The sequence below is a fragment of the Lytechinus pictus genome, chromosome 11 (assembly GCF_037042905.1).
Source record: "Lytechinus pictus isolate F3 Inbred chromosome 11, Lp3.0, whole genome shotgun sequence".
Taxonomy (NCBI): domain Eukaryota; kingdom Metazoa; phylum Echinodermata; class Echinoidea; order Temnopleuroida; family Toxopneustidae; genus Lytechinus; species Lytechinus pictus.
In genome coordinates this window covers 20,605,265-20,677,353 of record NC_087255.1, presented here as the reverse complement: position 1 = coordinate 20,677,353, position 72,089 = coordinate 20,605,265, and the positions used below count along the sequence as shown (strand labels likewise).

At 36.7% G+C, this 72,089-nt stretch overlaps 3 protein-coding genes across 4 annotated transcripts in view; 1 reads left to right on the top strand and 2 right to left on the bottom strand.

Moving 5' to 3' along the window:
* The window catches only part of LOC129270964 (uncharacterized), an 18,249-nt gene extending 10,299 nt beyond the window's left edge, over positions 1–7,950 (bottom strand). Inside the window, exons 1-6 of the mRNA XM_064106974.1 lie at positions 7,875–7,950; positions 4,130–4,289; positions 3,216–3,327; positions 2,106–2,215; positions 1,083–1,562; positions 280–429 (exon numbers count right to left, since the gene is read on the bottom strand). Coding sequence (XP_063963044.1) covers positions 280–429; positions 1,083–1,562; positions 2,106–2,215; positions 3,216–3,327; positions 4,130–4,260 — 983 coding nt within the window. The 5' untranslated portion in view covers positions 4,261–4,289; positions 7,875–7,950. The remainder of the gene's footprint in view (positions 1–279; positions 430–1,082; positions 1,563–2,105; positions 2,216–3,215; positions 3,328–4,129; positions 4,290–7,874) is intronic.
* A 4,992-nt stretch (positions 7,951–12,942) lies between these two features.
* Positions 12,943–41,097, top strand: LOC129270963 (exosome RNA helicase MTR4-like). 2 transcript variants are annotated; one of them, XM_064106972.1, is made up of 24 exons: positions 12,943–13,163; positions 15,445–15,555; positions 16,263–16,392; positions 19,751–19,863; positions 20,703–20,877; positions 21,497–21,587; positions 22,392–22,516; positions 23,353–23,451; positions 24,324–24,426; positions 25,721–25,932; positions 28,047–28,259; positions 29,222–29,347; positions 29,880–30,030; positions 30,500–30,672; positions 31,569–31,769; positions 32,322–32,432; positions 33,118–33,210; positions 34,324–34,419; positions 35,567–35,730; positions 36,544–36,706; positions 37,537–37,804; positions 38,617–39,751; positions 39,904–40,278; positions 40,606–41,097. In XM_064106972.1, exons 1-22 carry the CDS (start codon positions 13,069–13,071, stop codon positions 38,667–38,669), a joined length of 3,066 nt encoding a protein of 1,021 aa, XP_063963042.1. In that variant the 5' UTR covers positions 12,943–13,068; the 3' UTR covers positions 38,670–39,751; positions 39,904–40,278; positions 40,606–41,097. The 2 variants fall into 2 exon arrangements, with proteins under 2 accessions (XP_063963042.1, XP_063963041.1); XM_064106971.1 differs by having other exon boundaries at positions 39,904–41,097.
* LOC129270962 (uncharacterized) lies at positions 40,767–70,017 on the bottom strand. Its single transcript, XM_054908305.2, has 20 exons — positions 69,795–70,017; positions 67,393–67,510; positions 66,209–66,287; positions 65,426–65,572; positions 64,776–64,839; positions 64,053–64,127; positions 63,311–63,455; positions 62,167–62,369; positions 61,445–61,630; positions 60,251–60,353; positions 58,601–58,704; positions 57,875–58,060; positions 56,941–57,072; positions 56,018–56,116; positions 52,206–55,085; positions 51,497–51,592; positions 50,709–51,090; positions 49,395–49,570; positions 48,690–48,782; positions 40,767–46,685 (listed from the first exon to the last, which is right to left on the bottom strand). The coding sequence occupies exons 1-20, from the start codon at positions 69,951–69,953 to the stop codon at positions 46,512–46,514; spliced, it is 5,601 nt and encodes a 1,866-aa protein (XP_054764280.2). The 5' UTR covers positions 69,954–70,017; the 3' UTR covers positions 40,767–46,511.
* Positions 70,018–72,089: the final 2,072 nt, after the last annotated feature.

Here is a 72,089-nt window from a genome sequence, read left to right as displayed (position 1 = left end):
TCCAGTGATGCAAATTATTAAGAGCTAGAGATAGGATATTTGATTTGAAGAATTCACATACAATGCACAAACTAATGTAGGCTTACAATATTTTCTATGCTGCAAATTTTCATCTGTTTTATTTTGTGATTTTATGTCATCATTGCGGAATTACTTGTGAATGACTGTTGCTTCGTTGGTGGAAAACAGCAATCATGAATACAATAGCTCTAAAGAATATCATGATTAGGTGAAAATATGAATCTGTACATTAAGATATTCCCATCAACAAATACTTACTTTCGTTTTTTCTTCTCCCTCATCTCATTAAGTTTCCTTTCTTCTTCTTTCCTCTCCTTCTCTTCCTGGTCTTCGTATCTCTTGATATGAGCATTGAGTCTTCCTAACTCAAGATCTGTTTTATCATCTCCATTTGTTTCATGCACAAACCTGTATTATTTAAAATGATAAATGATTAAAATTTACGAGACTTCTGGTCAAAAAGATGTTTACTCAGCTTAAATTCAAATTTTGATATCATGATAGTACATTTAAAAAATATAGTGATATTATATATTTAGTCTCTACATTATACTGTTTTTTATTAATTCAATTGTTCTTTTATGAATCAATAATACTTTTTCAAATATTATTAAATATTTTGGGGGTTGTAATTATCAATTAATTTATGATCATGTTTCAATTATTGTACACATGCTCAACTTTTAAGGAAGTTTTAACCATAATTATTAATATACTCTTATGGCAACACAATTTCCAACACAAGGAAAACAACATCTCTTGCCCATCTTTTCCTCAAGACCAATTTGTGTGCAAAACTTCATGACAATTTGTTAAAAACTGAAGAAGTGGTTCAAACCACAGGACTTATACCCAATTTTTGACATATACATGCGAAAAATGTGTCTTGCACATCTTTACACCAAGACCAATGTGTGTTCCAAATTACATGAGAATTGGTTAAAAACTGAGGAAGTACTTCGACCTGCAAAATTTGCAACGGACCAACTGCCAGACCGAATGCTGATTCCTGCATATCCCCTTCAAACTTTATTTGACAGGGGTATAAAAAGTGGGCTTACTTATTCACATCATCTTCCAGTAATGTCTCTGCCTTGGCCAATCCTAGCTGTGCCCTCGCTAGAAACTGAATCAGCTTCTCATAGTTCACGTGATCAGGGTTGGACCCCTTGGCAAAGTTTGAGAAGAGCAACCTCAAGGTTTCAATCGGAATGGGCAACTTGTGTTTGTGGGCGATCATGTTCATCTGGGGTTGGTTGACGTAGCCGTGCAGTCCGTGATCGAACTCCGCGAGATCCGTGTACATCTCCTTAAAGTGCAGAGGGTCGTAGCCCACCAGGTGCTCCGCGACCTGGTCCGTCAGAGAGCGTTTGTTGCTGATTGGGGAGAGGACAGCCGAGGAACCCATGTGAACCGGGAATGGCTTGTGAAGGATGTCCTTGATGTTAGGAGGGTCTTCCTGGGGTGTGTCGTCCGACAAGACATCATCATCGTCACCGTGATCGTGGCTGTGGTCAGAGGCGTGGATTGGAGGAAGGGCTCTATCCAACGACAAACAAACAAACAGGCAAGCATAGGAATGAAAGTTATAAATGATGTCCACCTTGAGATTCTATTCCACAAAACAGGTTTGTTCACAAATCTATCGTCATCTTAGGTAGATATAAACGTATTTCAATAAAGAATCATGACCAACATGTCTAATTCTGAAATTCTCAAATTCACAAGTGACAGGTGAATTTTAACCAAAGCAAAACGATTTCTACTTGTTGGTGCACGAAGCAGACCAGCGATCAATCAAAGACTTCTGATTAATCTTGGGACCTAAAACTGACTTGCATAGAAATATTTCATCCACATAACCCCGAACTAACCAATACTCGAGTATGGCACTGTTTTCAAACTTCTATAATCAGATTTGTGAATTGTGGTATTTTCCATGTTTTTCTTTTCATCAATTCCATCCATTTCTTATATCTATTTTTCCAATTCTTTTTATATTGTAGAAATTTTTCCATTCTATTTCATCTTTCCTCCACAATTCTTAATAAAACAATCCTGTACACCAATAGAATACTACTAACCTTATAGCACCCGGCCTTCCGTCATAGTGATTGCTTTTGCCATGTATGTGTGAGTTGCTAGAGTCTCTTGGCGCTGTCTGGGAGTAGATCTTACGGTAGCTACCAGGCAACTGTAATCAAATGAGCAAAAGTATATCATCAATGAAATTATACCAACATAACTTACATTTACTTTCAAAACCACTCTCCAAAAGGCAGATAGTGTAAAAATATGTGTCCCCATACTTTCCATAGTCAAGACCCATATGGAGAGATTGTGAATTCTAGAGGCATTTTGGGGTAAAAGTGGGCAATGCCAACAGGCCCATTTCACATAATATTAATGTGCTGATCATATAAGACCCATTCCCAAGCCAATTTTTATGTCTTGACTATCTTATTTGTGTAATCAAAATGGCATCAGAATGGAAAACTTTGGAGCTGTTTGTATGGCTCATGGTATAGTCCTTGTAGAGTTTAAAGGTAAAAGAATGTAGTTTCAATTTCACCAAACAAATATTTCATGAGAAACTCTTTAAAATCAAGGTTATTTGTCACAATATTATCATAAATTCAGATTTGGTACATTAACGCAAAGTTATCTTTGTGAAATCATGAAATCTTAGCTGAAAACTGAAAAACACTCACGATCAGCATATGTGCGACAGTTTATTGATATTGCTTGGGAAAATACCTGACATTTGATGGAATTCTGTGTTTAATTTGCTCATTTTTAAGCAATTACACATTTTCTTCCGGAGCCATTTTGCATATATTTTTTATTCATACAGTGTACAGTATACTTGTGTTATTGAATGTTAAACATATTTCTGTGATCCCAACAGATTAGGTTACTTAAATACAAGAATTACTTGAATTTTGGTTGTGTATGGTGCACTTGGGTGAGCAAAATGTTTTTATAGTCAGTTTCAAATTAATTGTATAATGTTTACCATCCTAGGGAAAATATTTTTTTTCCAGCATATTCATATAAAAAAAATTAAAACAGCTTTGTTTGGATTTTTTTTTCTTTCTGATCTCTTAGGAAAGAAAAGTGTGCACAATGATTCCAATGAAAAGTGAACGAAACAATTTTAGGGTTATATGATTAGGGCTAGAGTATTTACTTACAGCATCTGGGCTGTTGTTGAAGCTACTGTGGTTGCTCTCATTGACAGGAGGTTGATACTGCATGGGAGGGGTGCCATGAGGACCGGACTGAAGAGAGTCTGAAGATGTCCGACTACCAAGGGGTCAAAGGTCACAGAAATATGATGAAGATATAATCCATGTTAATAATGAACATATTGCCTGACACATTGATACTCCTTCAAATCGATCAAAAAGTTACAAAATATCATCCGCATGTAAAATTTACATTTTCAACAAAAATGTATACAGTAAAACATATGTTGAAGAAGTAGGCACTTGTACTTTTGTCAAGAGTGGTATAACTGATAAAGGAATCAATACTAATCCTATCTTCATGAAGTATTGAACTTTGATTTTAAGCTGACAAATGATCCAATTAAGTTTAAAGAAGAAGAAAAAATGACAATCATTATCCGATGAATGTCTTTAGTTGAAAGTTTGTACAAAGGGGATCATTATCTATTTAACATAACATTAACATGTCCAATAAATCAAAAAGACACCATCGGTTATATCAAGAATTTCAATGTGATATTTGAATGTTTTCATGGTGGACAGAAATGAGGCATCACCAAATTTCACAGTTGTGCCCCAATGGTTTTGACTCTCACCTTTAAATCGTGGAATGTAGATATTTCAAAAAAATTCAAATGTACTAGACTTGACCCAGATGTAGTTTATGGGTACCAAAAAGGAACTTTCATTCATTGAAGTGCTTTTTTATTTTTATATTATAATGTAATTCCATTGTCTTAAAAGCACTGAAAGTGGATTCAAACTCTCGATAAATTGTATTAATCATTGACATCAAATAACCACAATATAAGACTACTCATTCTACCACTCTCCCCTGTAACACATGTATCTTTTGTGTTTGTAAAAATAATCAGTACCTTGCAGGTGGGGTCCTTACAGCTACTTCAACCGTTTTCCCGCCGATGATTTTGGTCTTGACCGATGGTTGAATGTCCGTCCCAAACGGAGCATTCCTTGCCGTCGACGCTGCATTAGCTCGTCTGCTCATGTTGGCCACTCCTGGTCCATCCTTTTACCCTTTAAAAATAAAAGAGATAAATACAGAGATGCCAAGTTCAAAAACAGCGATGTGTGAGATTTTAGACAGGGAACCTGTCTAGCTGGTGATCGGCCCCAGTGGCAACGATGCCCAATCAGCAATTGTTTACCATGACAAAAGCATAAATGGGATCATAACATAACTATCAAAATTTTGTTATGGCAATTTGTCAAAAAAATAACTTGGTCTAGAATTTGCGAAGAAGATAGTCTGACATGATAAGTGATGGATTTCGATGATGATTTTGTCAAAAGTACATGCGGAAAATAAACTTTTATTTTAAATTGAATTGAAATCTGCCTGCCACCTGGTGTGCAAATGAACTGGTTCTCCAAGTCCAAACCTCAGTCATGTCTCATGACTTGCTTGCTCATCGACATCACCCATACTGGAATTACGGCCCAGCCCCAGGCTTTTTTTTTAACATTGATAATGATAGGGCCTAACACTACAGTAACATTAACAACGGTTAGGTTAGGCCATAGGGCCTTAGGCCTATTAAAATAACATGCAATGGCTTAAAAAGCCTTATTCCTTAATTAGGCACTTCAGGTGAAAATTAGGAAAGGCTGTTCCAGTATATTTGATAGGCTCACAATGAGGCTCAATATCTACGATTCACAAAACTGTTTGAATTTTCAAATTCCGATATCTAGAAGTCAAGTTATTGTCATCTTTGTGATGAATAAACAGGGCTTTTTGTGGACAAAAGAAGATTGCAAAATCTTATTATTCTCTTTGTTTTGGGCATGGCACATTAATAATACATAGCTTATGGGGCATTGTACAAGCTTTTTATTTAAATCTTAAAGTACTCAGATTGATTTGACATATTGGCATATGATTTCTTTGGTTCAAGGGCAACTACCCCTGGACGATAACCCCCCACCCCCACCCCCGGACAATTCCCCTCCCCCACCCTGGACAATTACCCCCCCCCCCCCGGACAACTACACTGTAGTCTGTACCCCTATCCAAAAATCTACACCTAATCTAACCTAACCTAACCCTATTTCGGGGGTAATTGCCCTGTGGTAGGTTTGTGCACAGGGTAAACATGACTTGATATTGATTTTATTTGCTTGAACATTAGAAATTAAGTTTTCAATGAATATTATTTGTAATCAAAGAAAGAGAATTAAAATAATAATCTTAGGATTTCTATCAAAAAATAAAAACAGATTGATTTCAATTGTCTATTATCTCATTATTGTGGTCTCAATAAAATTGTTGATATTATTATTGTCTCATTATCGTTTCATTATTGTCCCAATTATTATTATAATTATAATAATTATTATTATCATGACAATTATTTTTGTTTCATTAATATTATTTTCTAAATAATTATTACAATTATAATTACTATCATCATAGTAATTATTGTTATAATTATTTCATAATAATAATTATTATTGAAATAATAATTATAATTATGATTATTTTTATAATTATAATTATAATAATTTTTATAATAATAATCATTATTGATGACTTATCAATATTACTGTCTCAGTAATTATTACAAGTACAATTACTTTCATTATAATTGTTATCATTATAATTATTTTATGATAATTATTATTATTGTAATAATAGTAATTATTGTCTCAATAATTATAAGGCCTTTAATTAGAATGATTATTTTTATAATAATTATTGATGACCTTTCAATATTACTGTCTCAGTAATTATTACAATTATAATTACTTTCATTATAATTGTTATCATTATAATTATTTCATAATAACTATTATTGTAATAATAGTTATTATTGTCTCAATAATTATAATTACTATAATTATAATTATTTCTACAATTATATTTATTTTAATTATAAATAAGTATTATTATTATGATGATTATTATTGATATCTCATTAATATTATTGTCTCAGTAATTATTACAATTCAAATTACATCATTATAATTGTTATCATTACAATTATTTTATTATAATAATGATTACTGTAATAATTATTATTGTCAATAAATACTAGAATTGATGTCTCATTAACATTGTCTCAATAATTATTACAATTATAATTATTATCATTATAATTGTTATCATTATAATCATAATAATTATTATTGTAATAATAATTATTATAATTGTCTCAATATTTATTGTCTCATATTATTATTAATGTCTCCTCATCACTGTTGCCTCATTATTGTCTTCTCTTATTTTTTTATAATATCTTCAAAATAATAATTAACACCATAACAAAGGTCCATAAATCAGATATCAAATTCATGAAACACATCTCATGTATGTAAACCTATTTCTAAATTAAATTCATGAAAGGAGCTTTCTGTGCCATTCAAAAATACGACTTTCATTAACAATACCATATTCTAGACATTCAGATGCAAAATTCTTGAAGTTTACTTGCAGTTTTGCTCTTAATACTTATTTCACACGAATTCTACAAAATTATTTTCAAAATAACAATTTGATTTTCATAATTAACAGAGCTCAAATCGTAATTTAAAAAAATATACAACGGCTGAAACATACTGTGTCTGAATACCAAGACTAATCTCAGGCCCAACGCAGTGGGGATGACGTCACTCACAGCTGTTCGTATACGCTCAAAACAACCCTGCTCGATCGGCCGAGTCAGATTCACAAACACCTCATGACACTCAAAACTGAAGCTCATATCCGCAGGCTCTCTACGGACCAAATTTGATCAGAATTTAACAAAATGTTCTCAAATATACAATTATATTACTGACCGAGTTTACAAGGGATCCGATGATTACAAGAAGGTGATTTCAAGCAAAGAAAAATAAATACCTGAATATTAGGTCCTTCCCTCGCATGAAGGTAAGTGATACTCCGTCTTGTATATTTCCGATGTTTACCGAAGATGTACGAAGCAACCGCGGGAATTTTTGACCAATCAAAATCAGCGGAATAAAGGAAGAAACTGACTCCGTCTTTTCGAGCAATGCCGAATGCAACTCCAGCGCTCGGCCAAAGTGCCGAGCGGAGCGAACTGTGTGTGTTAGATATGCGCTCGCCATTCACTGCAAGTGCAATGCAAAAATCTACGTCTAGCGCTGTGTCCGCGCGATCGCCCGCCCGACTGAAGTGTCTACCTTAATTGGCAATGCCAATCATGGAAGTAAATCAATGGTTCTATTTATTGGTGAATTATTTTTACTCTCCACTGCACAGGCAAGAAGCGGACCACTGTGTGCAGTGACAGTGGTCCGCTGCCCACCTCGGAAACCGGAGGACGAGGTCAGCTCCGCGGCCCGACACTCAGCCGCGGAGCTCGGAGCCCGTGTGGTACGCGGTCGACCTTGCCCCTGCCTGGCCTGGCCTGGTGGCTGGTCGGTCGATAGAGAAAATCACACGAACATTTGGAATAACAATACACGTAACATCCAATAAACCAGTAGGTCGTTGGCTCGCCAACGTTGAGGTAATGAAATGTGCGGGGTATTCTGCAGTTAAGCCCAATAAACACCTTAAATGACTAGAAATATATGATGTGATTGATGATAGTATGAAATTAATTTTTCATTTCTTAAAATCACGCAAAATATTACCTATTATCTACCAAAAATCTGTCGTCAGCTGCCGTGTTGTTGTGCTACCTGGCTACGAAACGCTTTCTGAGAAATTTTAATGAATATAACCAAATCTTGCTGTTATCAAGCATTCTGGGTAGGGACAGGGTACAAGTGAAACGTGAGTTTACCAGTCTTTTGTGGGCAATTTGTAAACGTAGAGGGCGAGTTGTTTGTGAAGTTTTTGGATTTTCTGAGCGACATTGCTAGAAAAAGACACATTTTGATGAGAAAAAAGTCAAGTTGTATGATTTGAGTGATACCTATAATGAGATGAATATTTTACAACTTCGAATTTGCCAATATATTTCCTTTAACTTCCAGTGAATGGTGATTTATATTTGTACATTATGCTTGCTGAAGGAAGTTTGAGATGAGTTATTGAGTTCCATTATTTATTTGTGTGTTCTTTCTTTAGTAAAGAAAGACAGATGGACATACCCAAATAATATTTTATAAGACCTTTTTTTTTTTACCAAATGGGATGATTATTAAGTGTAGATAAAAGGTGCCATTTGAAAACAACTTGTAAAATTAATTAGAATAGTAATCTTGTAGGCCTATACTCCTCTGAATCATTTTAATGAAAGGCTTTTTGATAATACAGTTACCAGAGTGAATGTAACTACTATAGAGGGTGGTAGGGTGGTTGAACAACCAGTGTCTTTTACAATGTAATTGTGCTAAACAAAACAATAACTTAGTTTATAGTGGGTTATTTTTTATGTTGTTGTTGATATATTAGCCTTTTCCAAAATACTTTTACAATGCTATATTGTATGAATCAGTGTAAATATGTTCAATTTTATACACATATTCATTATTGTAAATATGTTCTTGTTGAGACTATCATACTCCAATCGGGGGTCGAAAGAGTTTAATAAAATCTTATCTTATATCCTTATCCAACATGGACAGAGAGGTCAAGTCCAACCCAGAAAATGTTGAATTTAATCAATAAAGAAAAATCAGACAATAATAACGAAAAAATGAAAGTTTCATCAAAATTTGATGTAAAATAAAAACATTACGACATTTTAAATTTTATTTATTTTTTACAAAATGGTTATATGCACACTTATCAGTGACATGCAATTAATGGAGTTGATGATGTCCCTACTCACTATTTCTTTTGTTTTTTAAGTAGTTCGAAAATGCAATATTTCTATTTTTAGAGATCAGATAAGAATATGCCTATTTCATATTTTACAAAGAATAGTGAATGAGTGACATTTTCAGTCCCCATTTGTTTAGCGACCAGGATACATTTCATAACTTTCTTATTTTACATCCGATTTTGATGAAATATTTAGTGTTAACTATGCTTGATGGATTTTTTCCTTTTAATTCAAACAAACTTTTTTGTTGGGATGGACTTGTCCATTAAAGTTTTTTTTTAATTAATATATCATAAGTTTGTTGTAAGAATTTTCTTCTATTCATTTTATTTACGGTCCATAATTTGGTAAATATGGGCTTCCTTTCATACGCATGAGATCAAAACTTTCACAAAAATAATGAGAACATTTGCAATTGGATAAAATTTCATTCTAATTGTAATAAATCAATTTATCAATTTCATAATCAAGAGTCCCTTAGTGGCGCAATCAGTGTGCATGCATACAGCCAGGGCATGCATATAAGGGACAAAATAATAACTTCACACACTCATTAATGATGAAATATCACTGATTATGAAATTGCGAATTTGTATGAGACATTGTTCGGACGTGATGTCATCATAATAAACTGAGGAATTATTTTTAAAACAGAAAGGGTTTTCTATCAAGTCGCTCATTCAAAAGCTGCATGGCACAAAAATAATCATTCAGAAAACGTTTTAAAATCCTGCTTAATTGGTACGACCAGGGGAGCTTCTTATCAGCATTTTTCGTCTGACGAGTTGCCCAATCTGAAGACTTTCTATGTATTGTTTTGATTGGCTAGGAGCACTGTAAAGTATCAGACAAAATAGGTTTATTATACTGTATTTGTCGAGTAATTAACTTGACGTCCAACTTTTTCATGATATGCTCCCCAGCTTCTCTCTCATTGGTCTGGTGATCCGTCATTCCCGCCAATACCATCGATCTTTTTCGGGAGGCATGATATTGTTCTCTTTATAAGTTAATTATGATTAATGATTATATCTTAATCATTAAATCAGTATAGTCAATCTTTTTTTTTTCATTCTCGGAGGAAAAAAAATTGAACTCCGAAAGTCTGCTGGTATATGATGTTGCGGGGTTAGGGAAGATTAACCCGTAGTTTTCCTTCAGTTGGCACTATACACTAATTATAGGGTCCATTTTTTAAAAGTGTGTGGATGTGCGGGAATGTAGCACTGGTGAGTGACACCCCCCGGCACACCCTATTCCCCACCCGCCGGGCGATCGAGCAGCGTATGATGAAAATGACAATATATATATATTTTTTTCTTCTTTTGAAAGATCTGTCTGAGGAAGAGTGTCTGATATACTGCTAGGGTATACAGCAGGGAGATTTCGTTCCGCTATGATTTTTTTAAAGTAAGACCTAACATCAATGACAGGGGCTGCGGAACGGTTTTCAAAGGGGGGGGGGGGGGGGCTGAGCCAAAAGTGGGGGGGGGGGGGCTGACCATGCAAAAAATTGCAATCATATGGTCATTTTTATGTTTTTGTACATGGTTTTGGAAAAAAAACTGAAGCCCCCCAGCCCCCCCCCACCGCTTCCGCGGCCCCTGAATGATGCTGGAAAATAAAAATAGGACCCCACCCCCAAAACCCCCCAGAAGTAGGCCTATCATCCCTATTATTGATAAACAAAGAAATTGACGTCACTCTTCAACTCTGCCCCCCCCCCTGCGTATACTCCAATAAAAATATGACCCATCTATATATGTCATGATCTCTGTATAACCTACAATACGTTAATCAGACAAGCAATTATGTACCCGATAGACCATAGACTTGTTTATCGAGAGGGATGCTGGCGCCGTATTAACATTATTAAAGGACAAGTAAATCACCCCCCAAAAGTTTATTTGAATAAAAAGAGAAAAGTCCAACAAACATGCATAACACTAAAATTTCATCAAAATCGGAACTCAAAGCTGTGACATTTTAAAGTCTTGCTATACATGTACATTTTTCACAAAAAAGTCTGAATCGACATGTCAATGAGAGAGTGGATGATATGTCCCTCACTCACATTTATTTTGTTTTTTATTGCTTGAATTATAAGTATTTAAATGTTTCAAGATCTGACAATAAGGGCAATTTTGATTGAACTATATAAAATGTTAAAAGAATGGTATAATTCCACAGTCATGGAGGATAAAGTTATGCCTTTCCCTATTTTCTTATTTTGCATTTTGAAATATTCAAGAAACATTTTGTGTAATTCGGCCTGCTCTGTCAAATCCCACCATATGATTTCGAACTGAATTGTTTAAGTTTAAATGTTTTTTTTTAATGTGCTATATGTCTATAGGTAGTATATGAATGTGTACATCAGATGTGGAAATAAATTTGAATTGAAATGGAATAAAACTTTGTGTCACAGGACAACAAGGAGAAAATTAGAATTTCATATTGTGATACAAATAATAGGGGCATACAAAGGGCATACAACTGTATCGTGATATTAATTACTTTCACATCCGATGACATTTCCAGTGTTATGCTTGTTTGATTTTTCTCTTTTTAGTATTCAAAATCAACTTTTTCAAGTTGTTGGGGGTGGTGGACCATTTGAAACGGGGTCAATATATTTAGATTACACAACTCTTTTAATGTTTTGATACTCTTCTCTTTTCCCTTTTCTGTTAACATTACTTTAAAATCATAGATGTTTGCCCACAGTGGCGTACCTGCGTGGGTCACGGCATTGGGGGGGCACCAGCAAAAATTTTGAGTCACTTAGAGAGCGTGCGAAGCGCGATCAGTTGCCAGGTATACAGACATATAATAGAAACATTTTAAGGACAGTGCTATCAAACGGATATGTATCTCACTGATCACATAATGCGAGCGCGAAGCGCGAGCTGAAATTTTTTGAAATTCAGACCTAAAAAGGGACATTGTAAACAATTTTTAGTAATCATAATACGTACCTGTCTCTCTAAACATACAATGCGAGGGCAAAGCGCGAGCTGAAATTTTTGTATATATTGTCCCCAAACAAGGACATTTTAAGGACTATATTTTGGGAATCCAATAAGAGTATTGTCATATCTCACCATAGTCATCTAATGCGAGTGCCAAGCGCTTGCTGATTTTGTTTGAATAATATACATCTAAACACATGAAGCACTTTTTGTAGTCATTTTAATCATGATTATCATACGCATCTCACTAGTCAAATATTGCGAGCACGAAGCGCGAGCTGAAAATTTAGGAAATTTAGACCTGAAGAGGGGCATTCTAAGGCCTGCTTGTAGGAGTTCACGAAGACCATGCTTATTTTACTAACCAAATGATGCGAGCGCGAGGCGCAGGCAGAAATTTTTTGATATTCAGATCAGAAAAAGTGACATTTTAAGGTCTGATTTTAGGAAATTCATGAAGAACAGACATATCTCACCAATCCACGAATGCAAACGTAAGCACGGACAGGAAATAGTTTATATTAAGACCTTAAAATGGGGCAATCACTTTAAGTAGTCATGAAAAAGAAGCATATGTCACTACATAAAACAATAATAATTTGAAGTGCGAGGAAATATATTTTGTGTATGTTGACTTGAAAACGGGAGGTTTTAGTACAACAGGATTATATATCTTGTTAAACAGACAATGCGAGCACCAGGAACAATGAAGACATAGCCTATAGGCCCTGCGCAAATTAGGCCTATGTTTCATAAATTTCTTCTTTTCGATCCCAGTACGTTTCTCTCCCTTTCTCCCTCTTTTTCTCTTTTTCCCCGTTTTTTTTTTTTTTTTTTTTTTTTTTTTTTTTTTGGCCAGCCGATTGGGGGGGGGGGTGCCCCCCCATGCCCCCCCCCCCCGTTGTTACGCCACTGTTTGCCCATATGCATATAATCATGCACCGCGTCGCTCCCATCACCCTTTTTACTCGCAATTTAAAAGTCGAGTCGTCACGTCTTCGTCTGGAAAGAGTCTAAGTTTCAACTTTCAACACGTTTTCTGGGCTTTTGACTTGGTTCCCTTGTGTTTTTGCTATATTCACAATGGAAGACGCGTTCGGGGACGATCTTTTCAGTGTTTTTGATGATGGAACATCTTCCAAAGAGACATTAAATTCAAAGAAGAAATCGTCAAAAGGGTAAGTTCGTTTAAGATTCATCTAAGTGTCTGGTTCGCGGTGGATTTTGATTTTTTTTCCCTTCAGTCCCGACTGCTTATTAATTTGTATTGTTGTCATGTTGACAAATCTGTTTTTTTTTTGCTTACCTTTAAATTTATTTAGAATTAGAATCCAAATAAACTGTCTCATGAGTCATTGGTATGATGTTTTTAGTGTTTAACATTAACACTAACAATTTTTTTCTTTTGAGCTGAGTCTGATATTTTCTTTCTTTCTTTCTTTAAACTCCCTCCCGCTCTTTCTATCTCTTCTTCCTTCCTTTCTAATTCTATATAGTATCTCTTCTTCCTTCCTTTCTATATTTCCCTTTTTTCCCCTTTTTGTAGAGGTCTACTTTCTTTTCAGTTTTCCCATTCCTTTTTTTTTATTCTTGTCCTTTCTAATATATTTTTTTCTCTTCCTTTTTCTCCCTTTTCTGTCTAACAGACTAAGTTCTTTCAAATTTCTCTCCTCCCTGATCAATCTGCTTTTCTGAAGACATAAAAAAAATAAGCATGTGGAATATTATGATCATCACAGAACCAGTTTCACATTAAATCTAGAGGGATCTTCGTAACATCACATTGGTATTGCCATGACATTTTAAGATGTGGAGGCGCTGTAAAATACTCAATGGAGTTTGATGCATTTCATCTTGAAAATATAGGGCCACACCCCTGCCATGCTTTGCGGTCCTATTCTTAGAAAATGATCAGAAATATCAAACACTTGACACTTGATCAGGTATTTCCTCAGTAAACCAAGTCTCATTTACAGAAACATTGTCAAAATCACCTTCTCTAACGACAGTTATAAACTCATCAAATTGATTGTTCAGTACTTGTGTAGTATTGGTCATGTAGACAGAGCAAAGTGACGTTCTCTGGTGGCTCAACTTAACTTTTTTAAATTTGCACTTGTTCTTTTCTTAGCCGCGGTAGATTGAACTTTTGATCACTGAGGTGTGATTATTTCTCTTTGCAATACCACAGTCCTTTATTAGAGAATATCGGATTTAACTTCAATGTGCACTGCGTCATGACAATAGTTGTGTCCCTGAATAGGTTATCCTCTTGGCGGTAATCAGCCCTATCAACACCGGGTTGATTTCTGGCTGAATTTGGGGCTGTATGCAGTCTTCGGACTCCCCATCGCTAGCCAGTCAGAGCTAATCGATGCACCTCACACAAAGATAGTCAAGATCGAGCACACAAAAGTCACTGCTATATATGTTGAAATACAGGTACTCTGAAGCAAAACTCAATGGTGAAACTAAAAATCTCTATTTTGATTTAGATATCAAGAAAATAATGGCAGTAATAATCTGCAGGTAATTGTTGCCTACTGCTAAAAGGACAAGTCCACCCCAACAAAAAGTTGTTTTGAATAAAAAGAGAAAAATCCAACAAGCATAACACTGAAAATTTCATCCAAATCGGATGTAAAATAAGAAAGTTATGACATTTTTAAGTTTCACTTAATTTCACATAATAGTTATATGCACATCCTGGTCGGTGTGCAAATGAGGGAACTGATGACATCACTCACTCACTTTTTCTTTTGTATTTTATTATTTGAAATATGAAATATTCTAATTTTCTCCTCATTGTCCTGTGAAACAAAGTTTTATTTCTCACTGAACATGTGGAGTTACCATTGATGAACATAATATGGTTCAATCAAGTTGGTCCTTATTGTCAAATCTGTAAAAATTGAAATATTGTATTATTCAAACAATAAAAAAACCAAAGAAATAAGTGAGTGAGGGACATCATCGATTCTCTCATATGCATGTGACTAAATTGTGCATATAACTATTTTGTTAAAAATAAGCGAAATTTCAAAATGTCATAACTTTCTTATTTTACATCCGATTTTGATGAAATTTTCAGCATTATGCTTATCTGATTTTTTTCTGTTGATTCAAAACAACTTTTTTTTTAGGTGGACTTGACATTTAAGTAGCAGAATATTTGCAGGCATTGGCACCAAACAGCGCCATCACTTTTCTGTTTTTGTAACTGCATTTGCCCCATGCTATTCACTTTTGAAGTAAAAGGGAGTTCACAGGACAAATACTTCTTCTTAACAGGCCTCGCTGGCACCATCTCCAACTCATGATATGTGGATGGACGCATGTGACATGCGCTGCACTCGGTGCTGCACCTGTAACTCCGTTTACATGCATGTTCACAATAATGACAACTTTGTTTCAATGTTTATTCTAATATTCAACTGCCTATCTTTCTATCTCTTGCAGGCCTGAGACATCAGATGGCTCTTCAAATAAGAGAGCAGCCGAGAGTTCGGCACCCTCTGACCCAGCGGAAGCAAAGAGGCCCAAAGTCTCGCTCATTACAGAAGAACTGAAGTAAGTGTCACTTCAGTCTATTCTTTCATGTCCACTCAGAAAATATCATGAAACCAATAGGGAGTAATTGTTTTACTCTTACGTGTATAGCTCATTTCATCATCCCCTCCTCTAGAAAGGATTTGTTGAAATGATCCCTCTGTCTATTCATGTGAAGGTTTGATATTTTAAGAGACAACATTCAAAACAACTAATTTTCCATTTCTTTCTTTTTTTTTCAACTAATTTTCCATATATATATATTAAGAAATCTTACAACACTTTGTAATGATGTGATTAATTAAGTTATGAAACGCAGAATGATTTCAGCAGCAGTGGTTAAACTCATGCCATTGGGAATTATGCTTAATAAGAGCACATGACAGTTTGATGCGAATAAGGTTAAATTATGTGTATTTGATCATATACTGGTAAAGATAAACTTGGACTCTTGTCTTACAAAGAGTTATGATTGATCCGATCAACCTTTAACTGTATGGAAATCCATCATTGTCATAATTTTCCTACCAGGATTTTGCACAACATCCTTTGTTAACAAAGAACGAGCACACTGAATTGTCAAGACAATGATGAGTGTATGAGAAAACAATATTCATAAATTATTTTGAACAAAGAGGCATTTTGGATGTGGGCATTGCTGGCTTTCCATAGTCGTGGTTGATCAGATCAATCGCAACTCTTTTTTACCTTTGACCGTTCCTCCGCAGTTTGTCTGAGATCCTGCCGCAGGTGAAGACCCATGATGTAGAATGCCTTGAAGGATGTACCCATGAAGTGGCCATACCACTAGAAGAAGAATTCAAACCACTGGAACCCACCACTAAAAAGGCTGCAAAGGTATGTAGGGATGTTAGAAACACCATGTATTAAGTGCTATATAAATACAATGTATTATTATTATTATTTATTATTACGTGAAAGATGAGCTTTTTAGCTGATATCGGCATGTTTTTGTTTTGATTTTCAGCTTGATTCAGGGCCCGATATTAGTGGTTGCCCGGGTGCCCTTGGCGACCAAAGTCTGCTGGTGGGCAACCTAAAAGCCCTGCTGGTGACACGACATCTGCTCCGGCGACAATTTCTCTGGGCTTTTTTTCGTCTAAGTTATTGGGTTAGGGTTTGGGTTGCAATAGCAGTGGCGTAGACAGGTTCGTACACCTGGGGGGGATGGTGTGGGAGGGGGGTGTCCCCCCTGCAACGGTAGGGAGCTTTTGCAATTTTGAACTTGAAATCGTGCAATCCGATGCATACTTAATGAGGTAAAATAACACACACAAGCGCACACGCACAAACACACATACTCACACACACACACACACACACACACTCACACACACGGGTGCGCGCAACACACACATATTACGCCTTGAATGGACAGACATACATCGACAAGATCTACACACCGTGGCAAACGAATACAGAATGGACTGACACAAAGTATTGCATATTGAACCACACTACGTATTTTGTCCTGTGTCCCATCAACCATTACTCCGAACGGTCCATCTTTCGCAATCTGTGCCGCAAGTGTTCTAACTATGTCTGCACCGAACATCTGGATCATCTCTTCTTGGGCCTGTGGAGATGTGAAGCTGATTGACCGCTTGAGATATCTGTCAAGTCCTTCATCATCATCGCGGAAGACGTTTAGCAACTGTTGGAAGTTTCCCTCCTCAGCTGTGTGGCCTCTAAATGACAGACCCTGTCGCAGAAGGAATCGCAAGCTCTTGAAGACCTTCATCAGTGCTCGTTGGGCTGTTTCCTGCTGTTGACGGCGGTTGGCGTCCATTTTGACATCGATTTTAGCCTCAGGTTTCAAGGAAATCGCTGCCTTTGCGACTCTGTGACAAATTAAAGCCTGGTGGCTCTCAAATCTGGGTGATGCCTTTTTCCAGTTACAAAAGCCGACTGAAACAAATGCTGGTTCTTTGCTCTTGGCCAATTTCAAGAGTCCGCGTTTTTCTGCCTGTGCACAGTAGAAACACAGTACCCGTTTCAGGGAGGGTTCGTAATGGATCCAGGGGTAGCTTTGGTACCATTTGGCTTGAAACAGAATTTTCTGCGTTTTAGTTTCTACTACGGGAATGGAAGAAGTAGGATGGTGATTGGGGCTAACCCAGTCGTCAAAACCGGCATCAGCTTCATCATCATCTTTCGCCTCAGATGCTCCATCACCCTCAACGGCACTTTCTTCTGGTTGAACTTCAGGAAGAACAGGCCTATCTCCGACATCATCCGATTTTGATGTAGACGGCTGTTCGTCATCATGTTCTTCTTTCTCATTGTGCTTGAAAAAAGAAGTGATCTTTGATGTTTTCAACTTCTTATTATGAGCCATCCTAGAATCCTAAAATCAATTCACGCTGTGAATTATGTAAGTGACACACTCACATATATTTCCCCCTTAAAAAGTTAAGGAAGACAAGGCCTCCTGCTGAGCGGATTCACCACGTGTTTTTGTTTTCTAGCTAACTGCCTTAGTGCGTCCCTTCTCTCCCCGCACGTAATGCGCACATAACACGGCGTACGCTCGTAATCCGCATCCCTGATTTTCAATAGCTTCTTTCACACGTTAAAAGCCAATCTTGTGGTTATCTTGTGGTTTGCAATCTTAGAGGTATCTTGTGGTTATCTTGTGGTTTGCCCCATTTGAACACGCAAAACTCGTGGTTTCCACACCACGAGATTGCGCGCACTGCAAAATATGCGCGATTAATCTTGTGGTTATCTTGTGGTTTCCAAACCACAAGATAACCACAAAATACTTGTAAGATTTTCTTTTTTTTACCGTCTGAATTGGCTTTCACCGTGTGAATGCGGCTAATAACAATAAACACAATTACAATAATGATGAGGATTATTATTATCATCATCACAATTATTATTATTATTAATATTATAATTGGTATCATTATTATTATTACTATTATTATCATCATTATGACTTATTAAGTAACCAAATATCATTCCCCAAAACCTGGGGGGGATGATTGTACATGCCATCCCCCCCACCTTGTGAGGTGGGGGGGGATGCATCCCATTCATCCCCCCGTTGTCTACGCCCCTGTGCAATAGGGTTTTACATACAAATGTTAAGTTTAGGGTAGGGTATAGTTTTCAACCCAGGGTTGAAGTTGGTCATTTGATTAGTGTGTGGAATTTGAGGCGGAGCAATTGTCCCTGGAGCAAATATCATGGAACTGATATGGGAGATCAGCTCTTTAGCTGATATTGTTGTGTTTTGGTTTTTATTTTCAGCCTGATTCAGGGTTGAAACTAGCAGTTGCGCGGGTAACATTGGCAACCAAAAATGCTTGCGGGCAACCTAAAAGTTTCACCTTGATTGCCCAGATAGAGTCCTCCCAAATTCCAGATTTTTACTTCTGAAATTGATGGCAAGTGAGGCCAGAGCAGGAGGCAAATTTTCCAGTCCAAAGTTTTTCAACTTAGATACCCATTTCAATATCACATTGGCATAGTAGTTCTAGCTCTACATGTAGTATCGCCCAAATCTAGCACATGTCCTTGAACTAGGGCATGTACGTGGTGTTGGTTGGCGATCCAATCGAGCTTTACTTTGTTACCAATATGTTCCAGAAATTGACCGCCTGTCTGTCTGTCAGAGTTTAGCCGAGTCCTCTGTGAGAATCATATATAGCTTTACTTTAAAGTGCAGTGTTGCAACTTTATGAATTGAATTGAATTTATTGGAACATTATTGGCATCTGCCAAATCTGTTCAAAAGAAAAATACAAAGTAATACAAAACATATACAATTTGAGGAACATTAGAGGAAAAGCAGAATAACACGAGGTACAAAACAAGGTACATGTATAACCAATTATTCATACAATTAATATTGAGTGGAATGTAACAATATGTATTGGCATCAACAAAAAAACTTTATGTATAGATAAATATATATCTTTTATGGTATTAAAGTGAATGCAAATATTGTAGAGGGCACAACTTTATTTGTCAATATACTGTATATTAGCAGATCATGAATGTGGAAACGAGTCTTGGAACTAAACATTATATAATTGGACAGTTGTTACGTCTTCAGATACAAATAAAAAGACATAGGGGAGAGTGGGAAGGGGGAGGGGAGAGGGCACAAGAGCAGGTGTTCAAAATGAACCAATGAAATCACTGTATCACTATTATTTACAATTTATTTTGATGTTTATTGCAGGAGTACCCATTCATTCTAGATCCATTTCAGAAGGAGGCTATCAAATGTCTTGAAAACAACCAATCTGTGCTGGTTTCAGCTCATACCTCGGCAGGAAAGACAGTTTGTGCAGAGTAAGACATGCCATATTTTCATTTTGATTCATTCAATTTCTGCTCATGAAAATATCATTGTTGGGATTGCGTATTCATTCAGAACCTGCTTTCATATATCAAAAGCATGTGTCATGGTGTGTGATTACAAGTTATTGATACTTTCATACGATACTGCTCTCTTTTTCAGGAAAAAATAGATGTGAAAACACTCAGAAATGCTTACCGGTAATTGAAGAAAACATGATATTCCTTTCAAAATTAGTCTGTTTTGTAGACTGTTTGCAGTTTTCACATTCTTCTATTAATCATTAAAATGATTTTCTCCTGCCCTTTTGGAGACCGATGATTTTCAATACTTTAGCAGATTGTGATCCTTTCTCTTCTTGGCGATCTTACAATATGCTGTATAGCAACATTATTACGAGACAAGCAGAGAGTGGCTTACACCATTCTGATCCAGTATCCAAATTATCCCATTTTGTACATGCGGAGGCATTATCTGAAAATAAGACAGATTGTGACCCAATTTCTCCTTTGTACTCTTACATGTATGCTATAGCCAGGTCACTGAGAGTGATGGTGATATATACCACTCTGATCAATTATCCAATTAATGCCATTCCGTTCATGCAGAGGCATTATTTTGATTGTCTCAAAATGAAGATTGCGATCAATTATCTTCTTTGTACTCGTACAGATACATGTATGCTATAGCCATATCACTGAAAGACTAACTGATGGTGATGTATACCACTCTGATCAAGTATCCAGTTAATCCAATTTTATCCATGCAGAGGTACTTTATTATCTGAAAATAAGACAGACTGTGACCCAATCTTTTCCTTACACTCTTGCAGATATGCTATAGCTATGTCACTGAGAGATAAACAGAGAGTGATATATACCACTCCAATCAAAGCTCTCAGCAATCAGAAGTACAGAGAACTGTTTGAAGAGTTTCAAGATGTTGGCCTTATGACAGGGGATGTGACTATCAACCCATCTGCCAGTTGCCTCATCATGACAACGGAAGTAAGACAATTTCTATTTATTTTTATCATGAAAGTCAGTTTATTTGATTCTTATTAGCGAGTTTTTGCAATTGCAACGGGGACGTATTCTACAACGTAGTAAATCTATTGTTTAGATAGATTGTTGTATATATTTAAGTTTCTCTCATCATCCATGACTTTTAACAAAAATAGTTGTTTCATGCTACAAGTAGTTAGGCCCTTCATACTAGTTTCTCTTTTTTTTGGTGTGACATTTTTTTTTTTCTCTCTCTTCTAAAAATGCTTCTCAGCTTTCTGTCTCTCTGTAAAATTAAGTGCGTTAAAATACGCGCAGTGTCAGCTTCTGCATTGAGTATATGCCCCCATGTTTCCCCAGGTCTCCCTTTTGTTTAGAAGGGCTCATACTTAGATCTAACAGTGATTTTGATTGGTTTGTCTTTGAAAAGGTGGGCGGGAACTTACAGAGATATGACAGAGAAAAGACAATCTTCAGAATACGAATATGTGACAATCATAGCAGTGTCACATCTCGGAGAGAAATGACAAAATTTATGATAACATTTATGACAGTTTTCCAGAATACCATCCCTGAAGTCTGAATAGGTCCTGCCAAATGACTGATTCCTTTATCATTTTAGATTCTACGTAGCATGTTATATCGAGGGTCAGAGATCATGAGGGAAGTCGGCTGGGTCATCTTTGACGAGATTCATTATATGAGAGACAAGAGTGAGTATTACATTATTCTTAATTCAATCCAGATCTTGATTTTCATTTTAAAAAATATACATTTACAGATCTATAAAAACAAAGTGGAAGTACCGATTTAATTAGAAACATTCAGATATAATATTGCATTCATAATATTGAAATAATTGAAAAAATATGATAACAAATTATAAATAAAGAAGGTGAAAAAGCCCAAAAATCATTGGAATGTGTATTTGCCAAAATCATTTGTATGCAATTTGAACATCATGTGATCCAAAAAAAAAAGAAAAAAAAAGAAGAGAATTATGTTCATTTTGGGGTGACAGAAGCTATCATATTTGTAATCAACATAAGTTGTCATAGTGGTATAGATATCATTTCATTTCCAATTCCAACATTTACAATATGTTTTGTTCCATACATCTTGATATAATAAACAATAAAACAAAATTTCTTTGCACAATAAATTTTCAAGATTATCATCCAAACAGGTTGGGAATGGAGGAGTCTGCTAAAAAAGTGGAGCTTGGAGAGTGCAGCCTCCTATTGAAATATTCTTAGAAAATACATGTAGTATTTAAACTAAAAAAAAAAAACAGGATGACGACTTGAGCGTAAAACCAGTTAGAGTGTATTAAAAAAAAGAAAGACAGAGAAAAAATAAAGAAAATGCGAGATGAAAAATATCCATATTTTTGTGGCACTCCCATCGAATTTTGCGGCTCAGCAGGATAACAAATACTTTTTGAGGTTGCGGAGATAGTGCACAATTATTATGAATAAATCTGATTGCGATATCTAATTCCTCTTATTTGTTTTCAGATCGAGGTGTAGTTTGGGAAGAGACCATTATCCTCCTTCCCGACAATGTCCACTATGTGTTCCTCTCTGCTACCATTCCTAATGCTAAACAGTTTGCAGAATGGATCTGTCATCTTCACAAACAGGTGAGTTATATTGCACGTAAAAGGATGCATCCTTCAACAAATGTTTATTTTGAAATTTTTCATCAAATTCATGATACTTATTATTATTACTTATTTTTGGGGTGTTGCAAGAAACTTGCAATTGATTGCAAGTCAATTTTAGGTCATAAAATCAATCGTAAGTCATACATTTCATCGCAGGTTTACAATAGCTTGATAGTCTGCTTCGTGCATCAACAAGTCTAATCTGACTTGCTTTTGAAAATTAAATTGATCTACCACTTGTAAATTTGCATCTCAAATTTGCCATTGATTGCAATTATTTTCTTGCAATGTATGTTTGCCTTTGATTTTCCAGCCATTGTTTTCATATGTTTAATTATGATATTATCAAAAATCTATATTGTGTAAATGTTGAATTAAATCTCTTGCATTTGGAACATAAAAAAATCACACATCAGAATTTTTCTCTTTTTAAATTTCAAGTTACTTATTATTATTCTCTTAAAAAGTTTGCCTATTTGAAAATAGAATCTGTGTAATCTTGAAAAACTGTTTCTTTAATTTTATTCTAGAATCCACTTTCACTATCATCATTTCCATGAGTACATTGTTAATGTTATGTTAAATATTGTTATTATGAACTTCATATCTTCATCTCATAATCTAATAAATCATGAAAAATCAATAATCTGAACTTTGATTTGGAATACATTTTGAACATATGCTCAGTCTTGTGAATTATAAACTTTCAATCTTGGTACATATATTTCATAATAAAAAAAAAATCATAAAAGAAATTATTCAATGTTTCAATCTATATACCTACCGTATTATCACTGGTGTCATTGTTACAGCCATGCCATGTGGTGTACACAGAGTACCGCCCTGTACCATTGCAGCATTACATCTTCCCGGCTGGAGGGGATGGACTTCATCTGGTGGTCGATGAAAAGGTAAGAAAGAAGTCCCTAGTCCCCCATGCAGTAGGAAACAAAAAGATTAATGGAATTCACAGATTTTTAAAGAAAGTCACAATCTTTCAGGCCCAAGAAATTTGAATTACAAAAATACAGTGAAAATGATCAAAATCAAAGCAAAATTCAATAAAACAAAACCAAGCATCAGCAGAACTTCTGCCTACCATACCTGTTTGCAGACTTGGTAAGCATGTGTTTTCCAAACTTTATCTGAGTACTTCAGTGCATGTATATTGGAAGCTAATATTTCACTAATATATTCACTATTTATATTTATGTATGTTTTTTTTAATGTCTCCAAAGTATGCAGAATTTAGTGTTGAGTACCCCTAAGAGCACAGAATTTGTATTTTAGAAAGCAAACAATTTGGGAAGTTATGTGAGATTCAAAAAACGACAAGAGCCTTTGTATAACAAGAGAAATTTATATATTGCATAATGAATATAAGTACAGGTAAATCTGTCTAAGTCAAATCTTTTGCATTCATAGAAATCTGTTTGACCTAGGTGAAGCTTATCTAAAGAAGAGGTAGATATCTTGTTTGCCATAATCAGGGCCATGTAGCATTAACAAATGTAATTAATTGTGCAATCTAGTGTAACTGTAACCCTATGGAAAACTACTAACAGACAATTACAATCAATTGTAAATATTGATTGTATCTATTTATGTTACCCCTGCTGGTTTGAAAATTAATTTAATATTGAAATACTTGATGAACAAAGTTAGATTTTAGAACAGAAGGATGGCAAAAGGATGATTCATGCTGTCATTAGTCCTTATTTCATATTGTCAACAGATTCCAATTTAGTAATTATATTGGTCAATTTCTTCAATGCTATTGTAGGGTGAGTTCCGTCAGGATAACTTCAACGCTGCCATGCAGGTTCTGCGAGACGGAGGAGATGCTGCCAAGGGCGACCAGCGAGGGCGTCGTGGAGGCACAAAAGGTACATTTTTACCATTCTGGTAGAAATTATTTCTTATATTTCTTGAACACAAATGACAGGTTGTCTGCCTTTCAAAAACTAACAATTCCTATTATTTTAGGGAAATTCCTATAATTTTGTGTTTAATGATCAACCGTTTTGTTTGTCCACCCCCATTTTCCTCCACCTTAACTTTACTTCGTGAACTGCTCAGTCCTTGATGATCAGACAGATTTACAACTTTTTGTATTGAATTGAATTGATTTTATTTCATTCTTCAAAAAAAAATATGTACAAGTCAGTACATAAAAGTAAAAAATGATGAACATATAAATACATGGTTATAGAAAATAGCATTAAAGATAGTTTTACATAAGAGAACAACAGATAAAACAGTTCATGTCGAATGAGGGGTCAACAAAAAAGAGAAATTTACCTTTTTGAGCGTTGACCCCAAAATAAATACATGATAGTAAGAAAGGGGGGGGGGGGCAAAAACAACAAATTTAAAGTTGTGGTGAACTCTTAAATATACATGTATGATTTAAAGTTACTGAGTACAAGTTTAATAAAAATTGAAAGGAATGTTTAAAGCTATTAACAGAAAGTTGAATCTGAAGATGGTTTGGAATAGTACTTCAAAGATGAGGACCTCTATAAAATAAATGACGTAGAAAACATGGAAAAGTCATTTCAAGAACATCCCATATTATTGGCTCCGAGACTTTCATAGTTTACGTTATCGCTATAGATATTGGTATTAAGTGGGTTCATGAAAAAAAAATGAAAACGAAAATCTATACTTTATTGTTTGACACAGAAATCAGGATTCGTAGTCCTCCGAAAGTTCATTTTGCCCAATTGATCGTGGGCTCGGCAGCCATTGAGCAGCGCTTGATCGACGTTGCTCTATCCCTTAAATTGTTGAATACCAAACAGGGTAGCAACAATCCCCATCTTTGAATGTATTTTGGTCTGACGTGGCTGGGGCTTGAATTCCCAACCTTCCGTTAATTATAAGATGTCCGCTCTACCAACTGAGCCAACACACATCTAAGACTGTATTTTGATGGTTCCATTACATTCGCTCCTGCGACAATTGCTCCTACTGAAAATGCACACATTAAGCCAAACCTTAAACCCGTGCTTCAAACCTTACCTTGACCTCAGTCCAAATCCTCAAAAGATTCTGAACAAAAAAACATATCACACCCTATCCTTAACAATATATCTTCAGAGAAATAATCGGAAGAGCATTTGTTGTCAGAGCAAATGTGACGTTACCGTTATGACACCCTTGTGATTTCTTTACCAGGACCTTCAAACATCTTCAAGATTGTGAAGATGGTGATGGAGAGAAGCTTTCAGCCTGTCATCGTCTTCAGCTTCAGCAAAAAGGAATGCGAGGCGTACGGCCTTCAGGTCTCCAAGCTTGACTTCAACACACAGGAGGAGAAGACACTGGTAGTGGAGGTCTTTAACAACGCAATGGACTGTCTTTCAGAAGAAGATAAGAAACTTCCCCAGGTAAGGCATTTGAAGGTTTGCGTGGTGGTATGAACAATCGTGGAAGTGGTTTATGGTGCACCATGTGCAAAGTACTGGAAAGGACTTAGCAAAGTGTATGGAGGTAGGAGTGAAATTGAATCATGAGAAAGTGGACTTTGGAAAGAAGAGTATCTTTCAGAATTGAGTGAAGATGGACCGTCAACATTCCCGAAACTTTGAGTCTTTCACAGTCAACCTGTCCGAAACGTCAAGTCTTCTCTCCCGCTCCTGCTCTACAACTCCACTTGCCGACTCAAACCAGCCTTGTCTCATCTACTCAAGCCTCTCCCACCTCTCCAATTCAAGCCAGCATTCTACTCAAGCCTCTAATTGTACCTACTACTCAAGCTTTCCACTCCTTCTGGTTTTCATTCCTCTTAAGGACTATACTCATTTCTTGCCTCTCCGTTTCACTCCTACCTCGATATACTTTTCTTAATACATTCCAGGACTAACACATGGTGTACTGTAAACCACGTCTGCAATTACTTAGGTAAAATAATTGTTGTTATGATGTTAAATCATTACACCTCAAAATCAAAACAACAAATGTGGACAGTTTACAAAAAAAAACCTTGATTTAAGAGTTATATGGCATAAGTAGGAATCTTAATTTGCCTAGGGAGAGTTCCCTACAGGAATTCAGAGACTGTTTTAGATATTAGGTGTTTTTGTCTCGCCTGCATAGCAGAGCGAGACTATAGGCGCCGCTTTTCCGACGGCGACGGCGGCGGCGGCGTCAACATCAAATCTTAACCTAAGGTTAAGTTTTTGAAATGACATCATAACTTAGAAAGTATATGGACCTAGTTCATGAAACCTGGACATAAGGTTAATCAAGTATTACTGAACATCCTGCTTGAGTTTCAGGTCACATGACTAAGGTCAAAGGTCATTTAGGGTCAATGAACTTAGACCATGTTGGGAGAATTATTTTCAAAATCTTAACCGAAGGTTAAGTTTTTGAAATGACATCATAACTTAGAAAGTATATGGACCTAGTTCATGAAACTTGGACATAAGTTTAATCAAGTATTAGTGAACATCCTGCTCGAGTTTCAGGTCACATGACCAAGATCAAAGGTCATTTAGGGTCAATGAACTTTGGTCAAGTTGGGGGTATTTGTTGAATTACTATCATAACTCTGAAAATTTATGAATCTAGTTCATGAAACTTGGACATAAGGTTAATCAAGTATTAGTGAACATCCTTCCTGAGTTTCAGGTCACATGGCCAAGGTCAAAGGTCATTTAGGGTCAATGAACTTTGGCCAAGTTGGGGGTATTTGTTGAATTACCTTCATAACTTTGAAAATTTATGGATCTAGTTCATGAAACTTGGACATTAGGTTAATCAAGTACCACTGAATATCCTGTGCGAGTTTCAGGTCACATGACCATGGTCAGTGGTCATTTAAGGTCAATGAACTTTGGCCGTGTTGGGGGTCTTTGTTTAATTACCATCCTAACTCTGAAGGTTTATGGATCTAGTTCATAAAACTTGGGATATAAGAGTAATCAAGTATCACTAAACATCCCCTGTGAGTTTCAGGTCACAAAACCAAGGTCAAAGGTCAGTTAAGGTCAATAAAATTAGGCCATGTTGGGGTAATTGTTGAATTGCCATCATAACTTTGGAAGTTTATGGATAGAGTGAATGAAATGTGGACATGGGTGTTTGACAAGTCTTAAGTCACCGTTCAAATGTCATCTATGGTCAATGAACCTGGTATTATGTCATTATATGAATGGTGTGTTTATGAATGATTATTTTATAGTAGTTTTCAAAGTTAGCACTGCTGCTATATTAAATTGCGTAATGCAGGCGAGACTGCCAGAGCGGTTCCACTTGTTAGATGTTACCATGGCAGTTGCCTTAGTGGCAAAGATATCATAGTTGTAACTTTCTATGAAACAGGTCCCTAACGGAATACCATCCATTATATAAAGAATTTCGCTGCTGAAAGCACCTTCTTGAATACTGAGGTATTCCTAATTTTCAAGGTGTGCTTGAGATAAGTATATACATTTCTTAAGAAGAATATTACAAAAGTTCAGGAAATGTTTCTATGTTCCTCTCCTGTGCCCACTAGGTTGAGAACGTCTTACCCCTCCTGAAGAGAGGAGTCGGGATACACCACTCCGGTCTGCTTCCTATCCTCAAGGAGACCATTGAGATACTGTTCTCTGAAGGCCTCATCAAGGCGCTCTTCGCTACGGAGACCTTCGCCATGGGTCTCAACATGCCCGCCAGGACGGTCATCTTCACCAACGCACGCAAGTTTGATGGCAAGGATTTCAGATGGGTGAGTGGTAGTGGGGTTAAAAAAAACACATGTACACTTTACACCCTTATTATGGATGACTTTACAATTGTGTGTAAGTTGCCAAATCTGTAAATTCTAAAAGCAACACTTCCAAATGACAATGCAGTTTTAGGGTTAACAATATTTCGATGACAAGAAATCATAAACTATGTTTATCAGCTGATAATTGAGGTGATTTACCATTTACAGTGCTTTCCATAGGTTTGCATGTACAATACCATTACAAAATCAAACCATACAATCTAGTACTTTATAAAACCAGTTTGCTGCAAAGTACAGAACAGGTTGATGACACTTATCTTGAACTGATTGATATTCAAGTTAAGATTTCATCAATTTTTTTCTTATCTGCTTCTAGGAGGGACTTTTGAATTTTTAGAATATTATATAGAATGTCTTAGAGGTGACTTTTCCCTCTTAATCGAGAGGGTCAGGGATTCAAATCTTACTCAAAAGCATCAATTTCCATTAAAGGCCACCGCACACCTTACGACTGTTCGCGATCCGATTTTGGAACAAATCACATTTTGCTCATTTTCTGAAAATGTGAATGGAACATATCATTTTATTTGAGGTTAAAATTAATTGAAAGAATACTAATATCAACATTTTGAAAGATTGCACGCCTTTATTTTGGAGTATAGGCCAAATTAGCTTCAAATCGTAGCCAATCGTACGACTGCTAAGACGTCATTACGACTAGATATTAAATTCGCTTTTATTCTAAGAAGGATGATAGCATAATCACAGATTTGAACATAGGTATTCGTACGATGATTTAGAACATTACACAGTAAGATATTCTAAGTCTCAATATTATCATCAAATTCTACTACATTTTATTCTAAAATCGGGTCGCAGACCAATCGTAAGGTGTGCGGTCGCCTTAAGAAATTTATCCATATTTTGGTGCACCCAACTCTCTCTTTGACTGTCCTCAGATTACATCCGGTGAGTACATACAGATGAGTGGGCGTGCAGGAAGGCGTGGTTTGGATGACAGGGGTATCGTCATCCTCATGATAGATGAGAAGATGAGTCCAGGTGTTGGCAAGGACATTCTACAGGTAAATTTTTACACTAGGGGCATCAGTAACAACATTGTTCTAACTTTTCAGTACATATAGTGTTACATATTGTATGTGAACTGTAAAGTTAGTGGTTGTTTTAACACTGGTGTGCTAGATTCTGTGCTGAAAATTTTCTAGTGATGTACGTGTGGCAGAATTAGGATTTTTGTGTTGAAAATAGGATTTTTCAGATAAACTAGTAGGATTTTTGTTCTAACTAGGTTGGCAGCTCTGCATATCATGCATTATTTTATCCTTATATGTTATCATCTTTCTAAAAGGTAATCCCTAGATAAAATGTCAAAAGATATCGTGAACTCTTTCGTGATTTTGTTGTGTAAGAATGCCCTTAGGAACACATTTTAGCGCACCCCATTGGTGCAGAAACGCCCTTCAGCATTGTCCTAATGCGTGCTGCTTACGACATTTTTGCACGGATGTGATGCCCGAAAGTGTGGTGTTAAGTGCATTGTTGCACTGACACAACAATATATCACCTTTGTCTGACCTCTGACCTTTCACCCCCCAGGGTCAGCCGAATCCACTGAACAGTGCCTTCCATCTGACCTATAACATGGTGATGAATCTTCTGAGGGTCGAAGGCATCAATCCGGAATACATGCTGGAGAGATCATTCTTTCAGTTTCAGAGCTATACAGCCATTCCAGAACTCTTTGAGAGTAAGTTTTCAAATCATCATGTATGCTTCAAATTCATACCATTATGATCATTTATAAATGTCATATAAATCTAGATGACAGGTTATGAATGTTTTTAACAGAAATATGGCGCAATATAAATGCTGAGGATCATTATCATCAATCATCACAAAACTCATTGTGAATCAAACTACTTCCTCGCTCTTTAGCAAGTGCTCATGAAAGTTGGCACAAATCTTCATCTTGAGGTAAAGACTTCATTATCATGGTAACGGCATAGGACGGGAGTATTAATCACCTTCAGTGATATTTCTATTTTTTTAGATTATAATTTTGAAGACTATATATTATTGAAAACGACCGATGCAATCATTAAATTTTGTGAGCCTTACAACCTGTTGTATGCACTTGTAAATTTTGATGAGGCAGACTAAATAGAATTGTGTTTTTACCGTGATATTTTGCCATTCTCATTGCCATGGTGATACAGAGCTTCGGAAGCTGGAGGAGGAGTATAACGCCATGGTGATACCCCAGGAGGACAGCGTTGAGTCTTATTACAAGATCAGACAACAGCTGAAGAAGCTTGCCAAAGACATCCAGGGGTTCATCACAAAACCAAAATACTGTCTCCCCTTCATGCAACCAGGCAGGATGGTGAAGGTGAGAAGGCAAATAATAAAGGAAAAACAAAATCAGCATAATTGAGTTTGATAAATAAATGATAAGTTGATCACTTGTTTTATGTACATGCACCTATACAGGTGATTGAAGGGTGAGTTGAAATGATGAAAATTGAGTTTTTGTAACTTCTTCAATTTACACATTTGAAGTTTCTGTTTCTGGGCTCTGTTTCAGCAAGACTTACAATTATATTAAGTCTGCCTTTCTTTGTAACTAACATGGTAACAGGGCTAATCAGCCAGTTTCCATGGTAGTTAAGATAATGGAAAAATTACCATAATTATAAGTCTTCAATAATTGGGCCCTGGTTACATATCCTTTGTCACCATATCTCCATATTTTTGAGGGTGCACGATATAAAGAGCATTTTGATTATCCAAGTTTGATCGTTATGTTTATAGTTTGAAGGGTTTCTTTTTTTCTATATTTAGAAGTTTATAATAAAGTTCCTTAAGGTGCCCATTCACAATGAAATATCTAGTTTAATGGAATCAAAGTGACAGAATATGTTCTATTGCATTATCAGTGGAAAGGAACAAACTCCTCACTTTCATCCCTTTCTAATTTATCTTTTAAGCAAAAACCTCTAATATTTCAAGCTCTTTTGCATATATTGCATGAGATATACATTGAAATATTGTGCAACAATTATTTGGCTTTCCAACATTTTGGCCCCGTTAAACAAAGCTTAGCGATGAATTGCATATATGAAAGAAAACTATTTATTGGTTCCTTGTCAGTATTTTGAACCAAATGCATATGTAACATTGATCTTGATTGGTCAGTCCAGTTTAGCGATTGATCGCTAATCATTGTGTTACGGAGCCCTGATACATGTCGTTCAAAATCTTTGTAAATCATTGCTCCAAACAAAGGTGAAGAATGGGGATGATGCCTTTGGCTGGGGTGTGGTGGTGAACTTCAGGAGGAAAGCAAATCAGAAGATGAACAATCCCAGTGATGATTCGCCCCTCTACATCTCAGAGGTCCTTCTCAACTGCTCTCAAGAGAGCATCAAGAATGCTGCCTCGGAATCAGCTAAGCCTCCCAAGGAAGGGGAGAAGGGAGAGATGACGGTGAGCTCTGTTTGAAGATGGTGATGATGGTGATGGTGGTGATGTTGATGTTGCTTTGGTGATGGTGGTGGTGCTAGGGGTTGTGGTGGTGATGATAAATATGAAAATATTGGTGGTGGTGGTGATTCTGATGATGATACATGTAGAGGTGATGATGAGGATGATGATGATGATGATAATGATGATGATGGTGATGATAGTGGTGTTATGATAATGATGATTTACAGTGATGATGATTGTGGTGGTAATGGTAATGATGGTGATGATGACAAAGACATGATGATGGTGGTGATGATGACGATGATGATGATGACGGATGATGTTGATGACAAAGATGATGATGATGATGATGATAGTGATGGTTGTGATGCTGATGGTGCTGATGATGATGGTAAAGATGAATTAATTCTTTTCTAAACTTATTTAATAATTTTTAAAGTGCTTTGCCACATTGTCATGTTATCACCTGTTTCTCTCATAATGTACATTTACATGTATCTGCAGTTGTATTTATAACTTTTTCTAAAACTGTGATTGTTTGGTTGATTTCAGGTTGTACCCATAATGCTTCACCTGATCAGTGAGATTAGCAGTGTCCGAATCTACCTACCCAAAGATTTGAGGCCACCAGACAATAGACAGAGCGTAGGCAAATCAATACAGGTAGGATTTTTTCCCTCTTCTTCACAGTATTGCAATGGCCTAATTAGCATAAATTAGCATTTTATGCTTCAAGTATGATTACTCACATCCTGTCCCTTGTAATATTTATTTTTTAGTTACGCTTCTCACATTGTCTCTATAAATGTCATGTTGCCATGACAACTTTAGTTTTATCTCTTCATGCGATGCAATTCAAGTTTGGAAATAGGAAGACCTTAGTTCGAAAAATTGATTTCTCCAATGTGGGTTTGTGTAGAAAAATATGCGTTATTTACTATATTTGTACAGGCAAAGATAAAGGTGAAACATCTAGAATATGAAGGGGTGTAGAAAAATACTTCAAGAAAATAAATGGGAGGGATACAGAAATAGAAGGAAATGTTTACAGTTGAATGAAATAAGGTCAAAGTGGTTTCGTTTTGAGTGTGTGTGCGGACGAGGGAGAGCAAGACTGAGAAAGGGGTAACTGGAATTAATTAATTGATTATTGGCAAAAGGAAGAGATATGGAGAAAGATAGGAAGGGACAGACAAAAAGGGGAGAGGTCTGACATTCAAGACTATTCCATGACTCATCTTTATCATTTTCCATTTAGAGAGAGATAGGATGAGGGAAGAAATAGAGAGCAGAAAACTGACATATAAAACTATTATGTGACTTGTCTTGATCATTTTCTGATTTGTAGGAGGTCCAGAGAAGATTTCCCGATGGCCTCCCTCTTCTAGATCCTGTGGAGGACATGGGTATTAAAGATGATGCACTCAAGAAAGTGGTAGAGGTAAAGAGAATATCTTTGTTTATATTTTCATTTGCTCGATAAAGACTTGTCAAACATTTTAAAACTACTGCCACATGCCACAGATCCTGCAGACATCGGCTTCATAGAAGACTTTGTTATTATTGCTGTTATTGTTGGAAGTTGTAGTAGAGTAGAAGTTTGGGCAGTAGAAGTATAAGAAGTAGTAGTTATAGGGCTTCCAAGTTTCCCTGATTGTTAGGTTAAAGGAGAATGAAACCCTTGAAACCAGCTGAATCCATATCAAAGAGAAAAATCAAAGAAACATATTGTTGAAAGTTTGAGGAAGATTGAATGAATAATAAGAAAGTTATGAGCATTTGAATATTGAGATCACTAATGCCATGTAGATCCTCCTATTGGCAATGCGACCAAGATCTGTGATGTCACACACGTACAACTCCCTCATTACTTTAGTACATATTTCACTTATATTCTCACTTTTATAGAGTCTATCACAAGGTGAGGTGTTCTCTTTATGAGAGGACAAGTACAGAGGTTTCACAACATTATATCATTGATGAATCGTTTGTCATATGATTAGAATGAGCAAAAAGAGATGTTTTGGGGTATATTTTCAGTCTCCAAAAGGGGAGAGTTGTTCATCTGTGACATCATAGATCTTGGTCGCATTGCCAATGGGAGGATCTCCATAGCATTAGTGATCTAGACATTCAAATGCTCATAACTCTTCTATTGCTAGTCCTATTTTACTCAAACTTTTGTTGATCTTATTCTTTGATTTTTCTGCTTTCACAAAAGCTAACTTGCTCCAAGAGTTTCATTCTCCTTTAAGTCAAAGTGAAAAACTGAAGAAGTAAACGAAGAAAAAAAAAAGAAGTAGTAGTAGTAGTAGTAGTGGTAGTGGTAGTGGTAGTGGTAGTGGTAGTGGTAGTAGTAGTAGTAGTAGTCGTCGTCGTCGTCGTCGTCGTAGTAGTAGTAGTAGTAGTAGTAGTAGTAGTAGTTTTATAATAATGATAATAATCTGTTTGAGATCTTAATAGGTTTTTTTTCCTTTTGTATTTATAAATTCATATTTACATCCATTTCATGATCAATTCAATGTATTTCCTTTGCCCTTTTTTCTTTCTGTAGAAAGTGGAAGCTTTTGAAGAGAGGATGTACTCACATAAACTGCATTCTGACCCAGAGTTGGAGAAACTTTATGGTCTCTATGAGAAGAAAGCACAGGTAAATTTGTTATGGCAAACTAATTTGAGGGAATTTTTTTTTGATAGCACACTTGTTATCTTATGAAAATACATTTGGTGTTAAGTGGATGGTGTAATGTTTTTACTCTGTACAATGAAAAAAAATTAGAGCAGTGAATATCAAGTGTTCGAGTAAGGTCATAATATTGTCTGTATACCATATAAATATTTACATGTATATGTAAACAAATGACTCTGAAATAGAGATTGTTTGAGCATGGAATATATATTCAGTAACATTCATTTTATTCATTATTTAACTATTGCAAAATTGTGATGACTGTGATGATTGATTATCATTTTTTCAGTGACTGATTCTTTGTGAATATTTGAATTTGAATGCTTTATTTTTCATTGACTTATATTCTAAATCCAATTTTTGAAAATGCTAAAATCTTTAGATTTATTTGAGGATAATACTGGATTTGATAGGTAGTAGCACTATTTCGAAAGATGAATTATGCATGTATTCTGTATTTTATAAACCAGAATTTCTGGCTGTTAAATTAAACAGTTGTGCTCAAAAGTAAGTGAATCCCACCACAAAATGCATTCCTTTAAACTGAGTGTTGAATGTAGACAACAACACTACAATGTTCGGCTAGCCCAGAAAAACAAACTTTATTGAACCTAAAACATGACAGAACCTGAACACTTTAAATATGTTCATTTTCTGTTGGGGTCACTAACTTTGAGCACCACTATATATGCTCTGCAATAGATGAAAAGTAAACATTAAAACAGTGTAGTATGTTTCACGGAACACCATGCATCTTTCTTGAGCAAATGTTGGTCCTGAAAATGACCACCGAAACTCGACGTTTTGACAAATGTGTTCATTTCGTCTTCAGGAGAATGAGCAAAGTTGTAAGAGCAGGCCTTATATACTCTGTCAACGTGCCTTGCAGGGTACATGTATCAGAATATATACATAAGGCCTGCTTATACAACTTTGCTCATTCTCTCGAAGACGTCAAGAACACACTTGTCAAAACGTCGAGTTTGGGTGGTCCTTTTCAGGACCAACACTTGCCCAAGAAAGATACAGGGTCTACCGTGAAACCTACTACACTCTTCTTTGCCATGGAAACCTTCAGAAGTTAAACATTAAAACATTTGACTGACAGCTTGCAGATCAGATAAGAGAAGCTAAGCGAGAGCTGAAGAAAGCAAGGACCGTGATTCAGATGGACGAACTGAAATGCAGGAAGAGAGTCATCAGAAGGATGGGTTTTGCAACGCCGGCTGACGTCATCGAGACGAAGGGGCGTGTTGCTTGTGAGATTAGCAGGTGGGAAACGGGGTAGCATTTCATGAAGTAATATCATTGACTATTTGTTATAAGCTACTGCAAATCCTTGCATCTGATTGGCTGAGAGCAAATGTGTAAGTGAAAATCACTGCCAAAGCTTTTCATGAAACGCTCCTTCAGGCATGCCAAGTTTATTTTTTCTGTGAAGAGAATCCATGTGGAAAATATGGTGCATTTACTCTCCTGGGGTTTGTTTCATAAATTTGTTTTAATAACAAAATTGCAATAACAGTTAAAAGCTACTGAAATCCTTCAATCTGATTGGCTCGTAGTAAAAGTAAATTTGTTATAGAAATTGTGCATTTGTTATAACAACAAGTCTTTATGAAACAGACCCTGAACTGTAAAGTGTTAACGATATCATGAAGGAACTATTTTGTGCTAACAATACGACAAGTAACACATCATATAAGATTAAATATGTTAAGAAAACTGGTCTTTTAGTTTCAAATCTTGACTTTCAATCTTTTAATTATACAAAGTTACTCATTCTTGAAACAGCTTTTTTTAAAACCAATTTGAGGTAATGATAATAATAATAATAATATACTATACTTGTCTTGTGCATATCACAATATGTTTCTATGCCATGGAAAAAAGAGAGTAAGAAGGAAAGGGGAATAGAAACATACATGTACATTTAAGAAAAGTGAGATTGGATAATCATGCTTTCTTTCATTAACACTGCACTGGAAAATATTTGTGACAAGGAGAGTCTAAGATTAAGATCTGCCAACAGAATCGTAGCTAGAAACGTCATGATGAATATTCTTCCATGACTTTCTTTTGCAGTGCTGATGAACTGGTTTTGACAGAGATGATTTTCAATGGTCTGTTTAACCCACTGAGTGCCGAGGAGTGTGTTACACTCATGAGCTGCTTTGTATTTGAAGAGAAGAGCAAAGAGACCCCAAAACTCACCAGTCAGGTTGCTACAGCTCTAAGACAGCTTCAGGTGAGAATATGTTGATAACACTTGTTGGTACATGTATTGGTTGGTGCGGACATACGTATGGGCCTTTCCTGCATCTGGGTCTCTCGTTTGCCTAGCTAGCAACTGACTTTGCCGGTGAAAGCTTGCATGGACGTACAGTGGTTTCTTGATTATTTTCATCGGCACCATGACACTGGGATGTACGTCCGCACCGACATATAAGACTGAAACATTTGAAAAATAATTTTCTTTGTTCTTGTTTTCGATGGATAGAGTAATAATGTGAGGAAGCCTTCCAAGAGTAGATTGCATGTGCCAATGTGAACATATGATTTGATAATGGGTGTGTGTGTTTAAAATCAGTGGTTTGAGAGTTCAGATTTTTATCTGATTTCAGATTTTTTTGTTTTGATTTTCAGCTTAATTTCAGCTTATTTTTGGCCTTCCTCTGTACAAAAAGTATGGGAGCTCTTTCTATTTCAGACTTTTTCAACACTCTTCAGCTTTTTTCAGATCTTTTTATTTGTGACCAATCACACCCCTGTTTAAAATGCTTTGTGTCCAAATGCTGAACATCCCATTTCAACTGAATGGTCTGTTATGAAATACAATCATGAAGAAAATTTAATAAAACCACTAAGAGTAAGTTACAATTAAGAAAAGAAGGGAAAGAATGCAATTTTCTGTGACATTATTCAGATTCAGAAACATTAATGCCAGGAATTATACAACAATGCTTTAGCAAAGAAAATGCCATGCATTAGACAATAGTGCTTTAACAAGATAAAGATCCAAACATGTTACTTGTCTTTCACCCTTTACATGTATAATTTTTTTTTTTATTTATCTAGGACACTGCTCGTAGGATAGCCAAGGTCAGCATGGAAGCCAAGCTGGACATCGACGAGGAGGACTACGTCATGTCCTTCAAGTCCACCCTGATGGAGGTTGTCTATGCCTGGGCGTCGGGGGCGTCCTTCTCTCAGATCTGCAAGATGACCGATACCTTTGAGGGCAGTATAATCCGCTGTATGAGACGTCTGGAGGAGCTCATGAAGGAGATGTGTCACGCTGCGAAGGCCATCGGGAACACAGAACTGGAGAACAAGTTTTCCGAAGGTAGGTGTTTCATATGCTGCATTTGAAGTTCTTTCAAAGCCCTGTAGAGTATTTCAATTAAGTTGCTATATTATACAAATTCGGCTGTGGATCGAGCCTGATTAAAGAATAGTTCTGAAAGGCCACATTTTATGCACAAACAATACAGCATGTGAAATGGTATCATATTCAACCTGGCTGGAGATGACACTGAAATTCATTTAGAAGTAGTATTATTACTATGGTATTATTTTATTATCACATATTAAGTGACTGTTTGACTGATTGCCATTGTATTTATTGAGCATGCCTAAATATATTTTTAGCATCAGAAAATTCCATCTTCTTAGCAGTATGAAACATTATTCCAAAGGGAATTTGAAAATAAACATCTCAATGCCAATCTTCTTTTTCTTAAAATGAAAGAAATATAGTCAAAATATTTGATTGATTTTGTTGATCGTCCAACTTTCTAATAGAAAACACAAATTTGGTAGTACATATTCACGTTACTTGAAAATTACATAGTTCAAAGCCTCTTGATAAAACTTAAAATTCATTATTTATTATTGGCATTGACATCGGCAGAATTTTTGCATTATTATTTTCTGTGTATTTATTGTGGAAATCTGATAAAAATTGAGAATATTTCATTTGATATGATTGAATTTATGAAAAGTGTTTAGTAATAAGATAAGATAATAAGGGTTTCCATACTTCACTTTATATTGGTATGTGAAATGCCGAGCTACATTCAGTTAGAATAATGTGACTGTTCAACTATGGTGAAGGTTTCATTCTGGAAAACTGGTATCTGTTTGTGTTTCATGTAGGAATCGTCAAGATCAAGCGTGACATTGTCTTTGCTGCGAGTCTCTACTTATAAAGCTGCTGATGGTGCAATCAATACACAGTCCATGCAGTACCTGGTGTGCAGTCCCATGCATAGGATTACTTGTAGGGCGCATCATGAACGGGACTTCGAAAGACCTCCGCCCAAGCTTATGACAGATTGCAAGCAAGCTTCCATGTATGGTCCATGTGAGGTTGCTTACAAGGACATTCTTACATGAACAATGCTATTTGAATCCAGTTTGGTGATATGGACACTTTCATCAGCAGAAAAAGAGACTCTTTTACTATTTTGATATTTATAAAGTGTTTTTACTTGGATATTAAAGCATACTTTTTAAGTTTCCTCCTCTTCTCATTCTAGGATCATGATTTCACATTGAACTTCACATTTTCTTCAAAGATCACGATTCTCTTGTTGAGTGAATGCTTTCTTAAGCTACAAATGATCAAGAAATAGACACGCAATCATATATTTTTCAATATGTAAGAATTGTTCCTTTCTACTATAAGGTAGTGTTGCCTGCTTGGCATTGATCAAGATCAAAGTCAAACAATAATTTGGGTCCAGGTACGGGTCTGGGAAGATTCTATGGAGAATTTCATGAAACAAATAGTGTGTGGTTTTCAACTGACTATTGTTATAAGCTACTGAAATCCTTGCATCTGATTGGCTCAGAGCAAATTTGTCAATGAAAATCATTGACAAGATGTTCAGTGAAACACTCCCCTGGTATCAATTCGGTAAGATCATATCCTAGCAGGAAAAAAGAAAGAGACCCAAATCTTGGCCTCGTACAATGATTATTTCTGTGAGGATGTATCTTGTTTTTACAAAACATGGGAAAAGGAATGGGCATACATTGTATTTGACTTTGCTTTCATTTCCCTCGGGTACAGAAAGCATCTATTCAAGTATAAATTCATTTATTTGCTTGGTGCGATTTCTTCGTCAATATCACCGCATTAAGGCAACTCGTCAGAGGTGTGTGTCGCGTCTTTTAGCAGGGATCCCGCTGTGAGCATGCTATGTGTCTTTTCACTGCAGCTTTCCTGCAATCCCCCATTGTATTGTCTATGGTGATTGTGATGATTTGTAATGAATAGCTGGGCGCCGTAAAACAAAGGTTAGCAATTAATCGCGAAATGAAATGACCTATCAATATCATTGTTGCATGGGCATTTTGCTTAGTGGACTGACTAGGAACCAATCAGAATGTTCTTTCAAATTATCGATCAATCTCTAACCTTTGTGTTACGGGACCCAGGTTGCAGACTTCCTGCGGAAAAGATGTGGCTCTGACGATTGAGAAAGGTGCCGAAGTAAACCCTGCTGTGGATGGCATCCTACCATACACTGTATGTTACGTAGGTCAGAATTTGCCAACACAATTGGCCAGTTTTCATTAGAAGTTGCTATCAATAACAAGAGCTTGAATTCTATAACATTTTGCTTTTGATAAACTAGTTTTCCACATTGCAGTAATTTACAACACTAGCCGCAAGAACAATTTATATCAATATGTGAATCAATTCCAACTTTCTTGACAAATGGAGGCTCGTACTTTAATTCTTACAAAGGAAACTTGAGAGAATTTAGAGTTGGAGTAAGGATAGGGAGGGGGAAATTGAATAACTAAATTGTATCAGTTCTCTCTTCTCTCACACACACTCTCATTGTCCTTTATACTCTATACATGTACATGTATTTCTATGATTCCCTCATCCAGTTTTAACGTCCTTCACTTTTCGCATTTACTACGGGGAAACTCTCTACAACGCATCGATTTCTTTGAAAATGCATTTAGAATCACAATGGAGAGCTGAGAGGCTTTTGACGAAAGTTGGTGGACTGGGACAGTAGATCCGAAGATTTGCGCCGGAAGAACAATTGCAACTACTGTCGTTGCCCAGAGTCAGGAGATTCCGATGCTGTCCTGGTCCACCAACTTTCGACAAAAGCCTCTCAGCTCTCCATTGTGATTTGACTTGCATTTTCAAAGGAATTGGTGCGTTGTAAAGAGTTTCCCTGGTAGTAAATGTGAAAAGTCTGGATTATTTTACTTTTGAGAAGTCGCTATTAGGGTTACAGACACAACACCACTGAATATACATGTACTTATAACAATCATTCTGATAAATTAATTTATTATGAGTTTCTTTATCAAAGCGAGTTAACAAGTAGGCAAAATACAGATTCAAGAGTATATAAATAGAGTCGGGTATCAAAAGAGTGTGAATACAAGCGTCATGATCCGTGGAATAGCAAAAGCAGTGATATATTTCATACAAGGTATTGTCTCCTGTCATAATAAATAAATACAATCCACAAAGCAAGAAATACACAGGTTTGTATCGTCACAATGGAATTGAATGATAATCATCTATTGTTGGCACACTATAATGTATAAGTAATGTATCTCGTTTCATGAAAGCTACAAATAAATTTTTTTATTACTATATTTATATATCATATATTGATTTAATGATTGGTGTGCTGTATGGTGAATGTCTTATTTTTATCATAATATACAGTGTAAATGTCAGTAAGGACCTGTTTGATGTATTCTGGGGCCACTAGTATTTCATAAGCCTAGTTAAATATGACCTTAAGTTAAAAATGACATGATTATGGCATGCCAAATATTGATAATTAATATAACATCTTTAAAGCTACATGTAATCTTGTCAGTGCACTTTCAAAAGGTATACATGTATATTGTAATGTACCATAACATTACTTTTACTAAATTTGTTATTGCTATTTTATCATTAACCAGATTGCAGTTTTGATTACTGCAATTTTTACCATAGAACATCAGCAAGAAAGAAAAATGCTGGCCTCTCCTTTGGCACCTCATACACCAGTTCTTATAAAGTTGCATTTGACTTTATGATCAGTTTAGTGAAAAGCCACCAGGACCCAGCCCTATACATTCTGGTCCCTAATGCAGAAAATGTTGCAATTAAACACAATTAAACTCCAAAAATCAAACGCATCTCACTTTTCAATCAAAAAGCATAAGCGAGAATTCAGGTATTCTGATTTACAAATCACATTAAAGGAGAATGAAATAAAATAGAACGCAATAGAAAAGTGTGTGACTCTGTGCGCACTTAACCTTTTGGAGTATGTTTTTGCCTCAAAAGAGCACGTAGCTCTATCCACCTATTGAAATTGAGGAGTAAAACAGGTTGGTCTGCGCACAGGCCTATACAGTGCGTCCCACGAAAAAGGAAACCCGTTTTCAGAGATATCACAATTATTAATGTTTTTACTATAAATTTGATACTCGTGGAAAGAGTGGAATCTCATCTCTAATTTGAAACCAACAGCTTTGCAAATCGTTCATGCATGGCACATTCCAATAATAAATACTGAGTCATATCAGAAAATGATTTGCACAGAAACTCACGTGTGAATCTGAATCCACTCTCAATTCAGGGATCAGTGAGAGAATCAGAATACAAAAGAAATGCTAATGAACCAATCGTCGAATAAGCATGTTCGTCGTGTCACGAACTAATCTTATACAATTTTTCTGCGCAACCTGGTTTTGACATTAAAATTTTAAACTCGTTTTGCTCATTAATGCATGAAGTGTTCGTCATATACTAGGTATCAAAATAAAGATGAATAATTTAATTATATGATTATGTAAATTAGATATCATACACTGTAATTCATTTGCCTTTTTGCCATTTTTCTGGGACGCACTATATATACGAATGATAAAATTCAATAGTCACATGGTAACCTTTGGAACAGGTTATAGCCTAAAACAGCAAGGTGTAAATCTGGCAGATCAACTGAAGGCATGAATGAAGACACCAATATTTTTTCAAAGGTATACTATGGCAGAGAAAGAGTAAATATTACTAGCAAAAAATAGCACCACAGACCTTCCAGCACATGATCTCTCTCTAACAATTTCAAGTTATATCATATGTTCTTGAATCATTTCAAATTTCATTTGTAACATGTCATACATGAAGATACAAAACATATATCATTTACAAAGTCACTTGTTACATGCCAACATAAAAATCAATATTAGTAAATACAAAATTGAATTCCATAATTAATTACCTTTGTTGTGGTACTATATACATTATGTACAGTATTGGATATTTACATGCAAAGATATAAAATCTAAATGTTTTGTGCTATTTTTATAGCCCTGAAAAAAATACATCACCATCAACTATGATACACGATTCTACAAGGCAAAATAAGACCAAATTATTAGTCCACCAAACTGGATCACAGCATTTTGTAGTAAGAAAAAGGCCCAAAATTTCAGTTACAATACATGTATTTGTTAATGAATAAATTTGCTATTGCTACCAAAAAAAAAAATTAAATTAAATGAGCGATGAGTTGACATTATGCCCACGTCAAATCATTTTAGACCATAGAATTTAACTTATTAGAGGTAAATACATATTTTGCATCATCGGGGTGTTTCACATTGGGTGGTATTCTGATAATTAAACCGAGGTTAAACCCTAGTCTAAACTAGAGTTTTAAAGTTAAACCACAAGTCTATGGAATGCTGGATTCATAATATTGACTTCCATATTGTGGCAATTATAATGTATCAATTACTTCTTAAAATTTATTTCATTTTTTTATTAAGCTATTCTTTCCATTTCACAACTCAATTACTTTTATGACAACTTTTTGCAGCAGGATAAGAATAATATTCAATCGGTGAATGAGTTGACAACTGGCATTCCATAATAGAGTGGTCTAATTTGATCCATGTGGGTGTTTCATTAAAGCTGGCATTCCATAATAGTGGGGTCTAATTTAACCCAGGACAGGTGGGTGTTTCATAAAGCTGCTCGTAAGTAAAAAGCGATATTAAGAACGACTGGTGATCCTTTCTTACATGCTAAACCATCGCCAGTGAACATTTTGGTGTATACCATTTACCACAAAAAGGATCCCCAGTCGCTCTTAACTTACGAACAGCTTTACGAAACGCCCCCAGGTTTAACTGAACCAAGGCTATCAGAATATTACCACAAAGACTTTTACCTATAGTCATGCTTACGTACCAGAGGCCAGTGGACATGATGGGTGGTCCTTTTCAGGACCAACATATGCACACGAAAGAATACATGGTGTACAGTGAAACCACTACACTCTTTTTCTTCACCATAGAAACCTTCAGAAGTTACGTCATAAAGAGCAAAAAGTTGATACGGGATTGAATCAAATACCGGTATCACTTTCATAGTCATGTGTGTCTGCAAGTACTAATAACCCGATTTCTACAAAAAACACTTGAAAAACAAAACCACAAGAACAAAATACACTTACAAGCAACAAAAAGGGCTAACGAATATCAAGTACAAAAAAGAGCCAATTTGCTCTCTTTGGTATGTGCTATATATACAGTGAAAAATGTGAATACAAAACAGGAATACAAAACAGGTGTCTGTAACACAAAGGTTAACAATCGATCGCAGGGCTCATTTAATGATTGATCGATCAATTGTAAAGATGGGCTGTTTGATTAATTGCTAAGCTTTGTGTTAAATGGCCCTGGCATACATTAAACAAGATCAGTACTGATTCATCATCTTTGACAGAACTTTGTAAAGGGTATAAAAGGTTAATATCACATCAGTTCTTAGCTGCATACTTTGGAATATACATGTATAAATGCTGGAAAACACTTCTTCTCTTGAAATTTTCTGGGGCCTGTCACATTAGCCACAATCAAATTCAACTCCAAACATCAAACCCAACATTCCTTTCAACCAATCAGAGGTCCATGTTTGAAACTTGCAATTGATTACGAGTTGAGATTAAACACACATATTCCTGTAACAGGCTGTTCTCTATTCTTCTTTACTTCACAGAATTCATCACTGAATAAAGTTTGCTGAAGAACACTTTTTGCATAGGCACTTAGCTTATAAACTCAACAACACTGCAATACAACAGTTTCACTGTTTCATAAATACATGTATGTGAAGACAAGGGAAGGCTCTGTAACAATACAGTAATTGGATAGGGGCAAGTCGAAACATAGTGGACAGGCTTCTGTCCTTTGACAAGGCATTAATCCTCATTGACACAGGACAAGTCAGCAAGTGAGTGTCTTTTTGAAGGCTATCGCGAAGAATAAATCTTAAAAATGGCTTAGAAATAAATATGGAATGACTGAAAGCAAGCTGGACTATTCTACAAGGCGATCAAGAAGTATGGATATGACATATGAAAAGAGTGAAATGAGTAGGAATATGGTATGCTTATTATAAAAAGATTTTTGAGGAAAATTTTAATGATACATGGATGTCGAGGGTGCAATTGGCCTGGCTCCCCCTAATTGTGACTGCTTTTGGAAAGTGAAACAGTACTGTAGCCCGGAATGAAGGAAATACATCATTGTTCAGCACCAACAAAATTAGCTACAGAGTTAAACAAATATGGAATTTGTAATGTATAATGAATATATTGGAATGTTATGTTTCAACTGGATATCATAATTTCATATACATGTATGTAGAAAAGAAATTCCCCAATGGATTCATTTCTTGTTTGTACCGCACTGAACCAGAACAACTAAACTGAAATATTTAGTCCTCTGATATGCAAATCAAATTATCAAACTCCAATGCCATCAATTGGAATTGATATTGCAATAACCATCAGCACAATACTATAACACTTTCTACGTGTTACATCTATGTATATAAGGGCAGAGAGATTCAGGTAAAACTTCTTGCTATAATGTAATCTGTAACTTCAGTAGCAGACAGGAGTCAACAAGACTGTCCAGCTAGAGTTTGGTGATTTTTTCTGAATACCGGACAAATCTAAATAATGTTATGTTATTCTCGCAAAAAAAAGCCCTTTCCATAATCTTAACCATGATAATATTAACAAGTTAAACTCACAGGTTTTATTTTTGACAAAAGGGCTGGACAGTGAATAGTTTGCTAAGCTACCAACAATATTCTAGACGGGGTTGCTGTTCTGGAGGACCGAAATTACCTACTAATAATCAGAGTCAACAAGCTCTGTTCTTGAAACCAAGGCTAGATAAATAATGAACTTCATGTTTCTCTACTGACTGATCTCATTGAAACTGGGCTACAATTCTTGTGGGCCAAGATATCATCATGATCAATTCTCTTATTATGACTGGATAGAGAACCTAGAGAACCTCAGATTTCTCTGCTGACTACCATTGTTGACGGGATACTGTTCTTGCTGGTAACGACTTCCTCTTCATGATCCATGTTGAAAAGTCTCTGTTTTGGCTTGATAGAGGACCTCAGGTTTCTATGCTGACTACCATTGCTGATGGGATACCATTATTGTGGGCCAAGACTTTCTCTTCATGATCAATTCTCTTGTTTTGGTTGGCAAGAGGACCTCAGGTTTCTCTGCTGACTACCATTGTTGACGGGTTGCTGTTCTTGTGGGCCAAGACTTCCTCTTCATGACAAATTCTTTTATTTTGACTGAATAGAGAACCTCAGGTTTCTTTGCTGACTATCATTGTTGATGGGTTGCTGTTCTTGTGGGCCAAGATTTCCTCTTCATGATCTGTGATGAGAAATCTCTATTCTAGCTTTATATAGAACCTCATGACCTCTGCTGATTACCATTGAGACAAGGTTGCTGTACTTGAGGATTAAGGTTGCTGTACTTGAGGATTAAGACGACGTTGCCGGACTTGAGGGCCAAGCCTACCTCTTCATGATCTATGTTGAGAAGTCTATATTTTGTTTTGATAGAAGACCTCAGGATCTTTGCTGACTACCATTGAGACAAGGTTGCTGTACTTGAGGGCCAAGCCTACCTCTTCATGATCTATGTTGAGAAGCCTCCATTTGATCTTGATAGAGGACCTCAGGTTTCTCTGCTGACTACCATTGAGACTGGGTTGCTATTCTTGAGTACCTGGACAGCTTGTTCATGATCAATGTCCACAAAGTCCTGGTTGTTGACAGTCAGGATCTTGTCTCCAGGAAGCAAGCAATGATCCGCCGGGCCATCAGGTTGAACCTTGGTCACAAAGATACCCTGTCCAAAAGAGGATGAAAAAATTGTAAACATTCAAATATTCTGCTCTCAATAAAGTTTCTTGAGATACATTAACAATGGTTATAGAGTCAAAATGTTCTGGGGTCTGTTACACAAAGCTTAGCAATGATCGTAGAACATTGTTCTCACATTGATTGCATTGACTACAATGTACAATCAATCATGAAAATCAAGCGTAAGATTAATCGCTAACCTTTGTGTAACGGGGAACCTGGTAATGCCAAAATGTCTATGACACCATTCAAAACAGCAGAGCAGATGATGAATTGATCAACGTCATGTGAATGAAAATATTTTTTAAATATTAAACAAATATAATTCTTTCATGTGGCAAACACTAACTGGGACAATGCGTGAGCTGCATAAGGTAGAAAAGAGGAAAGATAAAATTTATGGGAGCTAATGATAAATCAATATGGTGTGGTGACTGTGGTCTTTAAAACAAAGCATGACAACAGTAAAGGTACTCCAAAACATATATTCTTACTAAAAAAATATATATATAGATCAAAGGTAATTTTACTATTCAATGTCCAATAAAATATTGATTACCATCAGTGGTCAAAAACCAATGCAAGTATGGCTAAGGAAAAGGCAAAAATAATTTTTCACATGACAGCAAGTTCATCACAGCAACTACATTTTTCTGGCAATGGGAATGGTAAAAAGGTGAACGGGGCTCTGGGGCCCGTTGCAGAAAGAGTTGCGTTTAAACGCAAGCCAAAAAATCAATCGCAAGTCCCAAATGCGCGCTGTTGATTGGTTGAAAATCAAGTTGCGCATGATTTTTAGAGTTGCGATTAATTGCAACTCTTTCTGCAACGGGCCCAAGGTCATGTTTTTCAGATGGTGACATTAAAGGTTGGTCCCAGATGTAAAGAATCATATCTGATTGATACACATCTGACAAAACTCAATTACACACACACATGATGCTTAGAAGTCAAAAGTATAACGCTAAACAAAATTTCAGAGCACTCGTGCTGTGGGACCTATTCACCACAAAAAATAATTTGCTGTAATGAAAATCACTCTACAAGTGTAACACATTCAAAACATGATTCTTCACTAACATACATGCATGGGCAAAGGTGTACCGGTACAGACAATATCAAGACTTTTTCACACTGTGACAAAAAAATCTGTCCCATCTTGATCCAATTTAACAACAACCTTTCACTCCAATGCCTTTCACAACTTTGACTACCCGTGCCAGGTAACCGAAGCAAGGCAACCGACTCTCTTACATTTCTAGTACCTGTTGCCGGGCACTAAAGCATGTGTTCTGGACATCCGCTAATGTCAAGCACTACTAATGTGAACTGTAACAGCAATGGTAATTTGCGAAAGCATTATGAATACAAGAAATCTTGATACACAGATTGGCAGAATGCAAACAAAATAGGAACAGCTTTCAACAGAATGTTGGTAACATGAAACGGTGATACTGTACATTCTCTTGGAATAAAGCTAAAAATATTCTTAAACTAGGAGGATTATGACTGATTTGAGCATATCTGAATTTGCATGAAAGAGTGTATTATTCATTTGAAATGACATTGATAAGCAGGTGAAAAAAATTGAATGAAATTTAATAAAAGTCAACAAATAAATTGTAAGGGGGTGACATATGTAAACAGATTGCATTGCCAAACTGAAACAAATCAAGATTTGAAGACATTTGAATTAGGAATTCTCTTCAACTTGGTACCAAAAGTTGCGCAAAATTGAAAGGAACAATTTGGCGTGTCACAATGTAGGGCAGTTGCGCAAACAATAAAAAAACTTTGTGCAAGGCAGCGGGGAGGGGATCACAGGCATAGATACTTGATGTCGCCGTATTCGGGGGGGGGGGGGGGAGGGGGTGACACAATGGATCATACCTCCCTGAAAAAAAGGACCCGTTGCTTGAATCTATGCCGGGGGGTTCGGGGGTCAAGCACATGGAAAATTATAAATTCAGTAACAAAATAATCAACGTACCATATCTTCAGGATGGAAAGGATTCCCTGGTGAGTTCTGACCTCCAGTGATGCTGAACCCAAGACCAGGGTTCTTATAGATTACCAATGGAATCTAGTGAAGGATAGAAAACACACACAAATATCAAATGTGAAGTCCTCAGTGGTCTCATATGTCAACGGTTCATCCTTTACCAAAGATGATCCTCTTCCTCCTCCTTCTTCTACTTCTTCTTTTTTTCTTCTTCTACCTTCTTCCTCCTTTCTTCTTCATAATATTTCTCCATCTGTCATAATCTTTCTTGCGAAATCTTTTGACCAGGGTCCCGTTTCATAAAGAATTGATACTGTACAATAACAAATGCACAATTTCTACAACAAACTTAATATCAGCCAATAAGATTGAAGGATTTCAGTAGCTTTTTAACTGTTATTACAACTTTGTTATTATAACAAGTTTTATGAAACAGGCCCAAGGAGAGCATGGACATTGACTGCCTTGGCTAGGCAAGCACAGTTGACGATTATAACGTCTTTATAGGGCCTCACTTCAACCATATTGTGTGACATCATCACTGAGACAGAGCAGTTAAAATACATTTGAATGCTCCCTAGAATGCTGTAACTATGACACAAGTAAGAATGCAAGGTAAAATTTAGTGCAACTGAATTCTATAATTTGTTTTAATTGGAATGGCCGGCCAAATGGGTGGGGGTCGCTACTTACCGTTTTGGGGCCCCCGATGCCCTCTGGGTCGACTCGCCTGACTGGAAGAGGAGATTGTGATTGGGTGATAGTAGAAGAGTGATAGGGGGGCAACCGTCGCTGGAGGCTCGGGGAGGGGGCAAAGCTACGCCCGTTACAGCCGGTGGTGGAGCTGCCCGAACTGCCTGGTGGGGTACCTGTCAAAGCAAGGGATACAGAAAACAGGATAATGCAAGGATCACGGGCCTTGTTTCTTAAAACTTGCTATAATAGCAAATTTGCAGTAACAGTTAAAAGCTACTGAAATCCTTCAATATGATTGGCTGATACTAGTATGTTTAAGAAATTGTACATTTGTTATTATAACAAGTCTTTATGAAATGGGACCCAGTACTGAGTGTTGAAAGAAGAGAGAGAAAGAGGCAAAGGCAGTGAAGAGAAAAGGGAGAGAAAAAGAGTGAGAGAGACAGCAGGGGAGACATAGAGAAACAGAGAGGGAGACAGATACAGACAGATAAATAGAAAGAGAGAGAAAAGGAAAGATCAGCAAGCAAAAATAGACAACAAAAAACTGAATGTAATAAAACTAATAGGATGGGGGGTCGGGTGTCCAGACACTTTATATTTTTGATGCCTTCTTTTTTGTCTTTGGATTACACTAAAATATGAATTCAATAGTTGCAATCATCTTCTAATTTGTTCTTTACAATATTTCCTAACATTTTGTACTAAAAATTGATGAAACTTCGCTTGTAAATTTTTCAAATGACTTTCTAAAGTTGATTGTCCGGACACACAACCTGCCCGGACACACAACAACTGGGTATATATAATTTCCACAGAATCAGACATCTATCACATACACTGTACACTACTAATGCTGAGGCAAACAGAAAAAAATGATGGTAAGAAAAAGCTGGCAAATAATTATACACTGTAATAACATGCATCTAGGGCTTGTTTCATGAAGCCAACTACGTTGACTGCTATTTGGTATGGTAACACGGTTCGGAAGCCAGACACAATCAAGGTTTCCATGGTAGTTACAATAATTAATAATGGCAAATCTACCACAAATGTAAATATTTAAGAAATGGGCCCATGGGGGGTGTTTCACAAAGAAGTAGGTGTGACTAAAAGTCAAGCTCAAATGCTAACGCACACACATGACATGTAACACGCAATCTTATTGATTAATACGCAGTAATACGCATCCTCTTACAATGATTTGACCAAAATTGTGATGCCCACAAGCAACCTGGAACATATTTGCGATTCTAAGTCAAACTTAACCCTGTGTGAAACACCCCCCAGGAGTGAGATCAATGAACATACCCCTCCTAGTTTCTGATACATCCACATGGTCCATTGTATTAGGTTTGCCATAGGTTGACGGAGACCATTCCCTCGGGTGGTGATATGACGGAGGAGGGCCTTTGCTTAGTACATGATCATCCTGCCATGGCTTCTGCCCAGGAGAATCCTGGGTGTCAGGAGTGGGATGATGATGGTGGTAGTGACGAGGGGGCCGGGTCCTGTCACCAGCGTTGCTCTCCGGATGTTGCTGGTCCTGAGATTGGTAGTTGGTATGATGGGTGTGGTGAGGGTGTTGGTGGGTGTGGTAGGGCGGGGTGTGGGGCTGACCTTTGTAGCCAGGGGATCGTGACGGCAGAGAGGGAGAGTGGAAGACCTCATCCATGGTTTCATCACTCGGCTTCTGCAGGGGAACAAAGGACAAACTGAAATGAGATGCAGTCTTTCCCATAGGAACTCGGCAAGAAAGCTTTTTGCTGGTAAACTTCCAAGCTGGTATATAACCAATCACATAGGAAACATTTTACATCTAAGTTAATCAAGCATCGTGGCCGACCTTATAAATGACAGAAGTTACTCTTGGGCCATTTTATCAAAGTTGAGACCATGGCAGTGCCGGATTTGAACTCAAAACCTTAAGATCATGAGTCCAATGCTCTATCCACTAGATCACATGAATAATTGGAAATGACATTAAGACAAAGTAGGAAGATGAACATATCATATTCACTGTAAAGATGATTTTCTTGAACATCGAAAACAACTGGTAGACTTGCAACTGATTCACTCATGCCAACATCAATTCTCACCATTTCATTTTGCATTCTTGCTCGTAGAACATGCAGTCTCCTCTGTTGTACGGTAGACTTGGTGCTCTCACCCTGGCGTCGAATAGAAACCGGGGTCTAGAGGACAAGATGATATTTGAGCAATTACAAAACGGGATTTTATAGTGGACCATAGAAAACTATCTTTGAACTTTAAAATCTCTTCTTATGAAGAAACTGAATAGCATACAGTATCTTCTTCAAAAATTCACAATTATTAATCTCCTTTGCAGACTAAATGACTATACACATTAACATGACAGAATAATTTGGGGAGGGAGAAAGATTAATGTCTGGCCATGAAATGCCTTCAATACTACTACTACTACGACTAACAGTCCATTTTCATATATCTCGATCATCAGATGTATTATTACAGTAGATTTGAATAAGTAGATTAATCTTAATTTATAACAGCCTGAACATAATTAATTGTAGCTCAACTTGCTGACAAGATTTTTATCTCAATTTTGATTACATCTTAAAAACATTGCTGCAAATATAAGGACGTTATTGCGCATACGAATAGAAAAATATGGTTTCCAACTTTTTTAAAGTTCATTTCGATTTATTTCAACCATGAAAAGACAATAATAATACATCAATCATCAAACAAAATGGTTAGGATACCCTTTAAAGTCATAGGTTGCAGTGGGGGCCAAAACATGACATTTATAGATTTAATTTGTACCTGTTGGTGGTCATCCCCTGGTACCAAGTTCTTTGAGGCAATCTTGCTCAGCAGGTGCCGCTTCCAATTGTCTTCAGTGACTTCAACAGACTGCTGCTGATTCTCCATGGGAACCTGTCTTTCCTCATAGGGTGGCGTTGACTGCAACCTGTCAGGGGCAGTATCCTGCTGGTTGTAGGTAGGTCTGTACTGGCCACTGTCTTTGTCTCTTTGTCTGACATATGCTGGGTCTTGAGGTCTGTTGTGGTTGATGTCTCTTTGGCTGCCGAATGCTACTTCTGTTTGGTCATAGCGTTCAACATTACTGTGCCTGTTTTGAACTGAATGTTTATGATCAGAAGACCACTTTTCGTCCACTCTGCGCTTTTGAGCATTTTCTTGATTGCTGTGATCAATGTTCCTGGACCTTTGGTCAGGAGCTGAAGGATGCGAAGGGCTTCCATCTGCGTAGGAATGTGGCAGTTCTTCCTTGGCAGTTGGTGTCCTATGAGCTGCATAGTGCGGTAATGGAGATTTTCCCCTTGGAATGTTTTTATTAATATCAGCCTCATGCTTCCAGTTTTCAATAATGTCTTCCCTTTGAACGTACCGTCTTTGATGATATCCAGCATCATTTGTATTACGTTGCCTTGTTAATGTATCAGTTCTCTCAGATGGATTCCTTGCTATCTGACTACTTGGGGTATTTGATCTCATATGATTCTGGTGCAAATGGGTACCATCACCTGTCAATTTGCTATCTTGTCCTTGTCTGGTATCAGGGTATGACCAAGGTTTTCTGTCATGAGGTTGCCCCTGCAATTCATGATCCTTTCCTTGATGGTTCCGATGCAAACCATCAACGATCTCATAGTCATCCATCTCATCATGGAGTCGTTCATTGGAAGGTCTAGCCTGAGTTGTATAATGTGCCTCCTGTTTCGGTTTGTCAACCAAGAACTCTTCACTAGATGCGGCCACTGGAATTGGGTACACTTTCAGCTGCTTGCTTATGTCTCTGGTGAGTGAGTTCAAGGACTGGGACTGCTGCTTAACAAGACTGTCTTTCCGTCGCAACACAGCTTCATCATACGTCGGAATGGCTCCTCGCTTCTGATTACCTGAAAGCTCACTAGGCTTTCGGCTCTCACTCTGAAGGATCTGTTGGTTTGCAATGTGGAGATTGGGGGGTTGGTTCCTGAGATGTGTTCTTGTGTTTGGGGTACCATCCTTGGGAGTGGTTCTATTGCTATAGGGAGGCAGTGGAGAATCGCTTCGAAGTCTTGTTGGGTAATACTGCTGTTGTGGCAACTTGTTTGAACCTGGTTTTTGGACAACAGGTGGTGTTGTTGATGAGTCCCTGTGATCCAACTGTGCTGGGCTTGGAGGTAGAGGTGAGTTGGGATCCCTTTTCTTGGGATAAGGTGGAAGAGGTCTTTCATCCCAAGGGACATCAACATTTGATCTCAGTTCAAGATTTTCTACAGCCACCACATTATTCCCAAGTGTTTGTCCTACATTCTGAACAGGTCCATTGCTAACAACTGTGCTAATTTTCCCATTCTGTCTATCATTTTCTGGAGTTGATGAACTGAATTTCTTATGTTTGTTTGATGGTCTCTGGTTACCAGCAGTTCCTGTCTTTGATTTCTGAGGAGAGGAGCCAGGAGTACTCAACTGCCCCGTTGTTCTACTTGAACTACCAAGAATTTCAGAGATATCCCAATGCAGTTCTTGGTGGTTTTCTACCTCTGAGGACATATCTACTTTGACCTCGTCCTTGGGGTGTTCATCTCCCTTTTCCAGGACAGCACTGGCCACAGTTTGTCTACCAAGGTCACCAGGATGATCGATTCTATTTGTCCTAGCATTAATACCACCCCTTGGTTCCTCAGTGAACTCCTTTTTCTCGGCTTTTGGTATATCATCAAACCCAGTTCCTTTATTGGATTCAAATGTCGGGTACGCCCAATGCAAATCCTCCTCATTGTTTTTAACCACTTTCTCTTGATTTGTCTCTTTTACATACCCTACACCATCAATCCACTGTCCTTTACGATCATCGTAAGCTTCAGGCTGTCTCTTTGATACCCGACTCTGCTTCTGAGTTCTTTGACTAACCCTGGAAGACCTTCCATGATCTTCAACAGGAGGAGTATAATCAAACGGTCCATTGTACGCCATGATTTCAGAATCCGTACCGTACCCTGAATGCGGATGAGGCTCAGGTTTTTTATTGCTAGTTTGCTTATTGCCACCCTGATCGACCTTCCTACCCTGTGGAGTGCGCTGGTCCTGGTCTGAGGAGTAGCCAGGTTTCCTTGGGGGTGTATGATACTGGGCCACCTGCATCCTGGGACTGTCTTTCCCTACAGAATGGTGGTACAACTCCTCCAGCTCCGGATCGGTTCCATAACCCGATCGTCTTTGGTGCGAGTTCCGCTTTCCATGAAAGGCCACATTGCCTGATACAGGAGTGCCACCTTGCATCGGATCTTTGTTCACATGCCTATTCATCCTTCTCCTCGCATCGCCGTTTCCATACACCACATCACTTCTTCTCCTCCCATTCTGCAATACCTCACCGCTTCTTGTTCTTTGGCCATCTACAAAATCCCCTTCACTCTGTCCTTGGTCTATGAATCCATAATCAGTTACAACCTCATTCAAATGCCCATTATGCCTTGTGCTTCCATTCGACTTAGAGAAAGTTCTGTCCTTCTTGAGGTCGTTTTTCCGATAGCCATCCATTGGCAGCGTCTGAATTCTGTCCACTGAAGATCTTCTATCATGAACGACAGCATCTTCAATGGTCAGAGATCTCCTTTGGCTTTTGGTCATGGATGTCCACTCTGGGTCGATGGCCTCAGTGTCGCTGTGGGCTCCACGATCAGGTTTCGACTGAAAAAGAAAGTTAAATGATCAAGATTTTAATGGGTTTAAATGCAGTTTTTATTTGTTTTGTTTTCATTAAGTTCATGTTATATGGTTATACTATGCATTTTATGTGCATTTATAAAGTACTGGGTGCCCCATTTATCAAGAATTGCTTTTAGTGGCATCCCAATCATGCGAAATGTATGAATGATCTGTGTAATTATTTCATTTCAAATCACTGAATACAGTAAAATCAACTGAATTTAATTGAATCGAAATACATATCTACTGACTTTGCAATAATGCATTGTTGTTAGTACAACTTATTATTTTATATTTCAAGAAATAAACCTTTCATCACATACATTTTCTACTCCTGAATAACATGCTTTCTTATTGTTGAATCATTAAAGACTACACCAGAACATTTTATCATATTGGAGAGGAATATTGGCCCTAACCAGTGGTATATTTCTGGTATTCCATGAAGTAAAGCCATTCAATATGTTATTATCATCTATCCCAATGCCCCCCCCCCCAAACAAATAAAGAGTGATAAATTTGATTGAACAAGTCATGTCCCTTACCATTAAGGCATCATCACTTCATAAGATCAACTTTGGTCATTGACATACGACTTCATTATGGCATAATTGAGCGTCTTTGTGCTCTATGCTGTGCACTGCATTGCTTTCATTGTTTTACGCATTGTATATTTCACGCATTCGCACACGCGAACTGGACTGTTGAATACGGTCTCATATTGAACAGCAAGTTTTGTACAGGAGCCTATGGGATATTCGTCGGATTTGGTCGTTTTAGGGATACGCTCTGGCATTGAACGGGCAACTGATGCAGACCAAAATATGCCTTTTTTTATGCACTGCTAAAACACTCTATATAGATAATAAAATTTACTGCATGGTGTATCAGATGTAACAGTTATCATGCCATACCTTTTTGAACAGCCCTTTTCCCTTGGGGGAGACCCCTTCAGTATCGCTATCAGCAATTGATGTACGACGGATACGTGCTTTGTCTTTAGCCCTCTTCTCCTGCAAAGGACGACAAAGATTTTAGGAAGATGGTTTACTATTGTCAAAATATAATAATTAAAAAAAAATGGATATAAATGGATCACTGATTTTGTTACATTATTAAAGGCATCAACTTGTGATGAAATCATTTTACCTGGGGGTGGTTAAGATAAAGTATGACTTAGAGTCGCACTTAAATGCTTAGTTACGAGTGGTATAAAAGGCATGACCGCATTGGTCAGATCATGCCATAATGACGCGCACTACTGTGTATCAATCAATAAGATCACGCGTTGCATATCATGCACGCTTCAACATTTAAGTGCAACTCTATGTCATACTTCAATCTTTGTGAAACACCCCTCTGAACTGGTAACATGACGAAAATATTCTCACAATCTTTCAAACATGTAAACTGTGCTTAATGGTAGCCCCATTGCACAAAACATTCTCACCAGTGGAGACCCACCATCATTGGTAACATTGTTTAACAGCTTGGTAACATTGTTTAACATCTATGTCATGGTTTTCATGAAGTGACCACTGAAGTGCAAAGAGACCATCCATGTTAAGATTTATGCATTGGGGAACCAGTTCTTGAAAAGAAAAAATGGCAAATAGAAAAAAAAAAAAAAAATGAAAAAGATTGATACATTATCCCTCTTCTACAGAATAAAACAAGAACAGTGAATTAAAAATGAAAAACGTTTAGCAGAGAACTTATTAATTTTGTTTGTTTCTTGCAGACGACAATGTGTGATATCAAAAGTATAAAACCTATTCAATAGATAGCAAATCATAACAAAACCAAAAAGAATTAAATTCTTTGAGAGTTCCCTGACCTTATCTGCCTGGAACAGATGCAGGCTATCACTAATGGTTGACCCCGGTGACCTTGGCCTTGTGACCTTCGCCTCTCTGATCCGTATCCCATCTAGCTCCAGCTCTCGTCTGCCTCGGACCCGTCTCGAACCCTGTCCCCCAAGAGCAAAAGTAATTATGTTGGCAAATGCAAAGGTACATGTAATGGCCAAATTACAACTTTGATATTAGTAAACGTCTCTATGCACTTTTTGACTGAGAGCTGTCTGAATGTTACTATGGTAACTGGGATAAAAGAACTTTTTCAGATCAAGCATCTACCACAGCTTTCATCAGATCTGCCAACCTGGGGGAATGAGGAGCTGTAATCGGTGGTGACCCACAAAACTGTACCCTTGAAATATTGACCCACAAATGACCTTTGGTCCAGTTACCTGAAATTACATTCATTCAATTACCTCAACTAGTGTAAGCTTTATGAAATAGAGATATATACAGAGACAATATTTCTCAATGGCATACATTTTTCTAAAAGAAAAATATATAGTTTTGGTATTTTTTTAAAGAAAAACCTCATTTGATGAGGAAGTAATGCTGTAATTTCGGTTGCAAGACGGTAATAAATACGGTAAAAACGTAACGGTTGGCAGCTCCGCTTCACGGACTGTTCTACTGATAGTATACAAATTACGCACGACAGAGCAAGTGCATTATTTGTTTTATAAAATAGCAACACAGAACCAAATTCTTAAAAAGTTACAGTACAGTTTTGTTGGACTTCTCCTGGGACTTCTACCGCACTGGTCTGCTTGAGCGTGCAATGTCAATTTTCGTTGCGCACCTTTTTCACTGCCGTGCATGCACAAAAAAGTTGGATGTCATGTGATGCGTATTGGCCAATCGCGATGCTTGAAATAATACACCTATTTTATAAAGAGAGATATCTGGACATACCCTTGTATCAACTGAAGGCTTGCTTGGGAGCAGTTCCATCTGAGGACTCTGGACCTTATCCTTGAGGTGTGGTTTCTTGCTTGGAATGTGACCGTTGGATGGGGCCGCAACAACCCCCATCCTGAACCGAGGTCTCACCGTCTCCTTGGGGTAAGGGGTGGTTGCCCTGGCCGTGTTCTTCTGATGCTGTTCCAAAAGAGAGGAACGTGACGAGCGATAAAATAAAACAAGATAAAAATACTGTTTGGTGGCACTTCCTATATTGATTCCTAGTCTGCACGGATTTGAAACAATGTTTGAAGGTATTCTCTTTCGGGTAAGGGATGGTTGATTTAGCTGTCATCTACTGATGCTGTATCATACACATCAAATTAAATGAGCCTAGGTTAAGTTAAACTGAAGTTATCGCATTTACAAGGACTTCAGAAGGGTGAGATGAAAACAGGTCACTGTGACCTTGACCTTTTGACCTCAAAATCAATAGGCTTCCTGGGATCCATGCTAGTATCATACACACCAAATTACATGAGCCTAGGTTAAGTTAAACTGAAGTTATTGCGTTTACAAAGAAAAGTTAACGGATGGACGGACAGACAGACACCGAGCGTGATACCATAATACGTCCCGTAGGATGGGCGTACAAAAATTCAGGAAAACAAGGGTAAGGCCCAGTAAAAGAGTGATCATCTAGTGGAATTACACTTTTCCGGCATATTAGTGTCGTACCTCAGATTCTGACTCTTCCACATCAAATATAATCCTGGATCTTTTGGCTCTCTCCTGCTCCCACACAGATGGATGAAAGCTTTCCCCGTCACTCAGATAGGAATCTATACACAAACACAGAAACAAACACATAGGACTGTAGTTACGAAGTCTGGTCGAACTTAGGCCATGGTTTAAGTCTTTGCTAAAATTATAGCAAGCTGAACATTGTTAACATTGTACATTTCTCATCTTTACTGTGTCATTACTTCATCAGTGTTCTCAGAGTTTTCCACGGAAATTCAACTTTTGATTTTTTTAAATTTTTGATGTTTATCTTTTTAAACATTCCGTTAGTCAAATGCTATATATGGTAGAGACCATAGCTTTCCATTTCTATAATGCAAATTCTGTGTTCTGTGGTGTTCTATGCATCACATTCGGTGTTCTTAGCACCACATTCTGTGTTCTTAGCACCAAATTCTCTTTTCTAAGCACCACTACCAGTGTTCAAAGCACCACATTCTTTTTTCTAAGTACCATACTCTGTGTTCTATAAAGCACAACATTCTGTTTTTCTACGCACCACATTGGGTCAGATGCATAAAAAGTTGCGATTGCTTTTGCTAGGCTTTTGCTTGATTCTGTATGCATAAAATAGTGAGCAAATTCTTTTGCTAATAAGTTCAAGCAAACGGTAACTGACAGCTAGCATTTCCATGACAATTAAGCTATTGCTAAAAAGCGTATGCATCAATCGAGCATTTCGCTTGCGCGTTCAAGCACTTGCTTGGGTTTTTCAAGCTCTGTCAGAGCAGCTTGAGCGTTTGCTTGATCAGGGTTTCTGTTTTTTAATCATGTTTATGCACTGAGAGAGAACCCCAAGGTGTACTGTAACCTACATGTACTTGTTTTCTTCCTAATAAGAGCAAAAAAAATGCCACATATATAAATTTATCAAAAAGAAACGAGTTAGTTTGACACCAAGTCTGAGGAAAGAATGATATAGGAAAGAAGTGGTAATTTGCACTGCCACACCTTTGCTTTTGAATCCTGCCTTTTCTGTGAATCAGTTCGCACCAGCGTGACGTCGCTATTGTTAAACTGTTAGCAATTGCTTTCTGAAGGCAAGAAAAGGGTTCAAGCACTAGCAAGGGGTTATGCATATGAAATAAAGCAATTGCTGAAGCATGATCTTTTGCTTGGCTAGCTTTTGCTTGTGCTTGAAGCAAGTGCTTGCCAGCAGTTTACGCATCTGACCCATTATGTGTCCTAAGCACCAAATTCTGTGCTCTCATGTGACAGGTAAAACATACTGAAAACCTTTGAAAACCATGTACATTTTATCGTTTTATTGGATATTGCTTTGATTTTAATGATTTTTATAGTATAGATTTTGTCATTCTATTTCTTTTTGGCTAAAATTGCATTTCCAGTGAAATTCTGTGAATTCCGTGATTTTCCCTCATTTTCTGTAAAACTTGGTCTCTACAATATGGTAGCGCTCGAATTATGAATACAAATTGCCAAAAAAATAAAAGAATTTATTTCTTTAGGCGTGAATCTTCTACACCCCTCCGGTTCTGTGATTAAATAGCAATTGAGCATAACAATAACATATATATAGAAAGAATAACCATGAAAATAATGAAGAACTTTCATAAAATCTACCTTCTTCATAATCTTGTGGTCGCTGTGGGAACATGAAGCATGTGAGGACTCGGGTTCCAATCTGATCTACAAACTCTGACTGCAGTTGAATCAATGGCTTGGACTGTAAATTAAAGGCATCACAGAAAATAATAATGAAGATAAAATATTCAACTCTTGATCGCAATAAGTTTATTTTGACATTTTTTTCACAGGAACAATAACATTCACTTACTATGTTACTATAATATAAACCTTTATACTAGGGTTGAATCAAAAAGTTTAAACGCCATCCAGCGACTGTTAAAAGCATAAACATTACCTATTTTGACAACCGTAGACTGTATCTGTAGATCTAGGAAAAACCCCTTACCGAAAAAGTTGCTTAATATTTTACATTATCAAATCCATAAAATGACCATTTATTTTTCAAATTTCCTTGCAATTATTTTGAATTAGTTGGAAATTACAAGAAAATTATGAATATTCACCTCTTTCTTGACAATGAAAGATCGTTTTATGATGTCACACTCGGTTAAAACCATGAAAGTCTAAATGTTGGACTACAATCACCATTTTACAAAATGAGGAAGTCCTATTTAATTACAGCTTCTGTATGGGTTCGTTAAGAAATCAGTCTAAGTTTGATGGAATAACAGTATCAGTAATTTGCAGATGTGTAGGGTAGATACAGTTTTGACCGATGGAGATGAAAATACACAGACCACCAGGACTTATCAAGTCTTAGTTTAAATGAATCAAGGGAGCTCGAGTATACTGACCCCGTTCTAATTACTGTCCTAAAACTACATGTAGTTTACTGGAAACTAGTTTAACATGTAATGAGAATGGTCAAAGCGATCTTCCGAACCTGTTCGGAAAACTACCTCGTGATGTAGTTTTCAAGATCGCTTCGCTTGCTAAACTGGTTTTTGCGTGAGGACACACACAACCAATCTTCTCACATTTTGAGCGCGCTTCTCCACACACTGTGTGTAGAATGTCTACGCTGCGGTTTCAAATTTCGCGCCAAAACATGTGACCCCACTGAGAGAGTTCCTGTAGCAACAAGACCGCTTTACATGAAGTGGTCTTAAAAACCACTTTCGGGAGAGAAGGTGGGAGCGCTAGCAAAGCGATCTTCCAAACTGGTTTCCAGTAAACTAGATTTAGAAAGTATAATGAGAACGGTATTAAAGTTAAGCAAAAGCTCACCTGATTCTCTGACAGCCACAACGCCTGCAGGTTCTTGAGCTTGGTGAAGCTATAAGGCAACGACTGAAGACGGTTGTTACTGAGATTGACCACGGTCAGCTTGGCGATGCGGCCGAACTCATCGGGAAGAACCTGGAGATAGTTGCCCCTCAGAGATAGTAAAGTGATTCCACTGCAGCTACCAAGCTGTGTAATAAACAAACATTGAGTAATTTCAAGTTGAGTGTTGACCTATTGGTGTTGGTGTTAGATCAATTTTTACTTGAGTATAACAACAAACATAAATGTAGATGGTCCTGAAAAGTCACTCATTAGTTGTTGAGATGTCAATAATGTGATCTGGATCAGTTTTACAAACTCAGAACAGGATTTGGAGCTAGGGGAAGCAATCCAAATTGTGCTTCCAACACCAACACCAATGCCAACACCGGACTTGAAATCACCCAGTGGTGTGAGTTACATGTATATATTCTTAATTCAAGTGATATTGACCATGGTCAGCTTTGAGTAGCAGCTGATCTCATCGGGAAAGACCCGAAGGTAATTACCTCTCAGAGACAGTAGGGTAATTCCACTGGAGCTATGTATTCTAAATTAAAGTGAGATTGACCATGGTCAGCTTTGAGATTTGGCCAATCTCATCAGGAAGGACCAATGCGATGACTGGATACATGCAAAATATAAATACCCTACATTAATTTTGTCCTTATTGTTATTATTACCTCAGCAGGAACACTCTGCAGCATGTTATCATCTACGTTGAGGTGGCGTAGTTGGCGCAGGAGGCCAATGCTTGGTGGCAGCTCCTCCAAATCATTAGCACTCAAGATGAGCTCCTCGAGAGATACCAGTCCACCAATGGAGATGGGGAGAGAAGCTAACTGGTTGTTGTCGGCTTTCAAGGTCGTCAGGCTACTCAGTTGACCTAGATTGATCAGAACAAAGGGAACGCATATCTTTGAGACTAAAAATGGGTTATTTCATTTTCTGTTGTTGAGTTACCACACCATTCGTGCAAATCAACTGGGTGCTCGCATTACATTAAATACAGAATTCACTTAAGAAAAACAATAAAGAGGATTGATCTTATGACTTTTTGATCTGAGTTTGAAAAAAGGGTCATTGCACTAGTTCCATTTAATTTCATTTTGGCAAGACATTGATCATTAATATCTAATCCCTCTGGAGGTGAAAACAATCCTCAGTTGCTTACTGACAAGCACATGTATGCACATTGTTTACCGTATCTAATAACAAGAATAAAATAATAATTTAAAAAAAATGTAGATTTAATCAAAATATCAGATTTTGAAAGCTAATGAAAATGAAGTGAACTGTGATTGCTCCTCTTTTATACTACAGAAGAAGTGAAATTAAAGCATGTATAGTAAACTGTCAACAATAGAGATTCCAAACATTTTGAGGACCAACAAAATAGGATTCAGGTTGAGAAATTCCACCTTACTGCAATTCACATGTAGTAAAATACTTTTGTAGAAAACATGTACTTCTCTAGAAACCTGCCATATCTTTTCACAAAGCATAATACAAAATACAACAAAAAGGGACAGTTGGAATCTCTGCATGTATAATATCATGCAATACTTGGACAAGTCACAATTACACTGGTGCTAAAAAATTAGTGGACCCCGCCAGAAAATCATATTTTAAAGTGTTCAAGTTCTGCCATCTTTTAGATATTTGATTGTGAAGTCAGGTGATAAAATATTACATTCGATAAAGTTTGTTTTTCTGGGCTCATCGAACATTGTATGTTGTTGTCTACATTCAACACTCAGAATGTAGGAGTGCATTTTGAGCACAATTGTAAAGTGGATTAAATTGTCCTTTTAATGATGTTCTCACCAATGTTCTCTGGAAGTTGATGAAGGAAATTCTTTGAGAGATGAAGATCGGTAAGGCTCTCAAGTTTATCCATCTCTGCAGGCAGGTATTCAAGACGATTACAGGATGCATCAAAGTATACAAGATCACTCAGGTTACCAAATGACTGCAAACAGAATGAGCAAGGATGCATAATTGAAATACTAATGTTTCTAATAATCCTTCAATTAAATTGTTATGTTTGTAATTGATGTTTAAAAATGTTGACAATTTATAAATTCAAACTAAGCTCCACTAGGCTACCAGGATGATTTCATATTTACGATTGATCCGTCCATCTATCCACATTTATGTGTCTAAGCAGTTATCTACAATGCTGATTTCCTTATACAAGATAATATATTATACTTAAAAAGAATTAAGCAAATAAAAACCAAGCAATTGTGTGATGCAAAAAGTGTTCCATCTCTTCCGTTCTGTGCATTAATAAATAACTTTGAAATATTCATATTTTTTTCTCTTTTTTTCACAGAAAAGAATACTGTTTTCATACAATATAGAAATACATTCAAGATGTTGCTGCCACTAAAATACTGATCACACACTAAACTGCAAGAAAACCAATGAAATTGTTCTAGCAGATAGAGTTGCGGCCAATGTCTGATTACTGGATTAGAGGACCATGTCTATCTTCAAATGATCTTGGGTGATCATTTAGCTACATGTACTTTCGTTTTATTGAGTAAAGCCAGTGGTTGTTTACCTGAGGTAGCTGTGTCACTTTGTTGGTATCTATCCAGACTTCTGTTAACTTTGTGAGACATCCTATTACATCAGGCTACAGAAAAAAAAAAAAAAAAAAAATATTCATAGAAATCCAAATCATTACTTTCTTGGTATTTTTTCAGCCTAGCTCCTTAAAAAACATCACTTTTCCACTGTTCTTGTACAGAAATTTCAGCAAGGAAGAAATTATAAATGACCTTTTTAAACAATGTTATCACTGCATTGTTGGAAAGCGTTCTGGTGAGGATAAATGAAAAGAGATACTACAAGTAAGACATATTAAAGGTGAACTTGGATATATGGACCTTATGTTCCCCATAGTCAAAGCAATTTCTTTTCGACCACTTTACGCAAGACATGTGTTATATACCTCTTCTAAATCGAATTTTTCAGAGTCTAACACATCTCTGTGTCCTTAATAGATTTGGCTTTGGCAAAGTTACATGAATCAATCTTTATTCTCAAAATACAACAAAGGTTATATAGATACATATATATAGAAACATATATTCATTCAGTGAAAGCAATGAGCAGTTCAAACTCAGAAGGAAGGGGGACTACAGCTCATAAAAATAACACAATATGGTTGATAATGTAAATTAAACTTAAGATATTTTACATGCACAACATAACAAAAAATGATAAATTTGATAATTCCTTTATCAATAAGGAAAACAAAGTTTAAAGATATGTTGCTTACAATTTCCCTGAAGCTGTTCTGCCCAAGGTCAAGTCTCTCTAGCTCTGTCAATCTTGAAATGGACCTAAACATAGGAAAGGGTGAGAGGTTTTGAAATTATGCAAAATGCTTTCTCGTTGCTAATAATTAACCTTCAACAATGTCCTTCTCAGCTTAATCTTCATTAACACCACCAAAGTCATGGTCATTGTCAACGTCATCATCGTAACCATCATCATCATCAACACCGTCATCAACCTCATCATCACCTGCACAGCAATTGTCATTATCACCAATATGATAATCATCGTCATCACCACCACCACCACTATCATCATCAACATCATCATCATCACCATCATCATTATTGTTTTAACAGTACTACCAGCAATACCATTATTATCACCATCATCACTACTGCTGTTACCATCACCACCATAACATCGTTCCCACAATCATCATTTTCCCCCTTACTTTGGAAGAGCTTTGAGCCTATTTTCCCTTAGCTCTAGGCCCTTGAGCCTAGCCAGTCTCCCAAAGCTAGCAGGTAGGTAGTCTGGGAGGGTGTCATTGAGGTAACAACTACCGTCATTATCACCACCACCAGCACAATCAGCGCAACCACCACCATAACACCTCACCCTTCCCCACAACCATCATTTCCCCCTTACTTTGGAAGAGCTTTGAGCCTATTTTCCCTCAGCTCTAGGACCTTGAGCCTCGCCAGTCTCCCAAAGCTAGCAGGTAGGTAGTCCAAAAGAGTGTCATTGAGATAAAGATGACTCAGGTTCATCAGCTGGGTGAACCCTTCTGGAAGCCTACAAGTAAAAAAAAAAATTGAGAGTCGTACAGAAAGGTTTTTAAAAAGGGACTGCACCCATCCCTTTAATTCTTTCATGAATTTCAAAGTGATTAAGTGATACATAAAATCATACTGTAGATCTCCCCAGTTATTTGTAATGAGGTGAAGTCATACATTGTACATTTTAAGCGCTTACAGATTTATTTAACCCCGATCATCTGATTCAATGAGCCATTCCTAAACACAACGTATGAGCATCCTCCACTCCCTGGGGAGTATTCCAGCAAGTCGCCATTGAGGCGCACACAATGACTTCCACATCCTACCAGGTACTACCCATTTGGCACCTGGAGAGTGGCAAAGTGTGGATTGACGCCTTGCCAAAGGACGCTAAGCCATGATGGGATTTGAACACACGACCCTCTGGTTACGAGGTGAGTGCCAGAACCACTATACCACGGTTCTCGCTCTCAGAGCAGTTTTTGGCGCTGCATGTGAAAAACCCCATTTACCATCATATTAACTTTGTCTTACAACAGGTACACTTATAGAACTACAAGTCCTTCTGGAGTGATCTTAGATTTGACACAGGTTTATATTTTACAAGTAACTCAGCAGATAAGATGGAGCCATTTCACGATTGATAACTTACTTTCCCAGAGGATTCACACTGACTTCAACCAGCCGGAGATTCTTACAGCATTTTATGTTGTCAGGAAGCTCCACAATACCTGCAAAGTAATCAACATCAACAAAACATCAAATTTAACCTTGAAGATGAACACAATTTCTGGGCTCTGATTTATAGCGATCAATCGCTAAATGAACTGACCAATCATTATCATTGTTACAAGCGCATTTGGTTTAAAATACTGACCAGGAACCAATAAGTGTGGTTCTTTCATATTTGTAATCCATCGCAAACCTTTGTGTTACAGACCACTGGTCATGAGAGTGGCTGTATAAATATATACAGCCACTTCACTATGAAAAATAAAGTGTTTATCAGCAATTGAAAAATTGGAGTGACAACCTTTGCTACATGTTGCATTTACTGCTTTATATATATGGCTTGACCCAACACTCAAATTGCTGGATTCACCTTTGTACAAGGTTGGATATAACACTTGGAAAAGGTTGTTACTCCCCCAACCTTTTATAGAGTGTTTGAACTTGAAAGGAAATGACGAATACAAAAGCTTTTGGTTATCAAAATTGAATCATGAGATACATTAAATAACATAAATGTTTGGTGGATCTTTCGATTTAAATGATTTGATCCATTAGTAAAAAAAAAATATGATTTTTGGATAAAATTGTGCTGCACTCTGTACTACACAAACTAATGATGTAAACCGTGCCTTACAAATGAACTGCACAAATCACAACAGGCTTAAGCCCTGCGCACATTACACAATCTGTGGCAAACTGATTTTCAAAGATATTATAAGCATTTGATATGAAATATTTCAACCTATAAAATCTGAACGATCAAAGTTCCGAATAGTGGGATAAATATCAAATTAAAAATTCAAGTCTATTTCAAGCCTCCTTGGAGGAATAAAAGCAAATTCAAGTCCACATTGTAATGACGTCATTATCGGCTGCGACTTGAAGCCAATTAGGATTTCGCACTGACTACAAGGCTTGCTCCTAAGCAGAAATCTGATTTTAGTATTCCTGGTATTATGCCGAATTTCAAATAAAATGATTTTACTTCTTGAACCTTCCAAATTTAATACAAAGTGCGATTGGTCAGAAAATCGCGTCGCAGTTGGATCATTTAGTGTGAGCCGGGTTTTACTATCAATTAACGCGGAATGATCAGGAACTCACCATTCTTACTGACATCCAGTTCTTCAAGATGGATAAGGCTAGCCACAGAAGTTGGGATGGTAACCAGTTCATTGTCACTCACTCCAAACTTCTTGAGCAGCTCACAATGGAACAAGTCCTGCAATGAATGGAGGGGGAGATCAGAGGAGGTGCAAGGAATTGTTAGAGAAACATAAAAGCACCAACTGCCAACTAGGCCCTATTTCGTATATGAAATCAACCTACTATTATTATCATTACTAGTTAATATTTCAAGTTAACATAAATCACAATAAAATACAATATCACAGAGTTAGCAGGTGCATCTGGCCAAGCTGCCCAGGGATGGAAAAAATAAACTTGATATCTGTGGTCCAAAACTCCCCCTCCCATTAACCCCTGACCAAATGCATCCACAATTAAAAGACAAATGTAATTCTTATAATTTCATTGTGAAATTGCTCTTGGCCAATCAAAAGAGGATTTCAGTAGCTTATAACCATATATCATAGCCATTTATTATCATTGATAACAATCTTTATGAAACATGCATATGCCACGCTATGAAAAAAAAGAGAACTGACAGTGTCGGCAAAAATTATGACAAGGACCACTATTGTTCTGAGGAGGATCCCAACATTTTGTTTTCTATTAGAAAAGATCAAGTCCACTCAAACCAAAATTTGGTTTGATATACACACACACAAAAACATTGAAAAATTCATCACAGTTGGTTTATAAAATAATACAGTTAAGGCATCTTTCAGTTTAAATGCACAAAACATTATGCAGTGCACATGTGCTCTTTGTAGATATAGGAATCGGTGGTTCCACAAATTTTTTCAAATGTTACATCTTTACTACATGTAATGTATATGAAATGTAAAATAATTAAATTTGCCTCTTATAAATTTGGCTTGCTTCCTCATTGAACATGTAAGTCATCATTATTATCATAATTTATTGTAAGCTGGTGAAAAATCCCCCAAAACGAACAAGTGGAACAGTCTTGCCTCCAAATACTCAATTCAATTTATAAGTAGTGTTGACATTGAAAACAACATTTAAAGGCCAAGTCCACCCCAGAGAAATGTTGATTTGAATAAATAGAGAAAAATCAAACTAGCACAACACTGAAAATTTCATCAAAATCGGATGTAAAATAAGAAAGTTATGACATTTTAAAGTTTCGATTATTTTTCACAAAATAGTGATATGTACAACTGAGTGACATGCAAATGAGATAGTCGATGATGTCCTCCACTCACTATTTCTTTTGTTTTTTATTGTTTGAATTATACAATATTTCATTTTTTACGAATTTGACAATAAGGACCAACTTGACTGAACCATATAGTATTAAACAATGCTAATTCCACATGTTCAGGGAGGAATTAATCGTTGTTTCACTTGGCAATGAGGAGAAAATTAGAATATTTCATATTTCATATAATAAAATACAAAAGAAATAGTGAGTGGATGACGTCATCAGTCTCCTCATTTGCATACAGACCAGGATGTGCATATAACTGTTTTGTGAAATTTAGCGAAACTTTAAAATGTCATAACTTTCTTATTTTACATCCGATTTTGATGAAATTTTCAGTGTAATGTTTGTTGGGTTTTTATCTTTTTATTCAAATCAAATTTTTGTTGGAGTGGACTTGTCCTTTAACAAATAAATTAATTTTCAAAAGGGGGGATATAAAAGAAATTCTTAAAGGTCTAGTCCACCCCAGAAAAATGATGATTTGAATAAATAGAGAAAAATCAAACAAGCATTATGCTGAAAATTTCATCAAAATTGGGTGTAAAACAAGAAAGTTATGACATTTTAAAGTTTCGCTTATTTTTCACTAAACAGTGATATGCACAACTAGGTGAGTCAGTCGATGTCCATCACTCACTATTTCTTTTGTTTTTTATTGTTTGAATTATACAATATTTCATTTTTTACAGATTTGACAATAATGTCCAACTTGATTGAACCATATAGCATTAAACAATGCTAATTGCACATGTTCAGGGAGGAATTAATCGTTGTTTCACACGACAACAGGGAGAAAATTTGAATATTTCATATTTCACATAATAAAATACAAAAGAAATAGTGAGTGATGTCATCAGTCTCCTCATTTGCATACCGACAAGGATGTGAATATAACTGTTTTGTGAAATTAAGCAAAACTTTAAAATGTCATAACTTTCTTATTTTACATCCGATTTTGATGAAATTTTCAGTGTTATGCTTGTTGGATTTTTCTCTTTTTATTCGAATCAACTTTTTGTTGGGGTGGACTTGTCCTTTAAATTCATTGACCTCAAATTACCTTTAATTTTGAATCTATGTGTATGTCTAGCTTCTGCTATACAGTGAGACAAATTGATAATGTATCTTATACAGAATATTTTAGAGTTCATACCCTTGGCAGCTCTCGGATGTCGTTTGAATCAAGGAAGAGTTCCTCCAAGGTTTCGTCATACTCAAAGATCTCCTCTGGCACGAAGCGCAGATTGCAGTGACGAAAGTCAAGCGTCTTGACAATATCCTTGCCAAGACGCACGCAGAAACAGGCAGCCATGGCCAAAGGTCATCAGGTCACGACCTAGCCGACCTCCGTTATGTGTGTCATTGTTGGGATCTGGTAGTCTGAAAGAAAGCAAATTCAGAGGAGAAAAATAAATAGATGAGTTGAAGATATTTCCTAGCCAACGGGAGTGTTTCACTAAAAGTTAAATGTGACTAAGAGTCAAACTCAAATGCCAATTAATATACATGTAATACAGTATTTAATATGTACTCAGATTGATTGGTGCGCGGAAGTGTAATTCCCATGCATATACACATTTTCTAATCTAATACCGTGGTACATGTACGTTATATACCATACACAAATGGAAATCCAAGTGCAAATTTTAGTCACTTAATAAATCTTTGTGAAACATACCCCAAGGTCATAACTTGTAAAAGATAATAGTGTATAAAGTATAAAGTTCCACAAAATAACATGCACAAGACGATCAATATTGTTTGATGTATCTCATATATCTGAAATAGATACAGCTACAAGAATGCTAACGTCCCTTAATATTCCCCTCAACCAAGGGTATGACACTTGATTGGCATCAGGATATGTATGAGAAAAACAAAGAGGAAAAAGTCCATTGAAAAATAGAATAACCTTGGAGCACATCTGCCTCGACATGTACATATGCCTGAGCCAATATAGGGATTTCGAGAAGATGATGATAATCTCTCATATATTGAGTAGTAGTGAATGAGGAGGATGATGGCAAGGATGAAAACGATGCAATAATAACAGAGATAATGATGATAACAATGATTGATGATTCATTTAATAGTTTATCAATGGTAATTGTTTATATGATAGTTATGACGATGAGGAAGATGATGCTGAAGATGAAAATGGTAATGATAGTGATGATGATGGTGATGATAATGATGATAACGATAATAATGATTTCTGTTGTGACATTTGTGAGATGTTGATGGTGAGGTGTGATATAATTATGATGATGATTAAGATCACAATAATAATAGTGAATTTATGATTATGAAGATTAATGAGAATGATAAACAATAGGCCCCAATTATGCAAATAAAATAACACATAGGAAGGATGACCAAAGCATCAATAAAAGCTATTGACCATGACAACCATAGAGACAAAGACAAATATGGTCCGTAAAAGTAGCTGCAGAGCAAAGTCCATAGGATTACCACAAAAAAAAAAAAAAAAAAAGGAGTAAAATTGCTAACTTTTCTACACAGCCCTTTGAACAAAAATACTGTAATGTACATCAGTATATCGATATAAAGGAATCTTCGGTATTGCTGCTATGCAATATTTTTACATTGAAAAAAAGTAAATTAAACTTACTTCAAGCGTCATAACTGTACAATGCAGGACTGAAATACAAAGTTGTTCAAGACGTACTGTACATGTAACCTTCAAAAAAGCGGATTTTAATGAAAAAAAAAAAAATTGTCACACAAGAATTGCAATGAAAGGCTGTGTAGTGTGTGGTTCATGCACAGACATGCTACCATCCTTTGCAAATTGCAATAAATTAAAAAATAGTCAAATACCTCTTTAATTCAAAAAGTTCAATATAAGGAAAATCTGTTTTTATGTACCTACTGCTATCAAAACATACACTTGAGATGTCACAAGCTATTCCATGTATGGATATTATGCACCCCCGACTGTGTTTCATGAATAAAAGCCCGGCATGAGCACCAGGGTCCCGTAACACAAAGGTTAGCGATTGATCGTACGCTTGATTTTCACGATTGATCGTACATTGTAGTCAATGGAATCAATCGTAGAAAAATTTTCTATTGCTATTAAAGCTTTGTGTTACGGGCTCCAGAATGTGCACCGAGGAATAAACAAGTTCAAAGCTTTAATAATGCACAGAGCTCTGTGTATTCCAGATGGCTGAACAACTCTTAAATCAGGCTTCAGTCATCACATTAACACCTCAAGGCCAAGACCAAATGCAGGGACAACAAAATTCAATGGTTGACCTCGGTAATCTAATCAAGGTACACACCCAAACACGCAACTTCATCAAAATTCAGTAACATGTATGTGGATCCCAAATAGTACAAGATTAAAATAATAATAATGCCAATAATAATAACAAAAACAAAAACAATAATAATACAAATACATATAATAATTTAATAATAA

Excerpts from the sequence above, each read along its gene's own strand:
- LOC129270963 (XM_064106972.1), top strand. The coding sequence starts at position 13,069 with ATGGAAGACGCGTTCGGGGACGATCTTTTCAGTGTTTTTGATGATGGA. Across the intron at positions 20,878-21,496 it reads GCCTCATCATGACAACGGAA|ATTCTACGTAGCATGTTATA; the intron begins GTAAGACAATTT and ends TTATCATTTTAG. Across the intron at positions 31,770-32,321 it reads GGGAGAAGGGAGAGATGACG|GTTGTACCCATAATGCTTCA; the intron begins GTGAGCTCTGTT and ends GGTTGATTTCAG.
- LOC129270962 (XM_054908305.2), bottom strand. The coding sequence starts at position 69,953 with ATGGCTGCCTGTTTCTGCGTGCGTCTTGGCAAGGATATTGTCAAGACG. Across the intron at positions 60,354-61,444 it reads TGTGGCTGTCAGAGAATCAG|TCCAAGCCATTGATTCAACT; the intron begins GTGAGCTTTTGC and ends TTTAATTTACAG. Across the intron at positions 46,686-48,689 it reads CTTTCCATCCTGAAGATATG|GGTATCTTTGTGACCAAGGT; the intron begins GTACGTTGATTA and ends TCTTTTGGACAG.